The sequence below is a fragment of the Mustelus asterias genome, chromosome 21 (genome assembly GCF_964213995.1).
Source record: "Mustelus asterias chromosome 21, sMusAst1.hap1.1, whole genome shotgun sequence".
NCBI lineage: Eukaryota > Metazoa > Chordata > Chondrichthyes > Carcharhiniformes > Triakidae > Mustelus > Mustelus asterias.
The window spans coordinates 8,017,858-8,089,546 of NC_135821.1; the positions used below are offsets into that span (position 1 = coordinate 8,017,858).

Genomic DNA, 71,689 nt, shown 5'->3' on the forward strand with positions numbered 1-71,689 from the left:
CATTAACAACATTTAAAAGGCATCTGGATGGGTACATGAATAGGGAGGGAATAGAGGGTTACGGACCAAGTAAGGGCAGAAGGTTTTTTTTAAAAAAGTTTAGGGCATCATTTGATCTAATTTAATCATAGAAACCCTACAGTGCAGAAGGAGGCCATTCGGCCCATCGAGTCTGCACCGACCACAATCCCACCCAGGCCCCACATATTTACCCGCTAATCCCACTAACCTACGCATCTCAGGACTCTTAAGGGGCAATTTTTAACCTGGCCAATCAACTTAACCCGCACATCTTTGGACTGTGGGAGGAAACCGGAGCACCCGGAGGAAACCCACGCAGACACGAGGAGAATGTGCAAACTCCACACAGACAGTGACCCAAGACGGGAATCGAACCCGGGACCCTGGAGCTGTGAAGCAGCAGTGAAGCAGAACCTGCTCCGCCATTCAATAAGATCATGGCTGATCTTTTCGTGGACTCAGCTCCACTTACCCGCCCGCTCACCATAACCCTTGATTCCCTTACTGTTCAAAAATTTATCTATCCTTGCCTTAAAAACATTCAATGAGGTAGCCTCAACTGCTTCACTGGGCAGGGGATTCCACAGATTCACAACTCTTTGTGTGAAGAAGTTCCTCCTCAACTCAGTCCTAAATCTGCTTCCCCTTATTTTGAGGCTATGCCCCCTAGTTCTAGTTTCACCCGCCAGTGGAAACAACTTCCCTACTTCTATCTTACTATTCCCTTCATAATCTTATATGTTTCTATAAGATCTCCCTTCATTCTTTTGAATTCCAATGAGTATAGCCCCAGTCTACTCAGTCTCTACTCTCTCCTCCTTTGATTTGTCACATGTATTAGTGTACAGTAAAAAGTATTGTTTCTTGCACACTACACAGACATAGCATACTGTACATAGAAGGAAAGAAGAGGGCAGAAATGTACTGTTACTGTCATAGCTAGGATGTAGAGAAAGATCAACTTAATGTGAGGTAGGTCCACTCAAAAGGCTGATGGCAGCAGGGAAGAAGCTGTTCTTGAGTCGGTTGGTACGTGATCTCAGACTTTTGTATCTTTTACCCTATGGAAGTGGAAGAGAGGATGTCCGGGGTGCCTTGATTATGCTGGCTGCTTTTCCGAGGCAGCGGGAAGTATAGACAGTGTCAGTGGGTGGGAGGCTGGTTTGAATGATTGACTGGGCTTCGTTCACAACCCTTTGTAATTTCTTGCGGTCTTGGGCAGTGCAGGAGCCATACCAAGCTCTGATACAACCAGAAAGAATGCTTTCTATGGTGCGTCTGTATAAGTTGGTGAGAGACATAGCTGATATGCCAAATTTCCTTCGTCTTCTGAGAAAGTAGAGGCGTTGGTGGGCTCTCTTAACTATAGCATCAGCATGAAGGGACAAGAACAGCTTGTTGGTGCTCTGGACACCTAAAAACTTGAAGCTTTCAACCACTTTTACTTCGTCCCCGTTGATGTAGACAGGGGCATGTTCTCCTTTATGCTTCCTGAAGTCAATGACTATCTTCTTCGTTTTGTTGACATTGAGAGATTATTGTTGCCGCACCAGTTCACCAGATTCTCTATCTCATTCCTGTACTCTGTCTCATCATTGTTTGAGATCCGACCCACTACAGTGGTGTCATCAGCAAACTTGAAAATCGAATTGGAGGATAATTTGGCCACACAGTCATAGGTGTATAAGGAGTATAGTGGGGGACTGAGAACACAGCCTTGTGGGGCACCGGTGTTGAGGATGATCGTGGAGGAGTTGTTGCCTATCCTTACTGATTGTGGTCTGTGGGTTAGGAAGTTCAGGATCCAGTCGCAGAGGGAGGTGCTGAGGCCCAGGCCACGGAGTTTGGAGGTGAGTTTTGTAGGAATAATGGTGTTGAAGGCTGAGCTGTAGTCTATGAATAGGAGTCTGACATAGGTGTCCTTGTTATCTAGGTGTCCAGGGTTGAGTGCAGTGCCAGGGAGATGGAATAAGTTTAAGTTTATTTTATTATTGTCATAAGTAGGCTTACATTAACACTGCAAATTAAGTTACTGTGAAAATCCCCTAGTCACCACACTCCAGCGCCTGTTCGGGTACACCGAGGGAGAATTTAGCATGGCCAATGCACCTAACCAGCACGTCTTTTGGACTGTGGGAGGAAAGTGGAGCACCCGGAGGAAACCCACGCAGACACCGGGAGAACGGGCAAACTCCACACATGATGTGGAGATGCCGGCGTTGGACTGGGGTAAACACAGTAAGAAGTTTAACAACACCAGGTTAAAGTCCAACAGGTTTATTTGGTAGCAAAAGCCACACAAGCTTTCGAGGCTCTGAGCCCCTTCTTCAGGGGCTCAGAGGGGCTCAGGGGCTCGAAAGCTTGTGTGGCTTTTGCTACCAAATAAACCTGTTGGACTTTAACCTGGTGTTGTTAAACTTCTTACTGTGTAAACTCCACACAGACAGTGACCCAGGCCAGGAATTGAACCTGGGTCCCTGGCGCTGTGAGGCAGCAGCGCTAACCACCGTGCACCCATATAATTGATTACAAAGCACTATGGGACATCCGCAGGTTGTTGGCATTGTATTTTACTCTAATATTGCTGCCTTTGTTGAAAATATACCTCAATTATGCAAATATCAATCTACATTATCAATCTAGAATATTCTAGCTAGTCACAGATTGTTGAGGTGGAATTAAAACATTTGAGAAGTTATAAGTGTTATATTTGTACAGGGCTACTTCGACAGAAAAGAGTTAATTCACAGATTACAAAGAAATTGAGACTTCTTCACTTGCGAGCAAACATTATTTCAGATGCAAATAAAAGTGAGAGCTACCATCATTGGACCAATTCCGTTTACTTCATCATGTATAATATTCAAACAAAACCCAAGGGATCAAACAGAAGAACAATAATGCACCACAATGAACATGTTTATATTTGCACTGCTTTACTGTTCCGGTCCACGAACTACTGGATTAACTCACATTGTCACCAGAGTTTCCATAATGTGTAAAAGGAAAATGCATGAAATACTTGCACAATGTCCACTTAAACAACGCTGTGAATGGAAGAGCATTTTGAGATCAAAACCAACATCTGTATATATATATATGTTGACATGCAATATTCCCTTCTCCTCCCTAATTCAAAACTGTTGAGTGGGTTTGAAGTCTCACCTTCAGGCGCAGTATTTCTAAACTCACGAGTGAGGGTCTATTCTCAGCTACAAAACTTCCACCGTAACAGGATATCAGGTTGAGCTATACCGCGTGTATAATGTTCGTCCCGTCAGTACATCACACAAGCATTCAGATTTCACAAGTGTTTTTTTAAAAAACTACAAAGCAGACTTGGAAATGAATATACACAAATGTCAAACAAATGCCAAGCAGTTGGTAGTCAAGGTCAGGGAGCGAGCACGAGTCCAGGTTAGTTATAAAAGTCCTTCCATTTCTTTCATGAAAGATTCATAGATATCGTCCTTCGTTTGGATAGAGACGGCAGGGGTGGCTTTAGGTATCGGCTTCATTGGGGCAACAATCTCTTCCTCGCCCTTCTTCACCGGTGCCTGATTCTTGCTTTCACGTTTGACCCGCAGTGCGGTGGGTACAAAGCGGGTAATCTCTGCCTTGGGGTTGGTGATTTGGGGCTTTGCACTGATGGTGGCGATGGCTTTCTTCTCGATGGTGGTCACGTTCTCGTCCATTTTTGGGCGCTGGATGAGATTTGGTGGAGCGCTGAGGACACCAGGATTCGGCACGGGAGCTGGAGGGAACAATCCTGGTGGCGCAGGCCCCAGTGGAGGAGCCATTGGTGGACGTATCATGCCTGGTCGAGGTGGTGGGATACCTGGGAAGAAAGCCCATTGGTTAGGTTTGAAGAGCAGAGTTTCAGAACAGTCCTGAATAATCACTTCTTTCCTTCATGCTGTACAGAACAAACGTATCTGATTCTTTCACGGTGGCACAGTGGTTAGCACTGCTGCTTCACAGCACCAGGGACCCGGGTTCGATTCCCAGCTTGGGTCACTGTCTGTGTGGAGTTTGCACGATGCCTGCGTGGGTTTCCTCCGGGTGCTCCGGTTTCCTCCCACATTCTGAAAGACGTGCTGGTTAGGTGCATTGACCCGAACAGGCACCGCAGTGTGACAACTAGGGGAATTTCACAGTAACTTCATTGCAGTGTTAATGTAAGCCTTACTTGTGACTAATAAATAAACATTTTTTTTCTCACTTAACTAATATCATCTCTATAAGAAAACCATGCACAAGGTTCATTCATGGAATTTTAAAATCAGAACTAAAAATTATACTAAAAATGTTCTAACCCGGGACCCCTTTCATGTGTAAAACCCTGTCTTCTATTTGATTCACAGGACAGTTTCTGTTCACGGAGCATTTCACAAATGTCTAGCTCTGTTTATTAGTAACAGATGATCATCAGTCAGGGTGTCATTTCCAAAATGCACCTGATAAATTGCAGGGTTTAGCGAGTCAGCAATTTCAGCAAGATTTCATGAGACAGGTGTAATTAATATCACCGAGGTTTCAAAAAAATAAATTAAGTCTGGCCTTTGGAAGACAGTATATTTCCCAAAGGATTACATCACCCAGCATATTTCCCAAGGGATTAGTGTTTCCACATATTTTGGGAATTCTTAAAATTCAGCCCAAGTTTCACACAGGTCAGCCAGGGCTCAGCGCTCTCTCTCCCTCTCATCTCTGACTCTCACATTTCTGATCAAGTCCACTCCAGGCCCTGGCTACAAAAATCAAGATGTGGAGATGCCAGCATTGGATTGGGGTAAGCACAGTAAGGCTTGCAAAATCTCACTAACTGTCCTGGCTGGAGACAATACATATCTCTTTAACCTGTGCTTAACCCTCTCTCCACTCACATTATCTGCACCTGTAAAGACTTGATTACCTGTAAAGACTCGCATTCCAACCATTATCTTGTAAATTGAGTTTGTGTCTATACATGCTCTGTTTGTGAACACAGCTCTTCACTCACCTGAGGAAGGAGCAACACTCTGAAAGCTTGTGCTACCAAATAAACCTTTTTACTGTACAAAAATCAAGGCAGATAGTTCAGCACAGCACTGAGGAAGCGTTGACTCCAGATCCACAGCAATGTGGTTGACTCTTAAATGCCCTCTGAAATGATCCAGTGAACTATTCAAGCCAAGCACTGTAGGTGTACCAACACCACAGGGACTGCAGCGGTTCAAGAAGGCAGTTCATCACCACCTTCTCAAGGGCAAATATGGATGGGCAGTAAATGCTGAGCGATCCAGCAAAGCCCGTGTTCCCTGAATGACTAAAAACAGTTTCAAAGCTTACAGAGCTTTTAAAAATATGCAAGTCACAATGTCAGAGATGTATTTATAACTTCTGGCTCCACAGAGGTTTAAATGCACGCTTATCACATTGGTCCTTTCCACTCTGCACACTAATATTGTCTTTGCAGGAATATTTTCCTTTCTTGTCAGTTTAACAATGTTGAAGATTATTAGCCGATTGGCTTCCAAAGATCATAGAATTCCCTAACAGGCGTCGGAGTGTGGCGACTAGGGGATTTTCACAGTAACTTCACTGCAGTGTTAATGTAAGGCTACTTGTGACACTAATAAATAAACTTTAAACTTTAGTGCAGAAAGAGGCAATTTGGCCCATGAAGCTATTTTATACTTAATTGTAAATGAAAAAATAAACCCTGCCCCCACTGGACTCCTGATTGTTAGGGGAGGGCAGCAGTTAAAGAATGCGGTATGTTGCGCTGTGTTAAATGGGTAGTGTTACGCTCGCGCACACTCCCACTCCCTCGCGCACACTCCCACTCCCTCGCGCACACTCCCACTCCCTCGCGCACACTCCCACTCCCTCGCGCACACTCCCACTCACACACACCGTTAGAGTGTTGTGACTACTGTTTATGTAAACAGAGTAGATATCATGTAACAGATTCTATCTTACCTGGGGGAGCTGGCGGTGGTAATCGGGGAGGGGGTCCGCGGGGTGGTGGGCCTGGAGGAAGGCCAGGTGGGGGTCCAGGTGGTGGGCCTGGAGGTCTCCCAGGCGGTGGTCCAGGAGGAAGCAATCGCGGGATCGGTCCTCTGATGCCAGGTAGCCCCGGTGGTCGAATGAATGGAGGCGCACCTGGAATTAACAGCATACGATTACAATCAGACAGGAAAAACCAATCGCAGTAATAAACCCGCTCTGTGGTAGAGATCGGCTGAATCTCCTTTCTCCAATAGAAAGATACAAAAAGTTAGAATATCCCACAACGACCCGAACACTGCCACACTAATTGCTTCAACACAAGACGGGCAAATTTCGAGGAGATTTCACAGGGGAACTAACTGGGAAACCAATTACAAACTGCATTTCCAACAAATTCCAGACAAAAATCTTTTTCTCTTCCTTTTCCCATGGAAGCAACAAGAATTTGCTCCAAAAACAGTTTTCCTTCAACAAATCCAGTACTCTGCAGCCTGGCCACGACATGTCTGTGACAAATATTCGACATCAAATGCCAAGTCCTCCTTGAACAGCAGAGAGACTATAAAATCATAAAACCTCGGAGCAGAATTAGGCCACTCGGCCCATCGAGTCTGCTCTGCCATTCAATCATGGCTGATATTTTTCTCATCCCCATTCTCCTGCCTTTTCCCCATGACCCCTGATCCCCTTATTAATCAAGAACCTATCTATCTCTGTCTTAAAGACACTCAATGACTTGGCCTCCACAGCCTTCTGCGGCAAAGAGTTCCACAGATTCACCACTCTCTGGCTGAAGAAACTCCTCCTCATCTCTGTTTTAAAGGATCGTCCCTTTAGCCTGAGGTTGTGCCCTCTGGTTCTAGTTTTTCCTACTAATGGAAACATCCTCTCTACATCCACTCTATCCTGTGTTCTGGCAATTATTGGTTTAAAACGTATTAATTTACCACACAAACTGTGTCACTAATTTATAATTCATTCACGGGGTGGGGGTGATGCTGGCTGGGCCAGAATTTATTGCCCATCCCCAACTGCCCTACTTCCACACCAGTCAACTGAGGGCAGATTAAAGACTCAACTCCACAATGCTTAAAGAGGGAACTTCTGCCAACTTAAAAATCTTCCCCGCTTCAACACCAATTCAAGCATTTAAACTGTACAATCATTCAGTTCAAAATAGCTGGACTCAACAACTTCAATAAAATCTCCCACAGCAGAAGGTGCAAACTGATCACAATCTTTTGTGTTATTTTAACACAATTCCCTTCAAGTGTACAGTTTATTAGTAACATCATTTTGTGACATTGGTGTATCTTTAAGAGTTTTTTTAAAAAATCATGTTCTCTCTAGCTCACAGCCTTAGCTGATGTCAATGTTGCTGGGCTGTTTACACTGTCTGAAAGCAGTGTCTCTCTCTCTCCCTGGATTTTGGAAGTTCTGCTGGTTAGCTGAAAGCAAGGCTTCTTGCCTTCCTGCAGTAGAAAATCTGCTGTTGGTGGCTTGATCAGAGTCTACCTGGGGTTCTGGGAAGCTGTTCCAACTTCAAACTCTTCTGGGTGGTGTCAAGAGGACGACTAGAACTTACAAGACAGAGTTTTCAATTCTCCAACCAAAGGACTCAATTTCAGTATCATGTGAGCATCAGACTTTGCTGTGCTGAACTTGTTTAAAGGGTTTTATCTCTGGAAGGTTTTGGTTTGATCTGAACATTTTAGATGTATTTAAGGGTTATACATTATCGTGGTTGTTTTGTTTTTGTTGGTAATTAATTAAAGTTTTTGCTAAATTTCTTTCCATACATGTTAACTATATTCTTAATTAAACTTTAGAATCATGGAATCCCTACAGTGCAGGAGGCGGCCATTTGGCCCATCGAGTCTGCACCGACCACAATCCCATCCAGGCCCTATCCCTGTAACCCCACATATTTATCCCGCTAATCCCTCTAACCTACGCATCCCGGGACACTAAAGGACAATTTGACATGGCCAACGTACCTAACCCACACATCTTTGGAGTGTGGGAGGAAACCAGAGCACCCGGAGGAAACCCACGCAGACACGGGGAAAACGTGCAGACTCCACACAGACAGTGACCCAAGCCGGGAATCGAACCCTGGATCCTGGCACTGTGAGGCAGCAGTGCTAACCACTGTGCCACCCTTTGTTTGATAAAAGCTCTCTAGTGGGTTATTTGAATCATACCTGAAGTGAAACCTATCATGCTTATCCTAGCCGAATTCAAAATGCAAAACTTATGATCCAGGCAGGCTCTATAGAACACTGTGGAGTTGAACACTGTGGAGTTTCTGACCTGAATTGTGACAATTTCCATAGTCACACAAATTGGTATTGGGTGACTATTCTGTTTCTTACCTGGAGGTGGTCCTGGTGGCAGGCCAGAGGGTGGTCCTGGAGGTCTCAGTGGAGGTGCAGGAGGAGGTCCAAGTGGTGGGGGCCCAGGCATTGGCGGGGCTTGCATTGGCGCCCTAGGGGGCATCTGAGTCGGTGGTGGAACCTGCGGTCCCTCTGGCCGCAACTCCTCCCGTTGTCGCTTTTCCCGACTCTGCTCTTCTGTTTCCATCTTTTCCTCGTCTGCACCTCCCTCGGTATGGGCTTCCTCCTCCTCCTCCTCTTCGTCCTCGGGGAAATCCTGACCTATTAGGAGGTACAGTATTAATTTAATTTGACATCCAGCACACAGAGCTCTCTACAAACACTGAACAAATAAAAATTGTGGATTTACTACCATAGAACCAACATTGGCCTGAAAGCAGGCCAATCACTGATCCATCTTACAGGAACAAAGCGGCTGTCCCCACATAATTCATCAGCACAACAACCCAGGAAAGAAAAATCAAACTCAGTGTGCCAATTGCCACAAGGGGAATTTTATTATTTTTTTAAAATCACAGAAAACCATCAGCGTGTTTGAATATTGCTGACCAGACACATTATCAGATTTATTATCCTCGTCGATGCCTGGTGTTTTTCTGCTGGTGTGAAACATCGTCACTCTGAAATTCTGTACCTCCAGTCCCATCATAACTTTAGAAAAAGGGCCACAGAATCCAGGAAACAGCATACACGACTTTTTAAAACAATTTATCGGGGATTCAGCTAACCTCCTGCCAATATTACAGGGAGAACACCTCGAAATTCAGCACCCACGGCTCCAACTGTCAGCACCATGTCTAGATCCCCGGCACCAGGACAGGATCCCCGGACAGCTCGAATCATAGAATCCCTACAGTGCAGGAGGAGGCCATTTGGCCCATCGAGTCTGCACCGACCACAATCCCATCCAGGCCCTATCCCCACAACCCCACATATTTACCCTAGCTAGTCCCCGACACTAATTTAGCATGGCCAATCCACCTAACCCGCACATCTTTCGGACTGTGGGAGGAAACCAGAGCACCCGGAGGAAACCCACGCAGACACGGGGAGAATGTGTAGACTCCACGCAGACAGTGACCCAAGGCCAGAATCAAACCCGGGTTCTAGCTCAGGACGATTTGTTGTCTCCGACACACTTTCACCACCTGTCCCTCACCTCCTCCCACCTAGTTCCTTCCTGAAGATACTAATTATCACTGCTATACAATTACACAACTGCTGGAAAGGCTTTGGCATCTGGTACAGCTGGCCATTCTGGACGTGAGCCTCGGTAGTGAGTTACAGCTGCTGCACCATGGCCAGGAGACTGAGTGCGAATATCGCTTTAACCAATCTTCACATGTATTCCATTTTTAGCCAGTTTCTGGATGCTGAACAGCAGCTGATTTTACTCTACTGTAATCTGAGGATCCAAGGCCATTTCTAATGACATTTATTAGCTCCCATTTAAATCATTACAGATTTTAATTTGATGAAATATCATAAATCTAAAGCACAGGAGATTATTCTTCCAGTTCTATCTGTGCGGACTCTTTGCAAGAACAGTCCTGCACCTTCCCACACCTTCATTTTTTGCCTGTAATCCTGTTAAGTTTCTCATCTTTGATTATCTGTCCCACTCCCTTTTAAAATGGTTTAGGGGAATCAACTTCCACCACCTTTGCAGGTAAAGTGTTCCAGGTCCTGACATCTCCCAGAGAGAAAGATATGTCCTCCTCTCCGCTTCTAGATCTTCTGCCAATGTTTTAAAATCCTGTGGATATGGACACACTCGACAGCTGGAACGGTCGATCTACTCTGTTTTAAAATTTTTTAAAAACTTGCTATTTGCAATTCTTTACTATTTTCCAGGTTAATACTGTCTAACTGTCCTGCCAGCCAACACAGCAAACGCTGCAGATTAAACTTGGCTTGGGCTAGACAATTCAGCAACATATATTTATAAAGCATCTTTAACAAAATGAAACATTTTAAAAAGCACTTCACTGGAATATTGTCAAACAAACTTTGACACCAAGATACCCAAGGAGATATTGGGGCAGGTGTCAAAAGCTTAGTCAAACAGGTGGGTTTTAAGGAGTACCTTCAAGGAGGAAAAATAGGCAGAAGAGGTTTAAGGAAGGAATTCCAGAGCTTAGGGTCTTTGCAATTGACTGCCAATGATGGAACATGCTTTCCATAAGCCATCAGGACTCACCTGATGAAGGAACGGCACTCCGAAAGCTTGTGCTACCAAATGAACCTGTTGGACTTTAACCTGGTGTTGTGAGACTTCTTACTGTGGAATGATTAAAGTTCAGGAATCTCTGGGGGTCAGGATTAGAGGAATACATATGGAGCGCCAGCCGTACAGCGTTTTTGTAATCTTCTGGAAGACTAGACCCTTTATCCATGACTATCTGTACATAACCATCTACTGTATTCCAACATGAAATGCCACGGTCCCTGCAGCCTTACCACTTACAGATCGGTTACTATCTCCATGTGGGTCCGAGCTGCCTCCGATGGAAGTCGAGGGCCTGTCCGATTACTCACCTGCCATTCGAAGCATCATCGCTTGCAGAGGAGTGAGCTCCTTCAGATTCTTCCTCTTTTTCTTGTGTTTGTCCTGCACGTCTGCAAAGCGGACAATGCGGCCTGTGGGAAGACAATACACGCTCAGCCAAAGCATTTCAATGTCCCAGTAAATAGCGATGCAACAAAAAGCACAGCTTAGCTTTCCATAAGCCAATCATTCTCATTGTTATAGATTCATTTACATTTAGGCGTTAGCAACCTGGTCAGAAAGACCGTCAGCACATTCGCGCGATCTGTAAAGCACCACGTCTGGAGTCTGCATCAGCAGAAGTTGATTGGAATCGCGTTCACACAAGCAGTAAAAAGTACAATATTGGACGGACACCAGCCTACAGATTGAAACCATGATCACCAGATAGCGTGGTGCTACAGTATACTGGAAATCAGCGTGCATTACCATGAAGGGGACCAGGCCATTCGGCCCCTCAAATCTGCTCCATCGGTCATATGATCATGGCTGATCCTCTATCTCAACTCCCACCCTCTCCACAGGAATTCCACAGGTTCACCAACCTCTGAGTGAAGAAATCTCTCCTTATCTCAGTGCTAAGTGGCCTACCCTGTATCCTGAGACTGTGCTAAAGGCAACATCATCCCTCCATCCTGTCTGTTCAGCCTTGTCAGAATTTGAGATCCCCTCTTATTCTCCTAAACTCCAGTGAATACAGGCCTAGTCGACCCAATCTCTCCTCATACAACAATCCTGCCATTCCATGAATCAGTCAGTCTGGTGAACCTTCGCTGTAGTCCCTCTATGTCAAGCACATCCTTTCTTAGGCAAGGAGACTCAAACTGCACACAGTGCTCCAGGTGTGATCTCGCTTGCATCGTGCTCCAGCTCTCTCACTTTCACACGTATGAAGGAAAGGAATAAAAAGCAGACGGATGGGTGACTGAATCACGTTGAAAAACAACCAAATAGACGGAGAACGTACCCGGTTTATCATCGTCCAGCCGCAAACTTTCATCATCTTCATCTCGATGCCGAAAATCATCGTCGTCATCATCACTGTCTTTGTCTTTCGAGTCTTCGCTGTCTTCATCCTGGTCGTCTCGATTTCCATCCTGATCCTGCTCCATGTCTTCAGGGTAATCATCATCACCACTGTCCTCCTCATCCTCTTCTTGCATATCCTGAATCGCTAAAGAGGCAAAAGGTCGAGATTAGGATAGAGTATACGACACTCCACATCAACTGTGGAACTATATTCACAGGGTGATACTAACACACAGAGCACTATAAGAAAACTGGGAAACACACAGCAACGCCTGTGAAGATGCCTTACCAGTTTCAGGATCATAAACATTATCTTCATCCTTTCCCTTCAGAGGTAAGCCTGGAGGGGGGCCCATCCTTCTTGCATAAAGAGCTAATACCTGAGGCGGAGGTGGCCCTGGGGGTGGGCCAGGGGGCTTCTTACCAGGTGGTAATCGAGGAACTCCATGTGAAGGAGGGGGCATTAGTGTAACAGGTTTAGAGGGTGGCCTGCAGGGAAGAATTGATATTGTGGATTTCTTTTCAAACAAAGATCCGTATTAAAGTATTACTCAAACTGCCCCAACACATAAATAATCCCAGTACTTAAACCAACATGATACATCTTAACGAGACACACCCCTCATTTAGGAAGATAAAACTCAATCTAAATGTCTGGTTGTGTTGTTGAAGTAATATTAAAAATCTTAAGTCTGCACACACTTTCCATTACTGTTCCCAATACAAACTGCTGTCTACATTCAGAATTAGATTTAGGGGCAGCACAGTGGTTAGCACTGCTGCCTCACAGTTCCAGGGACCTAGGTTCGATTCCCGACTTGGGTCACTGCCTGTGTAGAGATTGTACATTCTCCCCGTGTCTGCGTGGGTTTCCTCCGGGTGCTCCGGTTTCCTCCCACAGTCCAAAGATGTGCGGGTCAGGTGGGATTGGCCATGCTAAATTGCCTCCAAGGTGTCGGGGGATGAGCAGGGTAAATACGTGGGGTTACGCGGATCGTGTTAAGAATGTGATCAATGATAATATTGGATCTGTTAGAATGTAACCAATGGGTTACATTGTGGTCAGCTGACCCACCATAAATAAGCAGCAGATGGGAATTGTGGGGAGCTTGTATGGCCCAGGGTGTGGCCTCAAGTGTTGGAGTAATGAAGTTTCTTCATTAAACCTTTTTCTTTGATTTAGTTTCTGAAGCAAGTTCTTTTTATTGCTTGCAACTGAAGAATTCCTTCTGCTAGATGAACAGATAGGGCCTGGGTGGGATTGTGGTCGGTGCAGACTCGATGGGCCGAATGGCCTCCTTCTGTACTGTAGGGATTCTATGATTCTAATGGAAACTGCCCTTGTAAACTTGCCATGCTATAATTTCACCTGCCCTCAGGTGGACACATCAGGGTATGATCATGAGCAAGAAATTGTATTAAAAACCCCCAAAATAAAGATGGATTGTATATCTTTAAGATAGGGACTGAATTATATCTGCTTGCCCCGGTCCAATTATTCTTCAGCCTGTAATGCTGTCTTGATTCCATGTGTAATGTGACCAGAGATTGACTAGCAAAATATAAAAAATGCACAACTGCTCCACTGTGCATTTAATAAAATCTAGAGTGGAAGAAACAGCCACTGCCTGACTGTGTGTAAGTCTATTCATTGCTATTGTCTTCCCAAATTCCAACTGATAAGCTTGAAAATGTTACAGCTACTTATCTGTGTCGATACCCTCGCTGACCAACAAGCCAATTTCTTTCGGTTTGGATAGGCCACAACACCACAGAGGATAATTTTTTTAAGTTAAAGTTTATTTATTAGTCACACTGCAATGAAGTTACTGTGAAATTCCCCTAGTCGCCACAGTCCGGCGCCTGTTCGGGTCAATGCACCAAACCAGCGCGTCTTTCAGAATGTGGGAGGAAACCGGGGCTCCCGGAGGAAACCCACGCAGACACGGGGAGAACGTGCAGATTCCACCCGCACAGACAGTGACTCAAGCCGGGAATCGAAACTGGGTCCCTGGCGCTGTGAGATTAACAGCGGTGCTAACCACTGTGCTACCGTGCCGCCCTCAGAATCAGTAAAATAGCTCGAGTGGTGCTTACCCCTCCACCCAAGACCCATCCATCCTTTGCGTTTGAACATTCACTGTCTATGTACGTACCCAAGAGGCTTCAGATACAAATGAATTGCTGCTCACCCATAAGCTGATGTCTTTTTCAATATTGAGGGAGGCTGAGCTCCAGGGAGGGGGATATCCTGAATCATGATGTTTGATGGCGCATGAGGCATGTCTGGCAGTGGAATACTCTCCACCTCCACATGTTGAGCATTCTGTATAAAGACGGAAAATGGCCACATGCTTACACTGCAGCAATGAACAAACTCTCTTTTCAAACATGCAATTTGAAAGCAGCACAGATAACTATGGTCCTTGGCTTCCTACGGCAAGATGTTCTTCACTTGGAAGTGAATGTCTTTAGTAGATATGTTACTACAAAGGAGACAAAGGTTAGCATGAAATATCCCTGCTAGCAACTGCACTGGGAATTAGAATGTGGAGAAGCCGGCGTTGGACTGGGGTGGGCACAGTAAGAAGTCTCACAACACCAGGTTAGAGTCCAACAGGTTTATTTGGTATCATGAGCTTTCGGAGCAGCGCTCCGAAAGCTCATGATACCAAATAAACCTGTTGGACTTTAACCTGGTGTTGTGAGACTTCTTACTTTGGAATTATAAATATCTGATGGCAGTGGGGATTTGGTGAGTCTTGAGAGTTGCTAGTTGCATTGCAATCTTTTCTCATCAGAGAACATTGCGAGTGAAACAGCAAATAGGACATACTGACCCCAGGAGCCTGATATTAGAAAACGCTCCCAAAGCCGGGGGGCGGGGGTATTAGACACTCTGAACACAAGGGAATTTACAAGCCTACTCACCCTTTTCTCACACAGAAAGAACATTTCAATTCTGGTTTAATGAAAATTTTCACTCAACTTTAAAAAAAACGCATTACTGCCGTTTCATCCCACTGTTGTTTAAAAAGCTCCCATTTCATGTCACTTCATAGCAGGTTTGAAGAAATGTTTGCTTTGAATGTTTGATACGACTCTGCTCTCAATTCTCCCTCAGTCTTGAATGCTTTCACCAGGGTCTTTCTACAGAAAGCTGTGAGCTGTATTCATCCTAATTCCATCACAGCTCCTTCTTTAAAACACCAAGTCTGTTCATATCTGCCTTGAACCAAAAGCACTTCAATCTCCAGGCTGGAGGGGAAACTCGAGCAAAATTGACTTTGTGTACCTCCTGCTCTTCATGAAATACATCTGGAATTATGAAACATCTGGCAGCAATTGTAACAGGCAGTCTCACTACGGGGCAGGCTCCAGTTCAGCAAGAGCCCTATTTGGAATCCACCTCTCCAATTTCAGAACATTATCCCTTATTGCAGAAGATGGTGGAAATGTTGGTTCATCAGGACTTTCAAAGGGAAGTCAATACAACCAACAAAAAGCAACACGCAACATGAAAGTGCTGCCTCCCGACATGGAGCCTCATCCAGCACTTCCCTGTGTGACACTGCAGCGCTTTGTAAGTGATATTTGGGCCATTAATCATTTGCGTGAAGCAAAGGGAAAGATAAAGGCTGCAAATTCGGACCAAAGCACCACATTCTTCAGAGAGAGATGGGGCTCAGGCCCTGGGGACTTGTCGGTAAGGCGATCTTGCTGATTACACCCACAGTGGGTTATTTATCAATGCGGTTCAATAGGCGTTAACAAAACAAACAAATGCTTTGCAGTTTGAGTAGTGATTGTATCTGCTCCATTAGACATACAAAGTGCAACATCCATCACTGGTGTTCTTAAACATGCAGCTTACAAAATTTGTAATTTGGAGAATGACAACAAGGATTGTGCACAGATGAACAAATTGGAAACTTGAAGGGAGTATCCTTCATTTTTAGAATGAAAGTTATTTTCTCTCAGTAATGTCAATAGCGCCAGCTCAGTTACAGCACAGTTAGCTATATAGAACATTACAGCGCAGTACAGGCCCTTCGGCCCTCGATGTTGCGCCAACCAGTCTAAAGCCCATCTAACCTACACTATTCCAATATCCACTATTCCCTTCTTATATATGCATGAAAAGCCTTGGGAGTCTCCTGAATCCTGCCTGCTTCAGGGTAGTCAGAGCTCAGGCACAGCTCTGTTCTGCCAAATGGTTTTGCCATATATTTCTGTTCCCTGCTCCAACCCTTGCTGCACAGGCATAGCAAGTTCTCACAACAGGTACCCTGTGGTGTGTGGGCGAGATCATTAATTTAGTGATAAATTTGGTCCAAATCCCCTCTAAGCTAGACTGAAACACACAAAACTCAAACTTTTCTTTAACTACGTCAGGGGTGGTGGAGGCGAACTCAATGGAGTCTTTTAAGAGACTCCTGGATGAGTACATGGAGCTTAATAGGATGGAGGGTTATAGGTAGGTCTAGAAGGTAGGGATGTGTTCGGCACAACTTGTGGGCCGAAGGGCCTGTTTGTGCTGTAGTTTTTCTATGTTTCTATGTTACTACACGCCGCCAAACACACCGGTGAACTTACAGTGGGAGGTGCACAAGGCCAAACTAGCCTTCTGTTATCAGATATTAAAGAGATGGTGTCAGGTCGGGTATCCTATCTATCCACTCCAGAATGATGCTCTTAAGGAATATCACACACCCGCCTTATAACTAACACCATTCCACTGCCATGAGAATGTGCTTTTAAAAAATATACAATTTCTAATTAAAGGCAAAATACTGCGGATGCTGGAAATCTGAAATAAAAACAGGAAAATGCCGGAATCTTTCATTAAGGAGCTTATAGCGGGCACTTAAAAATCTCTATGCAATCAGACAGAGTCGACATGGTTTTGTGAAAGGGAAATCATATTGGACTAATTTGTTAGCGTTCTTTGAGGAGGTAATAAACAATATGGGTAAAGGGGGACCTGTAGCTGTGGTGCACTTGGGTATTTGACAAGGTGTCACAACAAAGACTCCGTCACAAAGTAAGAGCTCATGATGTGAGGATCAACAATGAATTGGATAAGAGGACCAAATGTATGGTGGCTAAATATACTAACAATACAAAAATAGGTAGGAGAGTAGGTTGTGAGGAGGACCTAATCTATCTCCATCCCTTTGCAGTTTCCTTAAGATAGCAGGCACAAATTTGACAGATACAATACAAAGTGGGAAAATGTGAACTTGTATACTTGGGCGGCACGGTAGCACAGTGGTTAGCACTGCTGCTTCACAGCTCCAGGGATCTGGGTTCGATTCCCGGCTTGGGTCACTGTCTGTGTGGAGTCTGCACATTCTCCTCGTGTCTGCGTGGGTTTCCTCCGGGTTCTCCGGTTTCCTCCCACAGTCCAAAGATGTGCAGGTTAGGTTGATTGGCCATGCTAAAATTGCCCCTTAGTGTCCTGAGATTTGTAGGTTAGAGGGATTAGCGGGTAAATATGTAGGGATATGGGCGTAGGGCCTGGGTGGGATTGTGGTCGGTGCAGACTCGATGGGCCGAATGGCCTCCTTCTGCACTGTAGGGTTTCTATGATTTCTATGACTTTGGCAGGAAGAATGGGAAAGCTGTATATTATTTAAAGGAAGCAAGACCACGGAACACTGCAATACAACGTGATCGGGGCGCCCTGGTACATAAATCACAAAATGTTAGAATGCAGGTACAGCAAGTCATTAGGAAGGCAAATAGAAAGTTTGTGTTTGTTGCAAGGAGAATGGAATATAAAAGTAGGGAAGTTTCGCTTTGTCGTACAGAGCACGAGTGAGGCCACATCTGGAGTACCGTGTACAGTTTTGGTCTTCTGCTCAAAAAAAATGATATAATTATATTTCGCAGCAGTTCAGAGAAAGTTTGCTCAACTGATGGCCAGGATAAAGGAATTATGAGGAAAGGTTGCACAGCTTGGGCCTGTATCCTTTGGAGTTTAGAAGAATGAGAGGTGATCTTATTGAAACAAAGGGGATTTGACAGGGTGGCTGCTGAGAGGATTTTCTCCCTATTGGGAGAGACTGGGACTAGGGGGACACAGTTTAAAAATTAAAGAGCCTCCCATGTAAGGTGGGCTTGAGAAGAATCTTTTTTTCTCAGCGGGGTTGCTAGCCTGTGTAACTCTCTTCCTCAGACAGCAGTGGAGGCAGGGTCGATGAATATTTTTAGAGTTAGATAAATTTCTGATTGACAAGAGTCAAAGGTCATATGGGTAGACAGGAAAGTAGAGTCGAGGACACAATCAGGTCAGCCATGATCTTATCAAACGATATTGCAGGTTCAAGTGACCAAATGGCCTATTCCTGCTCCTAATTCACATATTTATTGATATATTCAATCATTCCTCACCTTGACAGCATCAAAGAACTGGCAGAGCTGTGACCTTTTCTGCTCATATTCACTCTCCAGTTTCTGCAGCTCCTTATAAAATTCAGTATTTTCCTTCTCATACAGCCGCAGGATTCGTTCAAACGTCTCTCGTAACTTTTTCCGCTTGTCTTTCAGCACCTTCTCATTAAGTTGTGGCTGCTGCACGGGATTGAATTCTGCAGAAAACCGGAGTTGTGGGAGGGGCGGGGGACAAAAATTACAGCATGCAGAACAGATATAATTCCAGCACAGGTTAACAGTGGTTAGAATTCACCCTGCACATCAGATAACAAGACTGCTGCAACATTCTAAATAATTTCCCCCAATCTCTTGCCCAAAAGTCTGACATATCCTTGGGATCCCCTTAGAACGAAGCAAAATAGAACAGATCAGATAGAAACAAACAACATCTTGAGGATTCCAATTACAAGCAAACAGGAACACTTGAGATGCTAAAACCGCTGAATATATGGAAAGGACACTGTTCACAAACTGTTCACAGCAACATGGAAAATAGAATTGAGCGATTTAGTGGAAATGTTGTGACTAGAATATAGTCTTATGTACCAAGACATCAAACATGTTTCGTCAGAAGGAACTCTTCAAAATGCAGCTAATGAAAATACACAAAATTTACTCCAACTTGTAAATCAAAGAAAGGGTTTAATAAAGAAACATCATTACTCCAAACTTGGGGCTTCACCCTGGGCCACTCCAAGCCATTACTAAAAGAGTATCCATATGCGACAGACATGCACAGTCCATCAACTTAAAGGCCAGTACTGCATCTGGAATCTCCAAATTAAATTTCATTAGCCTGTTACGGCCCCTATCAAAATCCATGATATACTCTTCCATGGACTGGGTGTCTTGTCTCCTAATCCTGTCAAACATCACCCATTCTTCATAATTCTCCAAGAACTCATCTTTCTGGTAAAACTCATCTAAGAATTGTAGCAGGAGCTGGAGCCCTTCTTCTCTATTCAGGGTATCTGCTGTCCAATTGGAAAATACTTTGCTTCTTATCTTGTTCCTGATTGGAAGCGACAAAGTTAATGCCATATCTTTGCTTTTTTTTCTCGGTATTGTGGTGACAAGGGTCCACATTTCCACCTCTGCCTTCCATTGCCGATATGGTTCGGCACCTGAAAAGACAGGGGGACAACCCAATCCCACCGGTTTACTCCTATCTTCTGCCATGGTCGTACCACTTCTTTAAAACCAAACACCAAATTACGATGGGTTTTCCTCTGCTGCCAATGTTTCATGTTTTACTGGGTCAGCTGACCCCTACAGCTTGTTACCATTGGTCACATTACATCCAATACAAAGTAGTCACTGGTTACATTCTAACAAAACACACATCCCAAATTCCCGGGGCATGAATATGACACAATCTACTGGCAAACAAGCATGTTTCAAAACATCTCTTCATCTGGTTCTGACTTTAAAAAAAACACAAAGTTTTATCCTGGAAAATTCCAATTCCGGTTCTTTACCCATTTCATCCAGCTTCTCCATGTCTTTAATTATCTGCTTGGGATCTTTCATCTTAAGCACAGCAGCTCGCACCATCATTCGCTGTTTCTTGTTCTGTGAACACAAAGGTTATCCAGAAATCCATCAATAAAGCAAATTTACACCGAGGACAATCGCACGATGGGAAGCTGAGTTAACAAAACAAAATCCGTGACAACTTAACCGAGGAAACTGGTCCAACAAACCTATACTTATAGCTAGATAAAAGCAAATCACTGTAGATCCTGGAATCTGAAACAAAATTAGGAAATGCTGGAAAATCTCAGCAAGTTTGACAGCATCTGTGGAGAGAGAATAGAGCCAACGTTTTGAATCTGAATGACCCTTCGTCAGAGTTACACTTAAATCTGACAATCTTCCCCTCATCTCCAAACTCAATCCATCCAATTGCAATTTTTTTCTCTCTTCATCCGAGAATGGCATTACTTCCCTTTCATTCCTTCTCCTGCGTGCCAACCCATGAGTTCTTCTTTCTCCCTGAACAATCCTGAAATTGAGGCTTATTGCAAACACCTTCTCTTCATATGAGAGTGGAAAGTCAGTATCTCCAGGACATGGCACTTGAGTCTGAATTCTGTCCCCATCCAGCAGCAACCACTGGATAACAACCAGGAGTGACGACACTGGCTACATCTTCTCCACCGTCGAAGTACAAGAAGATGGAGGCCCTCAACTGCTGCCTGAGCTCAAATCCACCAACTCAGCATAGTTGTGGGACTAAACCTTTAATCTTCCTACTGCAGAATTGTGATCCAAATTGTGCCAGCTAGTTCATTTACCCTCCAAGCTATCAGTCAATATATTTCCAATGGGAGGGGAACAGATACAAGATGCAGAGGGGCAGAGAAACATCTTTACACAAGTTTATTTGTTGAAACAGAAACTATATCAGCACTCAAGTTTAGAATACAGATGGTGATGGAAAGGGTCGAGGGGATATGGGTGTTGGGATGGTAAATTAGACTAGAATCTTTACTCGCGTGCAGGGAAAATGCTGACATGGAGTGGTGGGCTGAATGGCCTTCTTCTCAGTTGTATTTATTTTCATAGGGTGTTGGTGTTGCTGGCAAGCCAGCATTTGTTGCACATCCCTAATTGCCCTTGAAGTGAGTGGCTTGCTCGGCCATTTCAGAGGGCAGTTTACAGCCAACCACATTGCTGTGGGTCTGGAATCACATGTAGGCCAGACCGGGTAAGGACGGCAGATTTCCTTCCCTAAAAGGACATTAGTGAACCAGATGGGTTTTTACAACAATCCCACCATTACTCAGACTAGTTTTAGATTCTATATTTATTAATTTAATTCAAATAGTACCAGTGTGATACCAGAGCATTAGTTTGGGTCTCTGGATTGCTAAGTTCAGTGAAATAAACTGTGCCACCATCTCCCCATGTACAATGCAAACTACACCCAGCTGCTATACAAGCATACTTTTGGCACAAAATCAATGTCCCCTCTAATTTGGTTAATAGAATTTATAGGCAATATAATTGCACAGCTGTTTAAAGAAGGCAACTTGTTTACAACCTGTCCTGGGATGTTCGGGTTGCTGCGCAGACACACAGCTTTGAAGGAATATGATCTGCAAACCATCTGAAGATTTGCATTGAAAATACCCAGACAAACTAACTCCAAACAATAACGCAAAGACAGAGATTCGAAATGAACTCAAGTTCCTCACCTTTTTCAGTTCCCGCTTCCTGGCCTCCTTGCCTGGTTAATAAAAAAGTGAATCAGGGTTAGAATTAGGAACGGTCAAAAAAAACTTACATTTATATAATCACAACTTCAGAACATTCCAAAACTCTTTACAGCAAATGAAGCACTCTTTGAAATGAAGTGACTGTTGTTTGTCAGACATGTAGCTGTCAATTAATACACAGCAAGATCCCACAAGCAGCAATGTGATTTAGACTTTGGTTGATGGATAAATATTGGTAACCACGTGTCTACTCTTCATTAACATTGCCATTCTATATTTTACATCCACTTAAAGATGGCAGTTAACGCCACAGGTTGTCTCATCCAAAAGTCAAAACCTCCAACAACACAGCACTCCCACAGTACCGCACAGGCCTAGACTTTGTGCTCAAATCTCTAGAGTGTGAATTGAACCTACGACATTCAGACTCTGAGGGGAGAGTGTGTAACTGACAGAGGCACACAGGCATCAAATCAGATCAGCCAGCGTCTTATCAAATGGCGAAGCAGATTAGAGGGTCCGAATGGCCCACTCCTCTCCATGTGCTGCTCAGAGCCATCCCCTACGGACAAGCCCTCCGAATACACAGGATCTGCTCGGATGAGGAGGATCGCAACAGACACCTCCAGACGCTGAAAGATGCCCTCATAAGAACAGGATATGGCGCTCGACTCATCGATCAACAGTTCCGACGCGCCACAGCGAAAAACCGCACCGACCTCCTCAGAAGACAAACACGGGACACGGTGGACAGAGTACCCTTCGTCGTCCAGTACTTCCCCGGAGCGGAGAAGCTACGGCATCTCCTCCGGAACCTTCAACATGTCATTGATGCAGATGAACATCTCGCCAAGGCCATCCCCACTTCTTGCCTTCAAACAACCACGCAACCTCAAACAGACCATTGTCCGCAGCAAACTACCCAGCCTTCAGGAGAACAGTGACCACAACACCACACAACTCTGCCACAGCAACCTCTGCAAGAAGTGCCGGATCATCGACACGGATGCCATCATCTCACGTGAGAACACCATCTACCAGGTACACGGTACCTACTCTTGCAACTCGGCCAACATTGTCTACCTGATACGCTGCAGGAAAGGACGTCCCGAGGCATGGTACATTGGGGAAACCATGCAGACGCTGCGACAACGGATGAATGAACACCGCTCGACAATCACCAGGCAAGACTGTTCTCTTCCTGTGGGGGAGCACTTCAGCAGTCACGGGCATTCAGCCTTGGATCTTCAGGTAAGCGTTCTCCAAGGCGGCCTTCACGACACACAACAGCGCAGAGTCGCTGAGCAGAAACTGATAGCCAAGTTCCGCACACATGAGGACAGCCTAAACCGAGATGTTGGATTTATGTCACATTATCAGTAACCCCCACAGCTTGCCTCCTGGACTTGCAGAATCTCACTAGCTGTTCTGTCTGGAGACAATACACATCTCTTTAACCTGTGTTTAATGCTCCCTCCACCACATTGTCTGTACCTTTAAGACCTGGCTGGTTGTAGGGATTCGCATTCTAATCAGTATTCTGTAACTTGATTTCTGTGATTCTGTGCACTGTTTGAGAGCAGATTTCCACTCCATCTGACGAAGGAGCAGCGCTCCGAAAGCTTATGGTATTTGCTACCAAATAAACCTGTTGGACTTTAACCTGGTGTTGTGAGACTTCTTACTCTGCTCAGTGTGTGACAGGGATCCCCATGTGAGGATAAAGATACCAGCAGAGGTTTCTGGACAGAAGCTGGCTTTCCAATGAAAATGGGTCACAGTGTGAGGTTGCTTCATTTTACACCAAATCAGACCAAAGCAGATCTTTGAATACAGATCCTTGCTCAATTCTCTCCATGATGTTGCACCCCCCCGTTCCTCATTTCCCCAGATCCCTACCTCTCCCCCCAGCACCCACACATGCCCTCCTCCCCCATCCCCACCCCCTCTCCTCCTTCCCTCTGCCTCCAGCCCCTGCCCCCGTTTCCCCCTCAGGAGGAGCAACTGTTTGGGGGCGGGGCTCCCCCAATGCCCTGCAAACCCCCCCCCCCAAATGCTCCTTTACTGCCCCCCCTGTGCCCACTATCCTGCCCCCATTCTCCCCCAGTGCCCACCATCCCGCCCCCGCGTGCCCACTATACCGCCCCCGAACGCCCACTATCCCGCCCCCAGTGCCCACTATCCCGCCCCCGAGTGCCCACTAACCCGCTCCCAGTGCCCACTATCCCACCCCCAGTGCCCACTATCCCACCCCCAGTGCCCACTATCCCGCCCCCAGTGCCCACTATCCCGCCCCCAGTGCCCACTATCCCGCCCCCAGTGCCCACTATCCCGCTCCCAGTGCCCACTATCCCGCCCCCAGTGCCCACTATCCCGCCCCTGGTGTTCACTATCCCGCTTCCCCCCGGTACTCACGGGCCTGGTCGGTCGGGTTCATGAATTTGCCGCTCTTGGTGGAGCTGGTTGAGCGGCGGCCCATCCTGGCGGCTCTGTCTCTCCCTCCGTCTGCCCGGGCCGAAAGGAGCCGAATTCAACCGGCCGCGGTCTCCGCTCTCCGCTCCCGCTCTCCCCGGCTCCCCTCTCCCCGGCTTCCCCGCTATCTCAGTCCCAGTCCCAGTCTCTCTCTCTCACAGCTCCGCCGCCATCTTCCGCTTGGCAACGACCTTTCACCCGGCGCACCACTTCCGCTTCCGGGTCCTGCTGCCCAGGGTCAGGGACATTTCTACAGCCCCCATTGTGCATTCACTCACCCCCAGAATGTACTCACCCCCCCAGTGTGTATTATTTATTAGTCACAAGTAAGGCTTACATTAACACTGCAATGAAGTTACTGTGAAATTCCCCTGGTCGCCACACTCCGGAGCCTGTTTGGGTCAATGCACCCTGACCGGCACGTCTTTTGGACTGTGGGAGGAAACCGAAGCTCCCGGAGGAAACCCACGCAGACACGGGGAGAACGTGCAGATTCCGCACAGACAGTGACCCTAGCCAGGAATCGAACCCTGTTCCCTGGCGCTGTGAAGCAGCAGCACCGTGCGCCGCCCCCATTGTCCCTCACTCCATCTCCAGAGTGCAACTCAACAACAACAAGAATACATTAACCTCCTGCAAATCAGGGGCACGCACAACCATTGCTGGATCTTGGTGGAAAGTGTCAGCAATGGTTTATTTGATGCTTTTTAAAGAGTAATATGAATATTAATTCAATATCAACGGGTATAATTTTGTTGACTTCAGAATGTGTGGTTTGTGCCCTTCAATTTTTTTTATCAGATGATTAAGACAGTCTGAGATATAGGACAGAATGCTAAATAGAAAATCGTAGGCCATTCAGCCCATCGAGCCTGCTCCACCATTCAATGTGATAGTTACTGAACCTCTATTTCAACACCATTCTCCCGCTCTCTCCCCATACCCCTTGACGCCTTTAGTGTAATCCTATCTACTTATTTCTTAAATACATTCAGTGACTTGGCCTCCACAGCCTTATTCTAGGCACCTCAGCCAGGGGAAACATCATCCCGGCGTCCAGTCAGTCCAGCCCTGTCAGAATTTTATACATTTAGTGAGAACCCCTCTTATTCTTTTAAATTCCAGTGACTATGGGCCTACTCAACTCAACCTCTCCTTATACTACAATCCTGCATCCCAGGAATCAATCTGGTGAACCTTCGCTGCACTCCCTCAAAAGCAAATATATCCTTAGATAAGGAGATCAAAGATGCACACAGTACTTGGGTGTGGTCTCAGCAAGTCCCTTAACGGCTGCAGTAAGATATCCTTCTCCTGTCGTCCTCTTGCAATGAATACCAACATACCATCTGCAGGTGGCATCTGTTTCTTGAAGGAAAATTCTGCTGGCTGGGTATTGCTGTTATGTCTTGATGGACCAACAATGATTGTGAGAAATGGTCTATAAATAGCCTAACCTTTTAAGGGGCGTCTTGACAAATACATGAATAGGATGGGAATAGAGGGATATGGTCCCCGGAAGGGTAGGGGGTTTTAGTTCAACCGGGCAGCATGGTCAGAGCAGGCTTGTTCTTGTGCTATGGTTTTCTTTGTTCTTTTCTTGACAATGCTCGGGTCAAAACCCATCAACAGATTCTTGGCACGTATACTTTTTCATGAATTTCCTCCATGTGATCTTTGCATAGATTATCCATGGGATAATCTATGCAAAGTCACGTAGTCTTTTTCTTCCTATGAGAAAGACATCAGCATCAGAAATGGTCAGTTGTTGACTGTAACATCCGGGGTCCAAATCTACTACATTTCTATAACTGGGAGTTACCCCACACGCTGTGTTACCTTTGAGGTTCTCCATATGAATATCATACACAGACTGCTCTGGACAACCTAGCTTGCTCAGGAACAGTGACTGAATCCCTAACAAATGTTCCTTGCTTGTTATGTCTACCGCTTAAAATGGTCAATGTTTTGGCCCCTCTTAGTCTGTTTGTCTGTAAACAATATCTCCCAAAAAATCGAATCGAAGGAATTCAACTTAACCTGGAGCACAGAGATTTGACTTGATTTGATTTGATTTGATTTATTATTGTCACATGTATTAACATACAGTGAAAAGGATTGTTTCTTGCGCTCCAAACAGACAAAGCATACCGTTCATTGAGAAGGAATACTGTGGAGTACTGTGTACAGTTCTGGTAACCCTATTATAGAAAGGATATTATTAAACTAGAAAGAGTGCAGAAAAGATTTACTAGGATGCCACCCGGGACTTGATGGTTTGAGTTATAAGGAGAGGCTGGATAGACTGGGACTTTTTTCTCTGGAGCGTAGAAGGCTGAGGGGTGACCTTATAGAGGTCTATAAAATAATGAGGGGCACAGATCAGCTAGATAGTCAATATCTTTTCCCAAAGGTAGGGGAGTCTAAAACTAGAGGGCATAGGTTTAAGGTGAGAGATACAAAAGTGTCCAGAGGGGCAATTTTTTCACACAGAGGGTGGTGAGTGTCTGGAACAAGCTGCCAGATGTAGTAGTAGAGGCGGGTACAATTTTGTCTTTTAAAAAGCATTTAGACAGTTACATGGGTAAGATGGGTATAGAAGGATATGGGCCAAATGCGGGCAATTGGGATTAGCTTAGAGGTTAAAAAAAAGGCAGCATGGACAAGTTGGGCCGAAGAGCCTGTTTCCATGCTGTAAACCTCTATGACTCTAAGGAAATGATGATGTGGAGATGCCGGCGTTGGACTGGGGTAAACACAGTAAGAAGTCTAACAACACCAGGTTAAGGTCCAACAGGTTTATTTGGTTGCAAAAGCCACTAGCTTTCGGAACGCTGTTCCTTCGTCAGGTGGGTGGGAGTTCTGATCACAAACAGGGCACAAAAACACAAACTCAATTTACATGAATAATGATTGGAATGTGAGTCTTTACAGCTAATCAAGTCTTAAAGGTACAGACAATGTGAGTGGAGAGAGCATTAGGCACCAGTTAAAAAGATGTGTATTGTTTCCAGACAGGAAAGTTTGTGAGATTTTGCAAGTCCAGGCAAGTCATGGGGGTTACTAATAGTGTGACATGAACCCAAGATCCCGGTTGAGGCTGTCCTCATGTGTGCGGAGCTTGGCTATCAGTTTCTGCTCAGCGACTCTGCGTTGTCGTGTGTCGTGAAGGCCGCCTTGGGAGAACGCTTACCCGGAGATCAGAGGCTGAAATGAGACAGTTACAGTCGTAGCTAGGGTATAGAGAAAAATCAACTTAATGCGATGTAGGTCCATTCAAAAGTCTGACAGCAGCAGGGAAGAAGCTGTTCTTGAGTCAGTTGGTACGTGACCTCAGACTTTTGTATCTTTTTCCTGACGGAAGAAGATGGAAGAGAGAATGTCTGGGGTGCGTGGGGTTCTTAATTATGCTGGCTGCTTTGCCGAGGCAGCGGGAAGTGTAGACAGAGTCAATGGATGGGAGGCTGGTTTGCGTGATGGATTGGGCTACATTCACAACATTTTGTAGTTCCTTGTGGTCTTGGGCAGAGCAGGAGCCCATACCAAGCTGTGAAACAACCAGAAAGAATGCTTTCTATGGTGCATCTATGGTGGAGAGGGTATGGTCCAAGGGAGAACTGACTTTTTCCTGCTAAAGATGCCAATCCAAGTCTGGATCCTGGAAGTTTTTAAACGATCTGTTAAGATTCGGAAAAATGAGATGGAAGCTCTTAGCAAAAATATTTATTTTTTTTATTTTGTAGTTAACCAATCAACCAATCAGGAGAAGCTTCAAGAGCTGTGCCACTGTAGTAACATTGAGCGAATTCAGCGTTCTAACGAGTGGCCTCTTCACTCATTTTCTGTGTGGAAACAATCTCCACCTCCAATTAATCCACTTTATGGTTAGACAAAATGTTTAGAATTTTGCCTTGCCCATCAGCCCAATGAATGTTCTAGATTGTGGTGTGCATGCTGGATCGTTGTGGTCAAGTCAGTCCTCAGTTTGAACACAATGATTCTATTTTTGGTATTCCCCGACCATGTCCCTCTGATGATCCTTAAACAATTGGACACTCAGAAGTCAAACACCACCTCAGTAGGGATGCAAACAGACGGGAGTGTATCGACCACTTGTTCCCTACTCTCTTTCCCATTTTTCTCTCGTTAGAGCGATGCACACATAAACCATTGTTAGTCACTGGTGCAGAGGGAGGGGGGGGGGGGGGGGGGGAGCGGGGGGCTAGGAGGAAGATCCTTGCGGAACTCTGCTCCTGGGCCTGACCTGGTTGGCCATCAACAGGTCCAGGCAGTGGGCAGTTGGGGGCTTTGGGCGACCTGACTATCTACCCCTCTACCGCGGCTTTGCAGCTGGGTGGCCCTGGAGAGAAAGCACGTGGTGTCTGCTGGTACACTTGAGGCCTCCCATGACCAGTGGGGAATCATCATCCTCAAGAATGGCAGTTTGCTTCAGTTAGTTTAGTTTCTATTAATGTTTTTGTTTTAGTCCTGTGCCCCAGCAGTGACTGTCACACCCTCGGATTATTATCTTGTTTTACTAAAAGAGAATATAAACTGCTATCCATTGCCTAATGAGCAGAAGATGTCTCAATTCACTCATAGTACAAATGATACTAACATAGAAAATAGAAACAGGAGGAGGCCATTCAGCCCTTCCAGCCTGCTCCGCCATTCATTATGACCATGGCTGATCATCCAACTCCAGCCTGACCCCACCTTCCCCCCCATATCCTTTGATCCCCTTCACCCTACCATAGACACCCCAACACTGAGTAACGCGATGGTATATAGTGAGTGAACTGTAATCATTGAGGATTAATCCTCTATTTTGACAATTGTCACAGAAGAAATAAGAAACAATGATGTAATCACTAATAATTTTATTTCATACCATTCACAAAACAACAACAATAACATGAACTGAGGAATAACAAACAGGAATAACTAATAACATGACACTGTTAAACATTGACATTTATGATAAGTACTTGAGCTTATATTTAGTTAATTAATTAGTTAACAAAGGCGACCACAATAGGTGCAAAATGTCTTGGTTTTGGGCAAGTTTTGCTTCATAAGAATATTCCAGTTGTTGTTGCGTTCCTATGAGTTTCTAGTTATTGCCAACCTAGCAGTTATATTGAAACTGTGATTGACAAGTTTTTAGAATTGGGTCTTCCAATGAAATAGGAGCACAAAGCATCAATCCCTTCCGATTAGTAATAGTAATAATAGTAATCCAATTAGTAGTTTGCCAGTTTGAACTTGGCCATTCACCCCAAGGGACAAAGTGTCAGCACTAAACTGATCAGCATTATTCCTGTGAGCAGAGCTTGCAGCAAAGCAACTTGTTGAACAATGTTTTTCTGCATTACATTACTTCCACTTGATGGTAAATTTTGATTTAATTTATTATTGTCACGTGTATCAGTATACAGTGAAAAGTATTGTTTATTGCGCGCTACACAGACAAGGCATACCATTCATAGGGAAGGAAAGGAGAGAGTGCAGAATGTAGTGTTACAGACATAGCTGGGGTGTAGAGAAAGATCAAATAGTCAATTGCCAGAAATCAGGAACTGTATAAACAGATTTAATGATTAGTTTTTTAAGTTTCATTCGATCTGATAATGATTCAATTCAATTGGTTTCACGTCACCCTGATGTATCTGCGGGTGTTTCTTTTCGCCGGGTTTATAACACCACACAGAGATCACCACCAAGTGGAGGATGAAAAAAATGGCCAAGCGGATCCCGATTGCGATCAGCCCAATGGATTCTACCTCCAGAAATGAGAACATGGTTAAGTTTCAGGCAAAACTCTGCAAATGTTCAAGTAAATATCTGATTGCCTTTCAAACCTTCCCATGGAATCTACTTTCACTGAAGTGCATTTCAGATCACAAGGCCTCTATTTCTCCTCCGCCCCCCCCCCCTCTTTGTTTCTTATTCTTTTGCAAATTATTTTAAATTTAAGACCTTTGGTTAGATGCCAAAGGAAACACATTCTCTCTCCAATCCACCTCACAAATCCCCATCTGCTCTCACAGATCCCCAACCTCCACAGCTCCACAGACATCCAACAACCCTAACCCCCCCTCAGCTCTAACCGCCCCCTCCCCACCTCCCCCCCCCCACACACACACACAGCTCTAACCGCCCCCCAGCCCCTCCCCCCCACACACACACAACTCTACCCACCCCCCCCACACACACACACAACTCTACCCACCCCCCCCCCACACACACACACACAACTCTACCCACCCCCCCCCACACACACACACAACTCTACCCACCCCCCCCCCCACACACACACAACTCTACCTAGCACCCCCACCATACACACACACAGCTCTAAGACAAGATTGCACAACACAAAGTCGATGAAACGGCTTGTTTTTGCATGTACTGAAATGTACTGAAGATAAAATCTCTCTGGTTCCTCAGAAGGCTGGTTTTGCAAGCTCATCTTGAAACGTAAACGGGTAACAGGTCATAGAGATGGCAACAGAACTTTCTGATTATATAAAAGGGAAGTTTCTCATAGAAATCATAGAAACCCTACAGTGCAGAAGGAGGCCATTCGCCCCATCGAGTCTGCACCGACCACAATCCCACCCAGGCCCTACCCCCACATATTTTACCCGCTAATCCCTCTAACCTACACATCCCAGGACTCTAAGGGGCAATTTTTAACCTGGCCAATCAACCTAACCCACACATCTTTGGACTGTGAGAGGAAACCGGAGCACCCGGAGGAAACCCACGCAGACACAAGGAGAATGTGCAAACTCCACACAGACAGTGACCCGGGCCGGGAATCGAACCCAGGACCCTGGAGCTGTGAAGCAGCAGTGCTAACCACTGTGCTACCGTGCCGCCCTGTCGGAACTACCCCTGCCAAAGGAGAACCTCTGGCTTCTCAGAAGATAACCCGCCAACTGGGACTGATCAACTCACTTTGCAAAGATTAATCTTAAATCCAAGCTGTGAGTCTTGTGATTTTTTTTTTGTGACAAATTACCCTAGATTTCATTGTTCTATAACTCTCCCCAGTGCCCTACCATTAACTGAGTAAGCCCTGCCCTGGTTCAATCTACCAAAATGCATCACCTTGCATTTATCTAAATTAAACTCCATCTGCCATTTGTCAGCCCACTGGCCCAATTGACCGTTGCAATCCTAGATAGCCTTCTTCACTGCCCACTATGCCACCAATCTTGGTGTCATCTGCAAACTTACTAACCATGCCTCCTATATTCTCATCCAAATCATTAATATAAATGACAAATAGCAATGGACCCAGCACTGATCCCTGAGGCACACCCCTGGTCACAGGCCTCCAGTTTGAAAAACAACCCTCGACAACCACCCTCTGTCGTCAAGCCAATTTTGTATCCAATTGGCTACTTCACCCTGGATCCCATGAGATTTAACCTTATGCAACAACCTACCATGTGGTACCTTGTCAAAGGCTTTGCTAAAGCCAATGTAGACAACGTCGACTGCACTGCCCTCATCTACCTTCCTTGTTACCCCTTCAAAAAACTCAAAATTCGTGAGACATGATTTTCCACTCACAAAGCCAGGCTAACTGTCCGTAATCAGTCCTTGCGTCTCTAAATGCCTGTAGGTCCTGTCTCTCAGAATACCTTCGAACAACTTACCCACTGCAGATGTGAGGTTCAATGGCCTGTAGTTCCCAGGCTCTTCCCTGCAGCCCTTCTTAAACAAAGGCACAACATTTTCCACCCTCCAATCTTCAGGCGCCTCATCTGTGACTATCGATGATTCAAATACCTCTGCTTGGGGACCCGCAATTTCCTCCCTAGCCTCCCACAATGTCCTGGGATACACTTCATCAGGTCCCGGGGATTTATCTACCTTGATGCCGCTTTAAGACTTTCAGCACCTCCTTCTCTGTTATATGTACACTTTCAAGACATCACTATTTATTTCCCAAGTTCCCTAAATGTTTTAAATAAGATAACAAGTAGTTTAAGTAAGTAACAAGTCGTTTAACAAGTGATTTAAGTATCAATATTCTGTGCGGTGTATCTGGTCCCCTTATCCCGCTACCTCAATGGAGACAGAAATCTCACCGTTAACAGTTATTTCCACACGATTACTGTAAGCGACCGAGGCAAATGTCTTGGTGTCATAGACACAGTAGTAAGTTCCTGCATCTGAACTCTTGGCTCTGAATTCGAAGACGCCTTCGAAGCTCTTCCCCGAGATGTTAATCATTCTCCGCTGGTCTGACTTCTCCTTGTACAGAAATATAGTGAACACTGGCCTGGACCCCCTTACCCTACAGGTGATTTGCACAGTGTCCCCACTCATCACTGAACCTGTGTCCGGCTCCACCGATAACATCAGCTCATCTGCAACACACACATTGCAAAATCAAACAGTCCCTCTTGCGGATTGGAATGCGGAACTGGTGTCAGTGAAACCGCCCCCACCCCCCTCACCACCACCGCCCCCCGCACCCCCCCCCCCCACGCCCCCTTTACTGTATCCCAGCGGACGGCAGGGGGATTGGACAATCCAATGCCAGGGTCAGAGTGTGCCCCCACCCTGGCCGCACTCTGATCCGAGTGGACAGCAGGGGGCCTGGACATGCCAATGCCAGGGTCAGAGTGTGCCCCCACCCTGCCCACACACATCCGGGTTCACTAACCCACTCAGCATCGATTGGATCCAGAAATCCTCTACAAACATTGAACAACGCGCCGCAGATCCGTGATGGGACACAGGAAGAGGAGGAGGCCATTCAGCCCTTCAAACCTGCTTGCCCTCAATGTCATTAGCCCTGCCGTAACTCCATTTCTCCGCCTTTTCTCGGTGTCCCTATTCTCTTTAAAGGCCGTAAACTCTTTTTAAAAGTCCTTGGATCTGCACCTTAAATGCTGTAAGCTACTGGGCAATGGACCGGGTGCAGGAAAGTGGGATTAGAAAGGGCACCTGGGTGTTCTCAGGTTAGCATGGACAAGGTGGGCCGAATGGCCTCCGTCTGTGCTGTAATTTTTCTATGGTTCTATCTTTACCCAATGGCAATGTCGCACTGTGGGGGATATCAGCCGGGGTGCACTTCCTCCCAATCCATGCAGTTACTGCCAGTCTCTAAGGTTTCCATTCGGAATGTTTTCAGTCCAAAGCACACTGTACTGTACCTCCGCCAGCCAGGGAGGGCTAGACTGACCTGGAGATTGCCCCAAACTTCATTCGGAGGCTCAGAGCACTCTTACTCTGGTGACCAAATTATTTTCTTAAAAGGAAAGCAGGCAGCGCCAGTTTCTAACTCCTTTTTATCAACCGCTTGGTAACAAATAAAGAACAAAGAACAATACAGCACAGGATCAGGCCCTTCGGCCCTCCAAGCCCGCGCCGCTCCCTGGTCCAAACTAGACCATTCTTTTGTATCCTTCCATTCCCACTCTGTTCATGTGGCTATCCAGATAAGGCTTAAACGTTCCCAGTGGGTCCGCCTCCACCACCTTGCCCGGCAGCGCATTCCAGGCCCCCATCACCCTCTGTGTAAAATACGTCCTTCTGATATCCGTGTTAACCCTCCCCCCCTCACCTTGAATCTATGACCCCTCGTGAACTTCACCACCCACCTGGGAAAAAGCTTCCCACCGTTCAGCGATAATTTGGGAGAGAGTTTCCGATCAGTGTGAAATCTGGACACATTCAATGAGAACCGGTGATGGGTCCCACAAACCGGTGCCAGGAGATACTGTCATTCTGCTCTCAAAGCTGTGTTTGTATAAGAAGGGCTGTGAAAGGAGCAGCGAAGGGACAACTCCCCCGTTATAATAAATATAATTTATAATACATTGAGCAATGGCGGTACAAGGGAATGGATAGTGAGAATGAGCACAATATCATGCTGTTCCTGATTCTGACCCAGGCTCCCAGCCTGTACACACCATGACCAGGGAAGATTGTGTTAAATTCCCCACCAGATCCCGCAGGGAGCACCCACCGACTCCAATCACATCTCCTCGGTTGGGAAGGATTATTAAATACTGGGATAAAACCTTCACAGAATCCCGACAGTGCAGGGGAGGCCATTCGGCCCATCAAGTCTGCACTAACAACAATCCCACCCAGGTCCTATCCCCGTATATTTATCCCTCTAACCTACACATCGGGGAACAATTTAGGGGCAATTTAGCACGGCCAATGCGCCTAACCCACACATCTTTGGACTGTGGGAGGAAACTGGAGCACCCGGAGGAAACCCACGTGGACACAGGGCGAACGTGCAAACTCCACACAGACAGTGACCCAAGCCCGGAATCGAACCCGGGTCCCTGGCGCTGTGAGGCAGCAGTGCTAAACCACTGGGCCGCCGTGCCACCCTTACTTAAAGGTTTACCACACACAGGCTTGTTGGTCAATATAGCCCAATAGCAAACTGACGCATTGATAGAAATCTCCAAGCCCCATTGCAATATCACACTGTGATTCTCCCCAATCCAGTGCCATTAACATTACCACCTAATCTCCCACACACAGGGAGTTAGGATCACAGAATCCCTACAGTGCAGAAGGGGGCCATTCGGCCCATCAAGTCTGCACCTACCACAATCCCACACAGGCCCTATCCCCATAACCCCATGCATTTACCTAGCCAATCCCTCTAACCTACGCATTCCGGGACACTAAGGGGCAGTTTGGCATGGCCAATGCACCTAAACCCGTACATCTTTGGACTAGTTGCCTCTAGTTTGTCTGTACAAAGTGTTTCTGACACGCATCTTGTTTATACTGATGTAAAGTAAATGCGATTGCTCATGTAAACAGTAAATAAAATGTTCAGATAAACACAAATTACTGCGGGTGCTGGAATCTGAAACAAAAACAGAAAATGCTGGAAAATCTCAGCAGGTCTGCCAGCATCTGTGAGAGAGAGAATAGAGCCATCTAGACTCGAAACATTGGCCCTATTCTCCCTTGATGTGGAGATGCCGGCGTTGGACTGGGGTAAGTCTCACAACACCAGGTTAAAGTCCAACAGGTTAACCTGGTGTTGTGAGCCTTCTTACTCTACTCTCCCTCCACAGATGCTGTCAGACCTGCTGAGATTTTCCAGCATTTTTTTTTATTCAACCAGCTGGCGAAACCTAACCAGGAGATTTACCGAATGTATGAAGTCACTCGAAAGGAAACACGCCACTCGGAATGCTGACTGTTATTCTGACTCAAGCTGTGAAATGAAGTAATCTATATCTGTGATCATGTGTGGGTGACTCATCCAATTAACTTCCTCATTTAATTTCAAACACCAACCTGCCACTGTGACCTTCACCGAGCCAGCCAGACGAACTGCAACACAAACTAAGAAATTGAAGGAATTAGCCGAGGAAAAGTCAGCGTTCAGATATTTAATCAAATACAGGTTTTGTCAATGAGATACACACAGATTGAATATAATGCAGGTTGGGGCAATTCTACTTGTGTCCATTTGGCACAATTATCACCCATTTATATCGGCATGAGTACAGCACGTCCGAAATCCTCGACTTTCCGTCTCTCCTGCTCTCACACAGCGCGGGAGATCCGTCCACAACAATGGGACATTATTCCCTGTAAGAAGTTTAACAACACCAGGTTAAAGTCCAACAGGTTTATTTGGTAGCAAAAGCCACACAAGCTTTCGGAGCTCCAAGCCCCTTCTCACCTGAAGAAGGGGCTTGGAGCTCCGAAAGCTTGTGTGGCTTTTGCCACCAAATAAACCTGTTGGACTTTAACCTGGTGTTGTTAAAATTCTTACTGTGTTTACCCCAGTCCAACGCCGGCATCTCCACAACATTATTCCCTCACATTGAAAATCAGTCACAATTTTCACATTGAAATAGAAAATTCTGGAAAAACTCAGCCGACCTGCCTGCGGAGAGAGGGAAAGAGACAAACCGAGTTAACGTTCCCAGTCCGATAGAAGGTGCACTCGAAATCTAAACTCGGTTTCTCTCTCTCTCTCTCACAGACACTGCCAGACCTGCTGAGTTTGTCCTGCATTTTCTGTTTTTATTTCAGCTTTCCAGAACCCCCAATATTTTATTTTTATTGAGACACAATTTTATTTTGTGCTCCATATCCTCACTATTAAAAACTCTCCTGTATTGGCCACGAACTGTCAGCTGGTGAGAGGAGAGTTTGTCAAACATCTCTGCTGGTTTCTAGAATCCCCCCACAATCCAACCACAGCAAGAAGAACGAATTATGTTCCATTTACTGACAGGTGGCTGTATCTATCAGTCAGGTTGCTGGTGTCAAAAACATTTGATCCCAGTTTCTGCGGCGGTTTAACAAATCCCTCCGTGGTGAGAGCATGTCTTCCCCATTATCTTTTGACTTTTTTTTACCATTCAAGGGGATTTTCACAGTAACTTCATTGCAGTGTTAATGTAAGCCTACTTGTGACACTAATAAATAAACTTTAAATCATCTAACTGAGTGGCGGAGAAGGTCCCAGGGGCCATTTGGTCTCCTCCTGTTCCCATTCTAATGTTCTTATTAAGTTATAGCCGTTGTACCCAACATGGGATCCGTGCAGTGCATTGGTGAAGAGAGTTATTCTGCAGGGGATATAGATCGACTGGGTGAAAACCTGGCAAATGGAGCTTAAAGTGGGAAGGGTGAGGTCGTGCAGTTCAGTAGGAGGAATCAAAAGGCAGATTATTATTTAAGTGGAGATAGACTGCAGCTGAGTGAATGCAGAGGGATCTGGGTGTTCTAGTGCACCAATCACAAAAAAAGCTAGCAGGCAGGTCCAACAAGTAGTTAAGAAGGCAAAGGGTATTTTGGGCTTCATTGCAAAGGAAGTTTAAAAATAGGGAGGCTTTGTTGCAATTGTACAGGGTGTTGGTGAGGTCTCATCTGGAACACTGCGTACAGTTTTGATCTCCTTACCTAAAAAAAGGATATAGTTACACTGGAGGCAGTCCAAGGGAGATCTACCAGGTTAATTCCTGGGATGAGAGGGTTGTCCTATCAAGAGAGACTAAATTGTCTGGCTCTGTATTCCTTGGAGTTTAGAAGAGTGAGGGGGTGACCTTATTCAAACATATCAGATCCCGAGGAGGCTTGGCAGGGTGGATGGTGAGACGTTTCCACCAGTGGCAGAGTCTGGAACAAGGGGACATCGCTACAAGATAAAGATCATTTCAAACTGAGGTGTGTATAAATTTCTTCTCGCAGAGGGTGGTGAATCTCTGGAATTCTCTGCCCCAAAGGGTGCTGGAGGCTGGATCATTCGAAGTATTTAAAGTGGAGGTGGATAAATATTTGATAGATCGAGGAATCTAGGGCGACGGGGGAAATGGCACGGAGAAGGAGCTGAGACCAATGTAGATCAGCCATGGTGGTATTGAATGGCAGGACAGGCTTGAGGGGACTGGTGGCCTATCCTGCTTCTAGTTCGGGAGTTAGCATGTGGAAGGGGGGACGGGGAGGGGGGTCCAAGAGCCTCCCATTCCGCAGGGACCAGACCAGACTGCGATTTCTTTGTTCACCAATTTATTCAAGCACAGGGAGGGGAGATATACCCAGACAAGATGGAGTTTCAGCTACCTAATTAACTACAATCCATTATTCTCATAATGTGACACAGATAATAGTTCATCTGCATTTACCAAGCACTAATTACCATGATTCTATACTTTAATACAGTTACCCAATCAATATTCACACATCTACACGGCGATGACACCATCATGCTTACACTATAGCTCCCATCCTCAACATTGAGTGACAATTGGACGCAGCAACATCTTATACTTGAGTCAGAGAACTCTCACCATTTTGATTTGATTTGATTTATTATTGTCACATGTATTAACATACAGTGAAAAGTATTGTTTCTTGCGCGTTATACAGACAAAGCATACCGTTCATAGAGAAGGAAAGGAGAGAGTGCAGAATGTAGTGTCACAGTCATAGCTAGGGTGTAGAGAAAGATCAACATAATGCGAGGTAGGTCCATTCAAAAGTCTGACAGCAGCAGGGAAGAAGCTGTTCTTGAGTCGGTTGCGACGTGACCTCAGACTTTTGTATCTTTTTCCTGATGGAAGAAGGTGGAAGAGAGAATGTCCGGGGTGCGTGGGGTCCTTAATTATGCTGGCTGCTTTGCCGAGGCAGCGGGAAGTGTAGACAGTGTCAATGGATGGGAGGCTGGTTTGCGTGATGGATTGGGCTACATTCACAACCTTTTGTAGTTCCTTGCAATCTTGGGCAGAGCAGGAGCCATACCAAGCTGTGATACACCCAGAAAGAATGCTTTCTATGGTGCATCTGTAAAAGTTGGTGAGAGTCGTAGCTGACATGACAAATTTCCTTAGTCTTCTGAGAAAGTAGAGGCGTTGGTGGACTTTCTTAACTATAGTGTCAGCATGGGGGGACCAGGACAGGTTGTTGGTGATCTGGACACCTAAAAACTTGAAGCTCTCGACCCTTTCTACCTCGTCCCCGGCTCCAATCCCACATTTGCAGCTGCATCTTGATGTCCTTATTACACAATTGTTATTAACCCATATTAACCCTTTCAACATCCCTCCTGCTTTTCCATTTCAGTGTAGCAGCAATGCAAAACGGTGTGGCTCTCTCTGGGTCAGTGCACAGCTCTCCAGGGGCAAGTCCTCTGCTGGGCATCCCTGTGACATCTTGAAGCAAGCGGGTTGTTGCAGCCCCTCTGGCTAAAGTTTGGGAGGAACTGGGCATGCGGTTCGCAAACCCACACACCCTGATGAAGCGAACTTGCGGCTCTGGGCAAATAGCCCTCGCTGCCCAAGAGTCTGTGCAGAGAGAGAGAGGCTGGAGGAGTAATCCCTGAGCAGGAAAACCATCTGGGGAGTGGTGATGGGGGGACCCAAAGGCGGCTTGATGTCTGAATGTGCCACCTTACACACAGCCCCCAATAACCCAGCAGGTTCTGTATTCCTTTGGACCCACCCGGTAAAATATTCATCCAAACTTCCCAGAAATTGTACCCAGCAGATGTACTCCGGGGAGGACATCTCAATTCAACCAAACACAGAACCAGGATGTCACAAATCACCATCCAGCCCAGACAAAGGGCTGGGAGAGAATGTGACACAATCATTTCAACAAGAACCTACCAAAAAATACTGATAATCATCCAATACTCACCAATAACACAAGTAACAAACAGCGACATTATGCTTGGGAACTGCTTACATTTCACAATGGTTAGCTCTTGAGAAGAAGCTGTCTATTATCTTGGCCATAACGGAACTGACCTCATTGCGACCAAAACTTGGTACAAATCAAGGGAAGTCAAATTCAGCTGTCTCATTTCCTCTAAAAGTCTTTATTTCCAAAACATGTCTTAGAAAATCAGGCCTGCTTTAATATCAAAGGGACTCGGGCCCTCTGTCTGAATCATTTGACTGGGGAAAAGCGGGTTCGGGGTTGAAAATATAGTTCAGCATTCATCACAATCCATCCACACAACCCCATCCTCACTGAACCACTCGCCATTCAGTGATGGGAAGAAATGGGATTGGCGAATTCCAGTTAAATAATAAAAGCAAACTACTGCAGATGCTGGAATCTGAAACCAAAAGAGAAAATGCTGGAAAATCTCAGCAAAGCTTTGACAAAGGGTCGCCTGGACTTGAAATGTCAGCTCTTTCCTCTCTTTACAGATGCTGCCAGACCTGCTGAGATTTTCCAGCATTTTCTCTTTTGGTGGCGAATTCCAGTGGTTGGGATTCCTTTGGAATCTGAAACAAAAACAGAAAATTCTGGAGAAACTCAGCAGGCCTGACAGCCTCTGTGGAGAGAGAATAGAGGCAATGTTTCAAGTCAATAAAAATTGGGAACATTGCTCACTTCTGGAAATGGAACATCTTTGGCACTGATAAATACTTTCAGAATTTATTTCTATAAGCTTTATTGCCAATATTCATTTCTATTGGGGAATTCAGCCCTTGAGATTCTGGATAGTTATTTTAACTTTATACGTTTAAAATGTACAAAAGATTCTTGTTTTTTGTTTGAGTTTGTATTTCGATGAATCTGGAAATAAGTTGTGCTCGAAACACTCTGATCCCGAGACTAGGCTGTGCTCAGAGGCAGACTGTGCGGCAAAACATAAATGTTGGATTCTCCGTCGTCTGCGCACAATTCCAGAGCTTTGGGATAAGAAATAAAATCCATTAAATGTGAGTTTAACCGGTTATTATCCACTCCCCGACAGCAAAAACAGAATAATGATCGCATCGAATGTAAACTGTTGACAGATTCAGGAGAGGATGACATTACACAGACTGTTTCAGTAACTCTACCGAATGGACAGTTTGTGCTTCCATTAACAGGAACCATAATCCTAGCCCAACCATAAACCTAACCGCAACCACAAACCTCATAGAATAGAATCATAGAATCCCTACAGTGCAGACAGAGGCCATTTGGCCCATCGAGTCTGCACCGACCACAATCCCACCCAGGCCCTATCCTCATAACCCCATGCATTTACCCTTGGTGATCCCCCTGGCACTAAGGGGCAATTTAGCATGGCCAATCCACCTAACCCACACATCTTTGAAGTGTGGGAGGAAACCGGAGCACCCGGAGGAAACCCATGCAGGCACAGGGAGAATGTGCAGACTCCACACAGACAATGACCCAAGCCGGGAATCGAACCCAGGTCCCTGGCGCTGTGAGGCCACAGTGCTAACCACTGTGCCACTGTGCCACCCCTATAAGGCACCATCCTTTGCAAGGAGACGTGGCAATGCCTAACTGCAAAATACATAGTCAGCAGGATTCAAACCTGCGAGGGGAAACCCCCATGGATTTCTGGTCCATCGCCTGAACCACTCAGCCATGACTAACCTGAGACTAACCCCAAACCGAACCCAACTTTAAATCTATTCTTAAACACAGCTTGAAATCTAATGGAAAGTCTGAACCAGGTGGGAACCAGACAGGAAAATAACTTCCTTCCTCAGTTAAGAAGATTAAAACTGCACAGTGGTGTGGCTTCACCAAGGCCCTGTATAATTGGAGAAAGACACCCCTACTCCTCTACTCGAATCCTCTCACTATGAAGGCCAACATTTGTCCATAGACACTGCTTGCTGGGAGTTAAAAACAGCAATTCCTGCTGTGGTTGAGATCCAAAACACAATTCCTCCTATACAAGTTTAGCAATTTCTTATATAACCATTTCTGTGGTCAAACTTAATTCCCTCAATTTGGTGAGTCTTGATTTTAGTGTGTAAATGTGAAGCTCACACTTAGTCACCAACTTTGAATTGATTCAAACCTTTATATTCTGTTCCCCATTGTTACCAGCTTGCCTTGGGTAAACATCTGTTCCCAGTGTTACTAGGCCAATCAACATATCAAAAGCACTAGTCTCATTAGCATAAACAAATATCCCTGCCCTAAGCACTTTCCAGAGTTGTTAAACTATATAACCAGCAGAAAATATTCACGGTAGCGCAGTGGTTAGCACTGCTGCTTCACAGCTCCAGGGTCCCGGGTTCGATTCCCGGCTCGGGTCACTGTCTGTGTGGAGTTTGCACATTCTCCTCGTGTCTGCGTGGGTTTCCTCCGGGTGCTCCGGTTTCCTCCCACAGTCCAAAGATGTGCGGGTTAGGTTGATTGGCCAGGTTAAAAATTGCCCCTTAGAATCCTAAAATGCGTAGGTTAGAGGGATTAGCGGGTAAATATGTGGGGGTAGGATCTGGGTGGGATTGTGGTCGGTGCAGACTCGATGGGCCGAATGGCCTCCTTCTGCACTGTAGGGTTTCTATGAATATATTGGATTTTCCTGATATTTCCATCACTATTTTCCCTGACAAATGGAAACACAAAGATGGACTTCACTGCCAACATATCCCACTCTAATTTGAACCCATTCAAGCTGATAGCCCAATTGACTGGAATTTGATCTTTCATTATGAACATACTCACCATCCTGACTGGGAAATATATCGGCCGTTCCTTCACTGTTGCTGAGTCCAAATCCTGAAGCTCCCTCCCTAACAGCACTGTGGGTGTACCTACACCACACAGTCTGCAGCAATTCAAGAAAGAAGCTCACCCACCGCCTTCTCAAGGGTGATTAAGGATGGACAACAAATCCTGGTCTAGTCAGCGACACCTGTAGCCCATGAGAGAATAAAAGAAAATTAAGGTCACTGGATATAAAACCATGGTGTTGATGCAGATTGTAAACCAATGAAAAACAGTTAAGTTTTGGGCTTTAACAGGAATTAACTGGCATTTAGAATCATCATAGAATCATAGAAACTCTACAGTACAGAAAGAGGCCATTCGGCCCATCGAGTCTGCACCGACCACAATCCCACCTAGGCCCTACCCCCACATCCCTACATATTTACCCAAAGGTAAATATTTACCCCCACATCCCTACATATTTACCCAAAGGAAGGGCCGTGGATGTCGTCTACATGGATTTCAGTAAGGCATTTGACAAAGTCCCACATGGCAGGTTGGTTAACAAGGTTAAGGCTCATGGGATACAAGGAGAAGTGGCTAGATGGGTGGAGAACTGGCTTGGCTATAGGAGGTAGAGGGTAGTGGTCGAAGGGCCTTTTTCCGGCTGGAGGTCTGTGACCAGTGGTGTTCCGCAGGGCTCTGTACTGGGACCTCTGCTATTTGTGATATATATAAATGATTTGGAAGAAGGTGTAACTGGTGTAATCAGCAAGTTTGCGGATGACACGAAGATGGCTGGACTTGCGGATAGCGAAGAGCATTGTCAGGCAATACAGCAGGATATAGATAGGCTGGAAAATTGGGCGGAGAGGTGGCAGATGGAGTTTAATCCGGATAAATGCGAAGTGATGCATTTTGGAAGAAATAATGTAGGGAGGAGTTATACAATAAATGGCAGAGTCATCAGGAGTATAGAAACACAGAGGGACCTAGGTGTGCAAGTCCACAAATCCTTGAAGGTGGCAACACAGGTGGAGAAGGTGGTGAAGAAGGCATATGGTATGCTTGCCTTTATAGGACGGGGTATAGAGTATAAAAGCTGGAGTCTGATGATGCAGCTGTATAGAACGCTGGTTAGGCCACATTTGGAGTACTGCGTCCAGTTCTGGTCGCCGCACTACCAGAAGGACGTGGAGGCTTTAGAGAGAGTGCAGAGAAGGTTTACCAGGATGTTGCCTGGTATGGAGGGTCTTAGCTATGAGGAGAGATTGGGTAAACTGGGGTTGTTCTCCCTGGAAAGACGGAGAATGAGGGGAGATCTAATAGAGGTGTACAAGATTATGAAGGGGATAGATAGGGTGAACGGTGGGAAGCTTTTTCCCAGATCAGAAGTGACGTTCACGAGGGGTCACGGGCTCAAGGTGAGAGGGGCGAAGTATAACTCAGATATTAGAGGGATGTTTTTTACACAGAGGGTGGTGGGGGCCTGGAATGCGCTGCCAAGTCGGGTGGTGGAGGCAGGCACGCTGACATCATTTAAGACTTACCTGGATAGTCACATGAGCAGCCTGGGAATGGAGGGATACAAAACGATTGGTCTAGTTGGACCAAGGAGCGGCACAGGCTTGGAGGGCCGAAGGGCCTGTTTCCTGTGCTGTACTGTTCTTTGTAATCCCTCTAATCTACACATCTCAGGACACTAAGGGCAATTTTAGCATGGCCAATCAACCTAACCCGCACATCTTTGGACTGTGGGAGGAAACCGGAGCACCCGGAGGAAACTCACGCAGACACGAGGAGAACATGCAAACTCCACACAGACAGTGACCCAAGCCGGGAATCGAACCCAGGTCCCTGGAGCTGTGAAGCAGCAGTGCTAACTCACTGCGCTACCGTGCCGCCCAATAGGGGTATAGGGGTATAGGGGTATTGTGATGCAACCTCTGTTACTGTTTTGACAGTGCAATTCTAATTGGGCAGGAAAATTATGACATATTGTCCAATGACTTATATTCAATAGGTAATTCTTGCTGATAAGTGTTGCCCTACAGCAAAAGTCAGAAGTAGACTATTACTCAAACTTTAAAGTCACACAAATTTCTGAAAAGGAAATATAGAAGTAGAATTTAAGAACTTTTACAGTAAAACTGGAAGAGATTAGTGAAAGTAGCAGGACACTTGAAAAGTTGCATTTCAATTGTTTTTTAGGGTATAACAGCAGGATTGATCAGGGGGAAGAAGTGGATGTCGTAAACTTGGAAAAGACATTGGACAAGGTGTTACTCCAGATCAGGGCTCATGGGATTGGAGCGAATATATTAATACGGATAGAGGACTAGTTAATGGACAGAAAGAGAGGGGGAATAAACAGTTGACAAGTGAAGTGTGGCAAGGTTCAGTGTTTGGGCATCAGCTATTTATAATCATTATCAATGAATTACATCAGGGTTAAATAGGCTACATACTTAATCTCACTGACAATAGGAAGCTAAATGGTAAAGTAAACTGTGAGGAAGATACAATGACACTGCAAAGGTTTACAGACCAGTTAAACTTTTGGAAAAGGAAGTCGCAAATGGAGTGTGATTGGAGAATCATGAACAAAGAACAAAGAACAAAGAACAGTACAGCACAGGAAACAGGCCCTTCGGCCCTCCAAGCCTGTGCCGCTCCTTGGTCCAACTAGACCAATCGTTTGTATCCCTCCATTCCCAGGCTGCTCATGTGACTATCCAGGTAAGTCTTAAACGATGTCAGCGTGCCTGCCTCCACCACCCTACTTGGCAGCGCATTCCAGGCCCCCACCACCCTCTGTGTAAAAAACGACCCTCTGATGTCTGAGTTATACTTCGCCCCTCTCAGCTTGAGCCCGTGACCCCTCATGATCGTCACCTCCGACCTGGGAAAAAGCTTCCCACTGTTCACTCTATCTATACCCTTCATAATCTTGTACACCTCTATTAGATCTCCCCTCATTCTCCGTCTTTCCAAGGAGAACAACCCCAGTCTACCCAATCTCTCCTCATAGCTAAGACCCTCCATACCAGGCAACATCCTGGTAAACCTTCTCTGCACTCTCTCCAATGCCTCCACGTCCTTCTGGTAGTGCGGCGACCAGAACTGGACGCAGTACTCCAAATGTGGCCTAACCAGCATTCTATACAGCTGCATCATCAGACTCCAGCTTTTATACTCTGTACCCCCGTCCTATAAAGGCAAGCATACCATATGCCTTCTTCACCACCTTCTCCACCTGTGTTGCCACCTTCAAGGATTTGTGGACTTGCACACCTAGGTCCCTCTGTGTTTCTATTGTTTTTTCTATGTGTTTCTATGAAATTAGACACTTTGGTGGGAGAATGGAAAAACAGATTTTTTTAAGCTTGAAGAAACAAGTAAATGTTGATATGCAAAATGATTTGCCGATCTTTCTGTATGAAACAGGCAGCTGACATGCAGGTACAGCAAACAACTAGAAAACCAAATGGTATGTTAACCTTTACTGCAAAGGAGTATTAGAGAAAGAAGCAAAAACAGAAAATATTGGAGAAACTTAGTGGGTCTGACAGCACCTGTGGAGAGAGAATAGAGCCAGCGGTTCGATCAAACATTAACTCTATTCTCTCTCCATGGATGCTGTCAGACTCACTGAGTTTCTCCAACATTTTCTGATTTTGTTTCAGATTCCAGCATCCACAGTATTTTGCCCTTAGAGAAAGAAATCTTGCTTTCGTGGGATTACACCTGGAGCTCTGTTACAGTTTTGATTTCCATATCTAAGGAAGGATTTACTTGCCTGAGAAGGGTTGCGAAGAATGTTTACGAGATTATTTCCCGGGATGAGGGGACTGTCCTATGAGAAAATGGGGCGAATGGGCCTTTACTCCCTGGAGTTTAGGAGAATGAGAGAATATCTGATTGATGGTCTGATAGGGTAGAAGCTGCTCCCCCTGGCTGGTGAGTCTGACACTCAGGCTCTCAGGGTAAAGGATCAATCATTTAGACTGAGATAAGGAGGGAATTCTTCACAGAATGTTGTGAATCTTTGGAATTCTCTCTGAAGAGGATGATGGCGCACAGACAATGATTGTAAACAAATGAACAGGCTAGGGCAGGAGGGTGGGTTGAATGTAGAAGCAGGGCCATTCGGGGAATTGGCTCAATCGGCCTAATTAATTATTCCTGCTCCTATTCCTGATGCACTAATCACCAGAAACAGACATTGTGAGGCATGCCTTTACAAAATGGCCACTGTTTTGTCTACAAGGGCTGAGGTCGCACCTGTCTATTGAGCTGGGTCTAAGAGATGTCCTAGCACTATCAGGGGAAGAGTAGGGAAGGTACTTCCAGTACCCCTCCTGAACCAACATGTATCCTTCAATCAGCAAACCTAAATTGGATAAATCTGAATGGTTCCACTCCTCACCCCTTCCTGATGCTCCTTGACTATAATGCAGGGGCTCACTGTGTAGACGCGAGGTCACCACCACTCCCCCCACTCCCTCATCTCCTTATTTGGAAGGGGGGCATAGTTGGAGAATGAGGAGTTGCTGAGATACTGAAGCAGGACACGACCCAGCTGTCACCATCAGGGAGGAAGATATAAAGGGAGAGTGTTGAAAATTATTGCATTTCCATGTCCGCTCGCATGACAGTGTTGCAATCACATTTTAATTTTTGTTCAACTTCGGCATTTCTCAAACTGATACCTTTCATAGAAACCCTACAGTGCAGAAGGAGGCCATTCGGCCCATCGAGTCTGCACCGACCACAATCCCACCCAGGCCCTACCCCCACATATTTACCCACTAATCCCTCTAACGTACACATCTCAGGACTCGAAGGGGAAATTTTTAACCTGGCCAATCAACCTAACCCGCACATCTTTGGACTGTGGGAGGAAACCGGAGCACCTGGAGAAAACCCACGCAGACACGAGGAGAATGTGCAAACTCCACACAGACAGTGACCCGAGCCGGGAATCGAACCCGGGACCCTGGAGCTGTGAAGCAGCAGTGCTAACCACTGTGCTACCGTGCCGCCCTCTTCACTTGAAGAGAAAGCTAATTTAGAGGCATAGATGAATCAATATTTCAGGATGACTCTGTGTTTATGTGTCCTGGCTGGTAAGTACCCACTGTAGCTGCCCAACATGGGCACAAAATGTGGGAGGTATACATCGATGGTCTGGGTGTAGGGCGGAGAGGGAACTGAGCTCGGTTCTGGAACAAGATGTGGACAGATGTGGAGTGTTGGCCTAGAGGGGATTTCAGCAAGTGATTCAGTTGTAAGAAAAGTCACGAGTCGCTGGCACATCTGGATTGTCTGGGGAATTGCTAACTGAAGGTTGACAGGAATGGGTCCAAAATAAAACAGAAAAGATATATTTTATATACATGGAAGAGATTGTGCTCACTTAACACTACATTCTGCACTCTCTCATTTCCTTCTCTATGAACGGTATGCTTTGTCTGCATAGCAGGCAAGAAACAATACTTTTCACTGTATGTTCATACATGTGACAATAATAAATCAAATCAAATCAAATCAAAATTCTGCAGTTGTTAGTAGGAGGCAAAAGAGTAGTTTGATTTGTGCCCAGCATCATGTACTCAAATATTTATTTGTGGGATGTGGGCGTTATTTATTTCCCATCCCTAATTGCCCCTTGGGAATATTGGATACCCATTTTCCTGAGGTTTCCATCCAAGCTCCGAGTGACTGGCGGGGCAGGGCCTGCGGAAATTCACATTTTATTCCAAGAACATCTATTATTCTCCAGATTCAGAAATGAGATTGGGAGTAAGTTCACATCCTTCCCCCTTGAGGTGTGACCAGTGCTTCCCTGCTGCATCCCTGTCACTCCAGGATCACTCCGAGACTGAATGCTCCTTCCCCACTTTCTCCTGCAGCTTCTTCTCCCTGTTTAACAGTACATGAGAGATTGAGATGACAGTAAAGCGGAACTGGAACCGTGGCTTCCTCTCACTGGGAATGAGTCAGAATTCCAGCGTACAACAGCCTAAGCTGCTTACACAGCACAGGCCAGCACAGAGCTAATATTAAACCTCTGGAAACCTCAGTTCCAAGCGGGGGGCGGGGGAGGTTTGTAACCTTTTTATTCAATAAGCACATAACTCATCCCAGAGGAATCCTCAGATACAGATTCCCTCTCTGTGAAAAGGCATGGGAGTACAAGAGAATTCTCTTCTTAGATTCGAAACATTGGCTCGATTCTCTCTCCACAGACGCTGTCAGGTCTGCTGAGATTTTCCAGCATTTTCTGTTTTGATAAAGATTCTTTGATGTCTATTTTTTGGGATTGTAAAAGTGATAACTAATCCCATTAATCACATCCTTTTTCTCTGTTACAGTTCTCGTTGTTGGAAATCAGTCCGCAGCAGGTTAGTATTGTTAATTGGATTAATTAGGTTGTTAATTAGAATATTAATTAACCCAACAGAAAGTAATATTGAGGATGAAAAGGATGACCAACAGGAACATGCACCCAGTATCTGCCCCTCTGGCTTGTCAGGAGATGCAGTTGCTATGGGAGAAGCTTTGGAAGGTTTTGGGGAGCAGAGATACCCTAGTTAGTCCCCCTGACATTAAGGGGCAAATTAGCATGGCCAATCCACCTAATCCACACATCTTTGGAGTGTGGGGGGAAACCGGAGCACCCGGAGGAAACCCACGCAGAGAATGTGCAAACTCCGCACAGACAGTGACCCGAGGCTGGAATGGAACCCGGGTCCCTGGCGATGTGAGGCAGCAGTGCTAACCAGTGTGCCGCCATGCTGTCCACAAAGAGGGAGGGAGATCTCTGGCTCAGAGCTCTGGGTTGAATCAGGATTCAGTGGCTATGGAAGGTGCATTTTTAAAGTGGGTGAACACGTTGATTATCAGCTTCTCGGCCTTTTGGCTAAGATCAAGTGTAGGATGGTCGGCAGCCCATGGTCGGCCGCACTTGGTTGAGGTCATTGGGTTGCGCTGGGGCTTCATATGTTTCATATGAAGCAATTTTTTAAAGCAGCATCTCGGCCTTTTGGCTAAGATGCAAATGAGCTCAAGTCTTGGAGGAGGAACCTCCAATCAGCTTGGCTCATGTAGATCGGGCCCAGGACAGGGTGGTTTGGTCGCTTGCCCTGTCTTGTCAGCCTGGATCTGAAATGTCTCAACTTGTTGAGACTCTGAGTTGGATTTGATTTGATTGAATTGGAAAAGTATTTTTAAAAAAACACGTTGATTATCAGCTTATGAATCCCATTCGAATTCCCACACATCTTTCCTGAGGAACTAAACACAACAAGCAACAAAAACACTAATTAGCATCAATCCAAAATGATAACATGAAACTCACTTGCAGTATTTAACTGACTCAGCAATCACACTCACACATACAAACAGCGTCTCTACCAGTTTCTGCAGTTCCTCTTCATAGAACCATAGAATTCCTACAGCGCAGAAAGAGGCCCATCAGGCCTACACTGACCACAATCCCACCCAGGCCCTATCCCTGTAACCCCACGTATTTACCCTGCCAATCCCCCTGATACTAACGCCAGAATTCTACCGCCCCGCCCACCACAGAATCGGAGCCGGCAATGGGTGGACAAGGAAATGTCCATTGATCTCAGCTGAATTTCCGGTCTCGCTCGAGTGAGGCCACAAAATCCCGCCCTAATTTATGACCAATCCACCTAACCCGCACATCTTTAAACTGTGGGAGGAAACCGGAGCACCCGGAGGAAACCCACGCAGACACGGGGAGAATGTGCAAACTCCACGCAGACAGTCCCTCCAAGTCCTTTTTAAATCAATATGTTCCAATCTCCATTCACCCCACCTGCTGTATTCCCATTTCCTGTTTGTTTCAACAGAGAGTGATTGACTTTAACTGTTCCTGACTCCCTAAAACAAGTTAGCCCGCCGGTTAAGAAAGAGGAGCATTGTTATAATTTCACAGGTACCTCCAAACGGGTAAGGAGACAGAAGCTGGAGTTTTCTCAGGGGGAAGTGGGGAATACAGGGCTAAAGGATTGTGGGAACCAGAGAGACTCCACGTGTCTGCCTAGAACTGGGTTCTGTTTCACAGGCAGCTTCTCCTTGTAACCACAGAAAGAACGGTACTTTTGCTTCTCAACTCACCTTCCAGCAATCAAAGACCTTGATGAAAGTTTACAAAATGCCTTTTCACTGGAAGAGAATCATCTCCATCATCGACTTTCCCCAATTACACAGATATGGAAACATAGAAAATTGAAGCAGGAGGAGGCCATTCGGCCCCTCGAGCCTGCTCCCCCATTCATTATGATCATGGCTGATCATCCAACTCAATAACCTGATCGCGTCTTCCCCCCATATCCATTGATCCCCTTGGCCCCAAGAGCTATACCTAACTCCTTCTTGAAAACAGACAATGTTTTGGCCTCAACTTCTTTCTGCGGTAGCAAATTCCACAGCCTTACCACTCCCTGAGTGAAGAAGTTTCTCCTCCTCTCAATCCTAAAAGATTTACCCTGTACCTTTAGACTATGACCCCAGGTTCTGGACACCCCCACCATCGGGAACATCCTTCCTGCATCTACCTTGTCCAGTCTCGATAGAATTTTATAGGTTTCTATGAGACCCCCTCTCATTCTTCTAAACTCGAATGAATATAATCTTAACCAACACTATCCCTCTTCATATGTCCATCCCACCAACCCCGGAAGCAATCTGCTTTCCTTCTCTGCACTCCCTCGAGAGCAAGGACATCCTTGCTCAGATAAGGAGACCAAAACTGCACACAATATTCCTGGTGTGGCCTCACCAAGGCCCTGTGTAATTGGAGCAAGACATCCCTGCTCCTGTACTGGCAACCTCTCACTATGAAGGCCAACATGTCATTTGCCTTCTTCACCGCCTGCCGCACCTGCATGCTTCTCTTCAGCGGCTGGTGCACAAGGACACCCCGGTTTCATTGCTTATCCAAATCACACTGAAGCATCTCTGTATCCTCCTCACAGTTCACCCACCCACCCAGCTTTGTGTCATCTGCAAAGCATTTAGCCCCCTCACCCAAATCATTAATATATTTTGTGAATGGCAACAGTTTGACACAAGCCTGTATTTCATTTACAGTTTTGGCAACAGGATTTTTCACAAAATGTTTTCCTTTTGACTCCTTTACCAAAGGGAGTGAAAGCAGAGGGTGTAAGATGCCCCCTACTGGACTATCCAATTCAATTGATGACATTGGCCTGTCTGCGTCCATTCTGACAGTAAGAAGTTTAACAACACCAGGTTAAAGTCCAACAGGTTTATTCGGTAGCAAAAGCCACACCACACAAGCTTTAGGCTCTGATGGAACTGGGTTTCCTTGACCCATAATGTTGAAAGCATCCTCTCCGTCCAAGTGTTCTTCCAATTCATATTTTTGGTTCCCGGCGAGACTGATCGAGCCCTGCTCCCGGTTCCTTCAAACTCTCCCTGAAAGGAGTCTGTGAGCCGCACAATTCCAGTTTAAGGGACATAATTTCTTCCTCAGTTTGATCCAGTCTCAGGTTACAATCTTTTGCTTCGAACGTTGTTTCATTAACCGGGGCAATGATGTCATCTTGCAGTTGGAATAAAACTGACGAATAAGCAGCCTCACAAATTAACAAAATAGATGGGAGAGGTTATTCTTTAAAGGGACTCTGTAATTAGAACCAAACAAAATCAGAATATCATTCCCGGGGGTGATGATGCACACGAGCCCCCAAGCTATCTGCGATATCCCCATTTACACTCTTCCAGCAGAAACTAATTCAACTAAATAAAACAAACTAAGGGACAAATGAAAGGTGCAGCCCCTTCAAGGGATAACACATCTAAAAAAAATCACAAACTTAAAACATTGAACCAAAAGGTGACAAGAGGGATTGATAAAACGGCCCAATCCCCGTGGTGCCTCAAAGTGATTACCATTGGACTGTAACAATGTGGTGAATTAAATATTGCCAGTAGTCTCCAATTCCATTCCCGCCTGGGCAGCTGACTCATCCTGAAACTGATTAAAGTGCCTGTTTGACACTAAAGTGAAGCATAGAATCCCGACAGTGCAGAAGGAGGCCATTCGGCACGTTGAATCAGCATTGACCACAATCCCAGCCAGGCACGATCCCCGTAACCCATGCATTTATCTTTATCCTAGGACTAGCCCTAGCCCTAGCCCTAACATAAACCCCAACCCGAACCCTAACCTAACCCTAACCCTAACCCTAACCCTAAGCCTAAGCCTAACCCTAACCCTAAGCCTAAACCTAACCCTACCTAATGCTAATTCTAACCCTAACCCGAATCCTACCTAACCCTAACCCTAACCCTAACCCGACCTAATGCTAATCCTAACCCTAACCCTAACCCTACCTAATGCTAATCCTAACCCTAACCCTACCTAACCCTAATCCTAACACTAACCCTAACCCTACCTAACCCTAATCCGAACCCTAACCCTAATCCTAATCCTAACCCTAATCCTAACCCTAATCCTAACCCTAACCCTAACCCTAACCCTACCTAATGCTAATTCTAACACTAACCCGAATCCGACCTAACCCTAACCCTAACCCTAACCCTAACCCTAACCCTAAACCTAAACCTAACCCTAATCCTAACCCTAACCATAAACCTAATCCCAAAAATCTAACCCTAACCCTAACTCTAACCCTAACCCTAACGCTAACCCTAATACCTAACCCTCAGCCGAACCATAACCCTAACCCTATCTAACCCTAATCCTAACCCTAACCCGAACCTAACCCTAACCCTAACCCTAACCCTAACGCTGACCATAACACTACCTAACCCAAGAACTAAACCGAACCCTAACCCTAACCCTAAATCCAACCCGAACCTGAACCCTAACCCTATCCCCAAAAACCTAACATTAACCCGAACCCGAACCCTAACCCGAACCCTAACCCTAATCCTAACCCGTACCATAAACCTAACCCCAAAAATCTAACACTAACCCAAACCCTAACCCTAACCCTAACCCTAACCCTAACCCGAACCCTACCTAACCCTAACCCTAACCCTAATCCTAACCCTAACCCTAACCCTAACCCCAAAAACCTAACCCTCACACGAACCCTAACCCTAACCCTAATCCGAACACGAACCCTAACCCTAACCCTAACCCTAATCCTAACCCTAACCCCAAAAACCTAACCCTAACACGAACCCTAACCCGAACGCTAACCCTAACCCTAACCCTAACCCGAACCCTAACCTTGACCCTAACCCTAACCCTAACCCTCATGTGTCATTTGAAAAAGTGATTACCATTGGACTGTAACAATGTGGTGAATTAAATATTGCCAGTAGTCTCCAATTCCATTCCTGCCTGGGCAGCTGACTCATCCTGAAACTGATTAAAGTGCCTGTTTGACACTAAAGTGAATCATAGAATCCCGACAGTGCAGAAGGAGGCCATTCGGCACGTTGAATCAGCATTGACCACAATCCCAGCCAGGCACGATCCCCGTAACCCATGCATTTATCTTTATCCTAACCCTAGCCCTAACCCTAATCCTAACCCTAACCCTAACCCTACCCAACCCTAACCCTAAGCCCAACCTGAACCCTAACCCAAACCCTAACCCTAACCCTAACACTAACCCTAACCCTAAACCTAACCCTAACACCTAACCCTAACCCTAACGCTAACACCTAACCCTAACACTAACCCTGACCCCAAAAACCTAACCCTAACACTAACCCTGACCCTAACGCTAACATTTAACCCTAACGCCTAACCCTAACCCTAACTCTAACACTAACCCTAACTCTAACACTAACCCTAACCCTAAACCTAACCCTAACACCTAACCTTAACCCTAATACCTAACCCTAACCCGAACCATAACCCTAACCCTAACCTTAACACTAACACTAACCCAAACCCTAACCCGAACACTAACCCTAACCCTAACCCCAACCCTGGCCCTAACCCTAACCCTGACCCTAACCCTAATCTACCTTTTCAGACCCTACTCTACCTAACATAGAAGAAACATAGAAACATAGAAATACTACAGCACAAAACAGGCCCTTCGGCCCCATAAGTTGTGCCGAACATATCCCTACCTTCTAGGCCTACCTATAACTCTCCATCCTATTAAGTCCCATGTACTCATCCAGGAGTCTCTTAAGACCCTATTGAGTTTGCCTCCCTTAACCTAACCTTCCTCCCTTAATTTAGCCCTCCCTTCCCTCCTCTCCCTTACCACCCCTCCCCTCACTCCTCTCTCCTATTCTCCCTTCCCTCCTCTCCCCTCATGTAGCTAACCTCACCTACCTTCCTTTACCACTCCTCCCCTTCCCTCCCGTAACCTAACCTTTTGCAGCCACCGTAAGTAATCTCACAACACCAGGTCCAAGTCCAGCAGGTTTATTTGGTAGCACAAGCTTTCGGAGCGTTGCCCCTTCATCAGGTGAGTGTTGAACACCATAATCCTGTTCTTACGAGGGCGCCTGTCAGCATCTATAGGTGTCTGTTGTGATCCTCCTCGTCCGAGCAGATCCTGTGTATTCGGAGGGCTTGTCCGTAGGGGATGGCTTCTTTAACGTGTTTAGAGTGGAAGCTGGAGAAGTGGAGCATCGTGAGGTTATCCATGGGCTTGCGGTACAGTGAAGTGCTGAGGTGACCGACCTTGATGGAGATGCATGTGTCCAAGAATGTAACCGATTCCTGAGAGTAGCCCATGGTGAGTCTGATGGTGGGATGGAACTTGTTGATGTCATCATATAGTTGTTTCAGTGATTGTTCACCATGAGTCCAAAGGAAGAAAATGTCATCGATGAAGGTCCTGTGCGTTGAAGAAGTCTTGTTCGAACCTGTGCATGAAGATGTTGGCATATTGAGATGCGAATTTGGTCCCCATGGCTGTTCCATGTGTCTGGAACTCACCTGATGTCACTCACCTGATGAAGGGGCAATGCTTCGAAAGCTCGTGCTACCAAATAAACCTGTTGGACTTTAACCTGGTATTGTGAGACTATTTGCTGTGCCCACCCCAGTCCAACACCGGCAACTCCACATCATGGCTTTTCCAGCCCACTCTCCACTCCCCTCTTGTACCCTTCCCTACCTAATACTAGCCTACTTTGTCCTACTATATCTAACCTCCTCTATCCTATCCTACTACTTCCTAACCTACCCTCCCGTATCCCCATTACCCTCCCTTACCTCTCCCGACCCTCCCCTAGATGTACTCTGCTACAGTCATCCTCTAGCTGGCCCTGGTGAATGGTGAATGGCTCTGACAGACTGCAGTTATACTGCACTTTCTGTGGACCAGGCGGCCATCAGGAACACTCTGATTGCAGCTAAGTCAAATCTCCCTGGTTCTCAAAGTGTCATTTGTTATTTGTGAAAGTATTAGGTTTTAGTCAGTCCAATTTTTTACATTTCAATCACCTGGTTTCCTGTTCATTGCAGCAAGTCCACAAAAGCCCCTCATTGACTCATCGTGTGTTAACTGCACCAAGGGAGACGACACCTTCCTTTCCTGCACGGCTCAAAGGAAAACCATCAAATATATTTTTTACAAAAATGGAGAATCTTTCAGAACCATCACAGGAGAAGGAATATACGGGAATTTGAAGATTGAAGCTGCGTCTGATTCAGATCAGGGAAATTACAGCTGTGCAGACAAGGTTGATGAAGCATTTGTGCAGAGTGAGCCAGTGACTATCTCCGTCCATTGGAAAGGTGAGATATTGAAACAGAAATGGGTGATATAACACTGAGCTTCTGCACATAAATCTCACCAGAACCCACACCTAATTCTCAAACAATCGTTAATGGTTAAATTATTATTACATCACCATTGCACTGGGAAGGGTACAGAGGAGATTTACGAGGATGTTGCAGCTTCGGTGGATTGGCGATGCTAAATTGCCCCTTAGGGCCCAATTTTACCATCACGTTGCGACCGTTTTTGGGCACAAAAACTTGGTAAAGTTGGGTGTGAGGCAAGTAGCGCGATCCGCACCCGCCTCCACGCCGGTTTCCCCTTTACCAAGGCCCGAAAATGGCCGCGATCGGGACTGTGCCCAAAACGGGCACGATGGCCATTTAGATGTATTTGCTTGCATTTAAATTGACTGAATGGGCTCCCTGGAATCAGCCTGGTAAACCTTTGCTGCACTCCCTCAAGAGCAAGAACATCCTTCCTCAGAAAAGGAGACCAAAACTGCGCACAATACTCTAGATGTGGCCTCACCAAGGCCCTGTATAATTGCAACAACACATCCCTGCTCCTGTACTCGAAACCTCTCGCAATGAAGGCCAACATACCATTTGCCTTCTATACCGCCTGCTGCACCTGCATGCTTACCTTCAGCGACTGGTGCACAAGGACACCCAGGTCCCACTGCACACTCCCCTCTCCCAATTTACAGCCATTCAGGTAGTAATCTGCCTTCTTGTTTTTGCTTCCAAAGTGAATAACCTCACATTTATCCAAATTATACTGTACCTGCCATTGATTAACCCACTCACCCAACCTGTCCAGATCATGCTGCAGGATCTCTGCATCCTCATCACAGTTCACCCTCCCACCCAACTTAGTATCATCTGAAAACTTTGAGATATAACATTTTGTTCCCTCATCCAAATCATAAATATTTATTGTGAATAGCTGAGGTCCCAGCACCGATCCCTGTGGCACCCCACTAGTTACTAATCAATAACTTCCCCCAATCCCATCCACTTTAATCTTGCACAATAATCTCATGTGCGGGACTTTGTCAAATGCTTTCTGATATGCCACATCGACTGGCTCCACCTTGGCAACTCTACTAGTTACATCTTCAAAGAATTCCAACAGATTTGTCAAACATGATTTCCCCTTCATAAATCCATGCTGACTCTGTCTGATCCTGCCACTGCTTTCTAAATGCTCTGCTATAATGTCCTTGATAATGGATTTGAGAATTTTCCCCACTACCGATGTTAAGCTTACTGGTCTTTTGAATATTGGAATGACATTCGCTACCTCCAATCTGCAGGGATTGTTCCAGAGTCTATAGAATCCTGGAAGATGACCACCAATGCATCCACTATTTCTAGAGCCACTTCCTTAAGTACTCTGGGATGTAGAGTATCAGGCCCTGGGGATTTATCCGCCTTCAATCCCATCAATTTTCCCAGCACCATTTCTCTACTAATATTGATCTCCCTCAGTTCTTCCCTCTCACTAAATCTTGCATTCTCCAACATTTCTGGCATCTGATTTGTGTCCTCTTTTGTGAAGACAGAACTAAAGTATGTATTCAGTTGCTCGGCCATTTCTTTGTCCCCTATTATACATTCCCCTGTTTCCGCCTGCTGGGCACCTGCATTTATCTTCACCAACCTCTTTCTCTTCAAGTAGCTATAGAAACTCTTAGTGTCAGTCTTTATGTTCCCTGCAAGCTTACTTTTGTTCTATATTTTCCCCTTCTTAATCAATCCCTTGGTCCTTCTTTGCTGAATTCTAAATTGCTCCCAATCCTCAGACCTATTATTTTTCCTGCTCTGTCTGGTGGTCACCCATTCCCTTCCTGCCTGCGGAGCCTGAGCCTGCGGTGTGACCACCTCTCTATACGTACAATCCACGATACTCTCTGACTCGCGGATGCTCCATAGTGTCTCCAGCCACCGCTCCATATTTGCGAGGGGGATAGAATATAAAAGCAGGGATGTCTTGATGCACCTGTACAGGGCATTGGTGAGGCCGCAGCTGGAATACTGTGTGCAGTATTGGTCCCCTTATATGAGGAAGGATATATTGGCATTGGAGGGAGTGCAGAGAAGGTTCACCAGGTTGATACCGGAGATGAGGGGTTTGGATTATGAGGAGAGGCTGAAGAGATTGGGTTTGTACTCGTTGGAGTTTAGAAGGATGAGGGGGGATCTTATGGAGACTTATAAGATAATGCGGGGGCTGGATAGGGTGGAGGCGGAGAGACTCTTTCCACTTAGTAAGGAAGTTAAAACTAGAGGACACAGCCTCAAAATAAAGGGGGGTCGGTTTAAGACAGAGTTGAGGAGGAACTTCTTCTCCCAGAGGGTGGTGAATCTCTGGAATTCTCTGCCCACTGAGGTGGTGGAGGCTACCTCGCTGAATATGTTTAAAGCGCGGATGGATGGATTCCTGATCGGTAAGGGAATTAAGGGTTATGGGGATCAGGCGGGTAAGTGGTACTGATCCACGTCAGATCAGCCATGATCTTATTGAATGGCGGGGCAGGCTCGAGGGGCTAGATGGCCTACTCCTGCTCCTATTTCTTATGTTCTTATGTTCTTATGTACTGTAATGTACTGTAATGTTATGCAATGTACTGTAATGTACTGTAATGTTATGCAATGTACTGTAATGTACTGTAATGTTATGCAATGTACTGTAATGTTATGCAATGTACTGTAATGTTATGCAATGTACTGTAATGTTATGCAATGTACTGTAATGTACTGTAATGTTATGCAATGTACTGTAATGTACTGTAATGTTATGCAATGTACTGTAATGTACTGTAATGTTATGCAATGTACTGTAATGTTATGCAATGTACTGTAATGTTATGCAATGTATTGTAATGTACTGTAATGTTATGCAATGTACTGTAATGTACTGTAATGTTATGCAATGTACACCCTCTCACCCAGTCCCGATGCCCATTTATCTCTCTTTTCCTCCATTTAGCGAGAGTTAAAAGGCAGGAGGGAGGAACGGTAAGATTGGAATTCTCCCCATGTTCCGCTGGTGTGAATTTGCTTCTGTTTAATCGAATCTCCCGCAGAGTAAAGGGTTTGTAGAAGAACCACACGGTGTTGGTGTTTACTCCCCAGGGGTAACAGACACTGGGGGGACGGGCGGGGTGGGGGGGGGGGGTGATCTGGAGCCCACGCTCACCGTCCGTGCGAACGCCGGCGGGAGCTCAGGATCCGGCGCGACTGCGATCTGGAAATTTGCCCGTCCCTCGCCGGTGAGATCATCACGCCGGGTGTGAAGCTGCTCCAAATAAATCTGAACACATTTCAATGTCATTAACCCGGCCCCTCGCCGGGGATACCGGAGATGGGAAAGGGCCATAATCGGGAGTGGGGTGGGGGGGGGGGGGGGGGGGGGCGCGGGGGGGGGGGGGGGGGGGGTGAGGTGGGGTGGGGGGGCGCTGGGTGGAGGGTGGGGAGGGGGTGATGATCGGGAATAGAGAAGTGGCGATTGCGAGTGGGGAGGTGAGTCCCTGAGACTCATGGACGGCCCGGTGGTTAGCACTGCTGCCTCACAGCGCCAGGGACCCGGGTTCGATTCCCGGCTCGGGTCGCTGTCTGTGCGGAGTCTGCACGTTCTCCCCGTGTCTGCGTGGGTTTCCTCCGGGTGCTCCGGTTTCCTCCCACAGTCCAAAGACATGCTGGTTAGGTGCATTGGCCATGCTGAATTCTCCCTCAGTGTACCCGAACAAGCGCTGGAGTGTGGCGAGTAGGGGATTTTCACAGTAACTTCATTAATGTAAACCTACTTGTGACACTAATAAATAAACTTAAACTTATTCCCGATTCCCATGGCAGTGATGCCCTGGAGTATTCATCCAGAGATGTGGAGATGCCGGCGTTGGACTGGGGTAAACACAGTAAGAAGTCTCACAGTAGTGGCGTTTGCTACCAAATAAACCTGTTGGGCTTTAACCTGGTGTTGTGAGACTTCTTACTGTGTTCATCCAGAGGCCAGACAACATCTGGGAGCTGTCCCAGTGTGGAACTGTTGGAATTCCCCTGCTCGCTCCCCCCGTGTCAGGAAGATTCCACCCAATCGCTGCAAAAAATCACACGAGTGTCTGTGAGATATTTCTGCAGGAATGGCCACCGGGGCGGTGCCAGAGGACTGGAGAACAGCTAACGTGGTGCCACTATTTAAGAAAGGTTGTCGAGACAAGCCAGGGAACAACAGACCAGTGAGTCTCACGTCTGTGGTTGGGAAGATTCTGAAGGAGAGAATCTATCTCCATTCGGAGAGGCAAGGTTTGATCAGGGATAGTCAGCATGGTTTCGTCAGAGGGAGGTCATGCCTAACAAATTTGATTGAATCTTTTGAGCATGTAACCAAGTGTGCGGATGAGGCAGTGCGGTTGATGTAGTTTACATGGATTTCAGCAAAGCCTATGACAAAGTCCCACATGAGAGACTTATTAAGAGGGCACATGGCTTACAGGGTGACCTGACAAGGTGGATACATAATTGGTTTAGCGGTAGGAGATAGAGGGTGATGACAGACGGCTGCTTCAGTGACTGGAGGTCAGTGACCAGTGGCGTTCCACAGGGATCCGTGCTGGGCCCCCTATCATTCGTCATTTATATAAATGACATAGATGACTATGTGGGGAGTAGGATCAGTAAGTTTGCCGATGACGCAAAGATTGGCCGGGTGGTTAACAGTGAGGTTGAGTGTCTTGGGTTACAGGAAGATATAGACGAGATGGTCAAATGGGCGGATAAGTGGCAGATGGAATTTAACCCTGAAAAGTGTGAGGTGATGCCACTTTGGAAGGAGTAATTTGACAAGGACGTATACTGTGAAAGGTCTGACACTGGGAAGTTCTGAAGAACAAAGGGACCTTGGCGTTTGTCCATAGATCTCTGAAGGCAGAAAGGCAGGTTAATAGGGTGGTGAAAAAGCCACATGGCACACTCGCCTTTATCAATCAGGGTATAGATTACAAAAACAGAGAGGTCATGATGGAGTTGTATAGAACTTTGGTGAGGCCACAGCTGGAGTACTATGTGCAGTTCTGGTCGCCGCATTATAGGAAGGATGTGATTGCACTGGAGAGGGTGCAGAGGAGATTCACCAGGATGCTGCCTGGGATGGAACATTGACGTTATGAAGAGACGTTGGATAGGCTTGGGTTGTTTTCATTGGAGCAGAGAAGACTGAGGAACGACCTGATCGAGGCGTTTAAGAATTTGAGGGGCATGGACAGCTGTTCCCCTTCGCTGAAGGGTCAGTTACAAGGGACACAAGTTAAAAGTGAGGGGCAGGTGGTTTAGGGGGGGATTTGAGGAAAAACGTGTGTCTATGTGTGTGTGTGTGTGTGTATCAGTGTGTGTGTGTGTGTGTGTATCTGTATGTGTGTGTCTATGTGTGTGTGTGTGTCTATGTGTGTGTGTGTGTGAGTGTATCGGTGTGTGTGTGTCTATGTGTGTGTGTGTCTATGTGTGTGTGTGTTGTGTGTGTGTGTGTGAGTGTATCTGTGTGTGAGTGTATCTGTGTGAGTGTGTCTATGTGTGTGTGTGTATCTGTGTGTGTGCGTGTGTGTCTATGTGTGTGTGTGTCTATGTGTGTGTGTGTCTATGTGTGTGTGTCTGTGTGTGTGTCTATGTGTGTGTGTGTGTGTCTATGTGTGTGTGTGTCTATGTGTGTGTGTTGTGTGTGTGTGAGTGTATCTGTGTGTGTGTCTATGTGTGTGTGTCTATATGTGTGTGTGTGTGTGTGTCTGTGTGTGTGTGTGTGTGTCTATGTGTGTGTGTGTCTATGTGTGTGTGTGTCTATGTGTGTGTGTGTCTGTGTGTGTGTCTATGTGTGTGTGTCTATGTGTGTGTGTGTGTGTCTATGTGTGTGTGTGTCTATGTGTGTGTGTGTGTCTATGTGTGTCTATGTGTGTGTGTGTGAGTGTATCTGTGTGTGTGTGTGTGTCTATGTGTGTCTGTGTGTGTGTCTATGTGTGTGTGTGTCTGTGTGTGTGTGTCTATGTGTGTGTGTGTGTGAGTGTATTTGTGTGTGTGTCTATGTGTGTGTGTGTATCTGTGTGTGTGTGTGAGTGTATCTGTGTGTGTGTGTGTCTGTGTGTGTGTCTATGTGTGTGTGTGTGTGTCTATGTGTGTGTGTGTCTATGTGTGTGTGTGTCTATGTGTGCGTCTATGTGTGTGTGTGTGTCTGTGTGTGTGTCTATGTGTGTGTGTGTGTGTCTATGTGTGTGTGTGTGTCTATGTGTGTGTGTCTATGTGTGTGTCTATGTGTGTGTGTCTATGTGTGTGTCTATGTGTGTGTGTGTCTATGTGTGTGTGTGTCTATGTGTGTGTGTGTGTGTCTATGTGTGTCTATGTGTGTCTATGTGTGTGTGTGTCTATGTGTGTGTGTGTCTATGTGTGTGTGTGTGTGTGTCTGTGTATGTGTGTGTGTCTCTCTATGTGTGTGTGTGTGTGTCTGTGTGTGTGTGTGTCTGTCTCTATGTGTGTGTGTGTGTCTGTGTGTGTGTGTGTCTGTCTCTATGTGTGTGTGTGTGTGTGTCTCTATGTGTGTGTGTGTGTGTGTGTCTCTATGTGTGTGTGTGTGTGTGTGTGTCTCTATGTGTGTGTGTGCCTGGCTGCCTATTCTCTTTCTGTAAACAGTCAGTACAGCAGCAGTAACCTGCGGCATTAGTTAACTGGGGGTCATTACGGCTTCAGTTCTCTGCCTGCAGGCGGGTCTGACCCAGACTGCCACGATTCCCACCATGGGTGGGACAATGGGCAGGTCTCAAATCCACCCAGTCAGAATGGGGATCAAATCTCTGTGCAGTGGGCACCAATCTGATCCCTCCGGCCATCCAGCATAGAGTGTCCGTGAGGAACAGCTCTCTGCTTCCTATTCCTTAGCCAGTTCCATAACTGATAGATATCTCTGAATTGGGCCTATTGTCACCCACGGTAATCCAATGCGGATAACAATATGTTCTTGATTTCTGGAAAGTGATCGCCCTGATAATCCAGAGAACATAAGAACATAAGAAATAGGAGCAGGAGTAGGCCATCTAGCCCCTCGAGCCTGCCCCGCCATTCAACAAGATCATGGCTGATCTGAGAGTGGTTTAGTTCCACTTACCCGTCCGCTCCCCATAACCCTTAATTCCCTTATTGATCAGAAATCTATTTACCTGTGACTTAAACACATTTAACGAGGTAGCCTCCACTGCTTCAATGGGCAGAGAATTCCAGAGATTCACTACCCTCTGAGAGAAGAAGTTCCTCCTCAACTCTGTTCTAAACTGATTCCCCCTTATTTTGAGGCTGTGTCCTCTAGTACTTGTTTCCTTTCTAAGTGGAAAGAATCTCTCTGCCTCTACCCTGTCCAGCCCCTTCATTATCTTATATGTCTCTATAAGATCTCCCCTCAGCCTTCTAAACTCCAATGCGTACAGGCCCAATCTGCTCAATCTCTCCTCATAAGCTAACCCCCTCATCTCCGGTATCAACCTGGTGAACTTTCTCTCTACTCCCTCCAAGGCCAATATATCCTTCCGCAAATAAGGGGACCAAAATTGCACACAGTACTCTAGAGAGTATTCCTGTTAACACATATGCCAATCTGTACGCAACAGCTTTATACAGAGTGCAGCTACCGGACACAGAGAAAGAAAACCCCCTTTACTCCTCGATTCAGGCTTCAACTATGGAACTGTCGGATGCTCCCACTCGCTGTCACAGCAAACTGCCTTTCGTGGGGAATTCCAGCTCCCGCTCGGTTTACAGGTACAGTCCAATCACCTCCGTTCCAATATTCTCTTTCAGTCTCTGACTTTCTGAATGTGTTCACCAACACCGCACGAGGGAGATGTTGCAATGTGAGTTGCAAAGTTCACCCTCTTCCAGTGGACCCAAAACGATGCAGATAAATAACAACAGCAAGAGTCCAAGAGACAGAGTGAATCGAAAGTCAAAAGAACTGTTTGTTAGCACGGTACTCAAGTGAGTTACTAGGGACTTTTTTGTTGAAGCTTTTCATCTTGTACTCATCAGGACACTCCACAAGAATATCAAATGTAAAGGAAACAACAATTTGTACTGTATGGGAAAAGATTGCTGGTTAGTTGTGCAAAGTACAGACTGTATCCAACCAGCCTGTGCTTGCCAAACACAAAACACCGTGTTCAACATTAGATTTGATTCTGCAATTGGGCATAACTTACTAAATAATCCTCAATGTGCTAAGAACTACGCTGCCAACCCATTTCAGATTCTCAGTCAGGGTCACAGTGTGACGCATTTGTGTGTACTGAAAGCTAAATATATTAATACAGGGGACCCAGTTTTTTGCAGGCAGAAAGAACAGGTACACACAATGCAGCTGTTTCAGCTAAACAAAATAAGTGACAGCCGTTTGCTGGTTCAGCCTTCTGAGCAATGCCTTGACTGATCAGAATCAAGCTGCTCGGTTTAAATTTCAAACACTGTTCGGCAGTTAACTGTCAGCCGCCATCAACTGATGCATTCTCCATGGCAGTGCCTCGACCCGTCAGAGTCCACTTGCCAACCAATCAGCATTCTCTCCCCATACAGTATAAATTGTTGTTGGATTTACATTTGGTATTTGTGAGAATTGTCATGGTGAGTGCTAAACGAAAAACTTTGACACAAAAATGTCTCTTTTACAGAAATGTAAAATAATTTCTTTATTTTCCAGTTCATTACATTGAAATTCTGATCTGATGTGTTGCTTTTCTGGTGATGTTTAGGGGATTTAATATACATGGAACAGGAAGAAGGTGTTTAAAGTACTTTGATGTTGAGCTCAGACGTTGTAGAGCAGCCAGTTGTGAGTCAGCGCGAGACTATGTGAACTGGCATCTGTTAAACGTATGGCTAGCAAGTGGGAATAAATATATAAGAAAAATTAGAAGCCATATTATAGAAGGCAGTCAATGATTAATCAGTTAAATAACTGAGGAAAAGAGGTTTTGGAAGGAAGAATGGAAAAAACAACTCAATTCTGTTTGTTAAAATTTAACTTTTCATGAACAGATTGCAAATAAAAATGTGTCCCTTGTGTATGTTGTTTTTGGGTCCGTGCGCTCAGACATAAATCATAAAGATGCCATTGAACCAAAGGCAAAGTGAGTGGCCATGATAGTATCAAAGGATCAAAAGTTGGTCCAAGGTAGGGAAGGTTAACAAAGGTCAGTGTTGTCTGGAAGCAAAGTAGCAGAATGTGTTATCAGCAGGAGTGTGCGCCCGGTGTTTGAACAGCCTGTGCTTGGATCAGAGTTCAGTGTGTGATAAAAACAGAACCGTAGAAATTAGGAGCAGGCCATTCGGCCCTGCGAGCCTGCCCTCCATTCAGTCTGATCATGACCAATCCTCGATCTCAATGCCAGATTCCTGCTTTCTCCCCATATTCTCTGATGCGATTAAAATCTCAAGAAAATCTAGTTCTTGAATATATTTAGTGACTTGGCCCACACAGCCTCCTGTGATCGAGAATTCCGTGGGTTCATTAGCCTTTGAGTGAAGAAAGGTTTCCTCATCTGAGTTCTAAATGGCCAATCCCATTTCCCGAGACGGTTCCCCCCACTCCTGCCCTGGTTCTAGATTCTCCAACCAGGGAAACATCCTCACCCTGTCTGTCCAGCCCGGTTAGAATTTTATACGTTTCAATCTGATCCCCCCTCATCCTTCTAAACTCCAGTGAATACAAGCCCAGTCCAACCAATCTCTCCTCATTGGACAGTCCCAGCAACCCCGGTATCAGCCTCGGGACCCTTGCTGAACCTTCTCTATGGTAACTATATCATTTTTTAGATAGTCAGACCAAAACTGCACACAACACTCCAGATATGGTCTCACCAAGGCCCCGTTTAACTGCAGTAAGATATCTCTACTTCTCAACTCAAATCCCCTTTCAATGAAGGCCCCCGAACCATTTGCGTTCCCAACTGCTTGCTGCACCTGCCCATTTTCATTGTCTGGTCTACAAGGACACCCAGCTTCCTTTGTACACCCACACTTCCCGATACATCACCGTTTAATTCATATTCTTCCTGCCTGTTTAAGGGAATAGCTTCACAGTTAACCACGTTGTTCTGCATCTACCATGTGTCTGCCCAAAGTGCTGAGATCCAGAGTCCAATTAGATATTTTACCACTCGACTCAATGTTGAGTTCAACAACGGAAGAGTTTTAACAACACCAGGTTAAAGTCCAACAGGTTTATTTAACCTGGTGTTGTTAAAACTCTTACTGTGTTTACCCCAGTCCAACGCCGGCATCTCCACATCATGAGTTCAACAACCTCAGACCACTCCACTCTGTCCTTATTTTGATTTCCCCCTGCTGTCAGATTGTATCGTGTTCTCATGTTTTTGCTTTCAGACAATGCTGACCTTTATTCTGCGATTCACACCTACTCTAGACTAATCCTCTCTTTCTTCAATAATATCATCACCACTCCCTCCACCGCTCCCGCTGCAAACATATCCTTGTTAATAGAAAGTCTAACCTCCTGTTTGCCCAACTGGAGTGTGAGGGAGGCCACATAACTTAGATAGAATCATAGAATCCCTACAGTGCCGAAAGAGGCCATTCAGCCCATCAAGCCTGTACCGACCAAGCCAGGAATTGAACTCAGGTCCCTGGCACAGTGAGGCAGCAGTGCTAACCACTGTGCATCCAAATAAAGTCAATGGGTAAGGTGGATGATGAGGAATCAGTGAGATTCTCTCTCTCTCTGGTGAGACCCTCTCTCTGGCGAGACCCTCCCTCCCTGGTGAAACCCTCTCTCTCTGGTGAGACTCTCTCTCTGGTGAGACCCTCTCTCTCTCTGGTGGGACCCTCTCTCTCTCTGGTGAGACTCTCTCTCTCTCTGGTGGGACCCTCTCTCTCTCTCTGGTGGGACCCTCTCTCTCTCTCTGGTGAGACCCTCCCTCCCTGGTGAGACCCTCTCTCTCTCTGGTGAGACTCTCTCTCTGGTGAGACCCTCTCTCTCTCTGGTGAGACTCTCTCTCTCTGGTGAGACCTTTTCTCTCTGGTGAGACCCTCTCTCTCTCTGGTGAGCCCTCTCTCTCTCTGGTGAGACTCTCTCTCTCTGGTGAGACCCTCTCTCTCTCTGGTGAGACCCTCTCTCTCTCTGGTGAGACCCTCTCTCTGGCGAGACCCTCCCTTTCTGGCGAGACCCTCCCTTTCTGGTGAGACTCTCTCTCTCTCTGGTGAGACCTTTTCTCTCTGGTGAGACCCTCTCTCTCTCTGGTGAGACCCTCTCTCTCTCTGGTGAGACTCTCTCTCTCTGGTGAGACCCTCTCTCTCTCTGGTGAGACCCTCTCTCTCTCTGGTGAGACCCTCTCTCTGGCGAGACCCTCCCTTTCTGGCGAGACCCTCCCTTTCTGGTGAGACCCTCTCTCTCTCTGGTGAGACCCTCTCTCTCTCTGGTGAGACCCTCTCTCTCTCTGGTGAGACCCTCTCTCTCTCTCTGGTGAGACCCTCTCTCTCTCTGGTGAGACCCTCTCTCTGGCGAGACCCTCCCTTTCTGGCGAGACCCTCCCTTTCTGGTGAGACCCTCTCTCTCTCTGGTGAGACCCTCTCTCTCTCTCTGGTGAGACTCTTTCTCTCTCTGGTGAGACCCTCTCTCTCTCTGGTGAGACCCTCTCTCTCTCTCTGGTGAGACTCTCTCTCTCTCTGGTGAGACCCTCTCTCTCTGGTGAGACCCTCTCTCTCTGGTGAGACCCTCTCTCTGGTGAGACCCTCTCTCTCTCTGGTGAGACCCTCTCTCTCTGGTGAGACCCTCTCTCTCTCTGGTGAGACCCTCTCTCTCTCTGGTGAGACCCTCTCTCTCTCTGGTGAGACCCTCTCTCTCTCTCTGGTGAGACCCTCTCTCTCTCTGGTGAGACCCTCTCTCTGGCGAGACCCTCCCTTTCTGGTGAGACCCTCTCTCTCTTTGGTGAGACCCTCTCTCTCTTTGGCGAGACCCTCTCTCTCTGGTGAGACCCTCTCTCTGTGATGAGACCCTCCCTTTTTGGTGAGACCCTCTCTCTCTGGCAAGACCCTCTCTCTCTGGCGAGACCCTCTCTCTCTCTGGCGAGACCCTCTCTCTCTCTGGCGAGACCCTCTCTCTCTCTGGCGAGACCCTCTCTCTCTCTGGCGAGACCCTCTCTCTCTCTGGCGAGACCCTCTCTCTCTCTGGCGAGACCCTCTCTCTCTTTGGCGAGACCCTCTCTCTCTGGCGAGACCCTCTCTCTCTCTGGCGAGACCCTCTCTCTCTGGCGAGACCCTCTCTCTCTCTGGCGAGACCCTCTCTCTCTGGCGAGACCCCCTCTCTCTCTGGCGAGACCCTCTCTCTCTCTGGCGAGACCCTCTCTCTCTCTGGCGAGACCCTCTCTCTCTCTGGCGAGACCCTCTCTCTCTTTGGCGAGACCCTCTCTCTCTGGCGAGAGCCTCTCTCTCTCTGGCGAGACCCTCTCTCTCTCTGGCGAGACCCTCTCTCTCTCTGGCGAGACCCTCTCTCTCTGGTTCGAAGGAGCTTGTTGAGGCTTTGGTGTTGAGCGAAAATGCCATTCACAAATTCCGACACAGACAGGAGGCAATGATTGGCCGAGCATTGACCCTGATTGATCCACTGTCTGTGTAACACATGTTCAAATGTTTCTCATGTAGAGAGGTATATATCACAGGGAGATGTGACGTGGAGTCTGGAAGCAGCGACGGTATAATTCATCCACTATTCACCCAGTGAGGCCAGGAATTTGGAGCTAATCAATACCGTCTGCTCTCAGCAACATCTGGGAAGAGTTTAAACTTTCTGCAGCAGAAAACCGTCCTCCAGTAACATTCACCCTGAACCCAGCTCAACTCGTGCCCAGAGTGTGAAATAAACAAGATCCAATCAAAGTTTTTTTACAGTTTATTTATTAGTCACAAGTAAGGCTGACATTAACACTGCAATGAAATTACTGTGAAAATCCCCTCGTCGCCACAGTCCAGCGCCTGTTTGGGTCAATGCACCCGAACCAGCACGTCTTTCAGACTGCTGTAGGAAACCCACGCAGACACGGGAAGAACATGCAGACGGCACACAGAAAGTGACTCAAGCCGGGAATCGAACCGGGGAACCTGGCGCTTTGAGGCAGCAGCGCTAATCACTGTGCCACCAATTTGGATTGGACATGAAGACAATGAAGAAGTTAATAATGGGTAGAGAAGAGCTCCCCATGGACAGCACTGAGGGGGTGCCGCACTGCCAGAGGGTCAGTGCTGAGGGAGTGCCGCACTGTCAGAGGGTCAGTACTGAGGGATTGACGCACTGTCAGAGGGTCAGTGGTGAGGGAGCGTTGCACTGACAGAGGGTCAGTACTGAGGGAGTGCCGCACTGTCAGAGGGTCAGTACTGAGGGAGTGCCGCACTGTCAGAGGGTCAGTACTGAGGGAGTGCCGCACTGTCAGAGGGTCAGTGCTGAGGGAGTTCCGCACTGTCAGAGGGTCAGTACTGAGGGAGTGCTGCACTGTCAGAGGGTCAGTACTGAGGGAGTGCCGCACTGTCAGAGGGTCAGTGCTGAGGGAGCGTTGCACTGTCAGAGGGTCAGTACTGAGGGACTGCCGCACTGTCAGAGGGTCAGTACTGAGGGAGTGCCGCACTGTCAGAGGCTCAGTACTGAGGGAGTGCCACATTGCCAGAGGGTCGGTACTGAGGGAGTGCCACATTGCCAGAGGGTCGGTACTGAGGGAGTGCCACACTATCAGAGGGCCATTACTGAGGGAGTGCCGCACTGTCAGAGGGTCAGTACTGAGGGAGTGCCGCACTATCAGAGGGCCATTACTGAGGGAGTGCCGCACTGTCAGAGGGTCAGTACTGAGGGAGTGCCGCTCTGTCAGAGGGTCAGTACTGAGGGAGTGCCGCACTATTAGAGGGCCATTACTGAGGGAGTGCCGCACTGTCAGAGGGTCAGTACTGAGGGAGTGCCGCACTGTCAGAGGGTCAGTGCTGAGGGAGTGCCACACTGTCAGAGGGTCAGCACTGAGGGAGTGCCACACTATCAGAGGGTCAGTACTGAGGGAGTGCCGCACTATCAGAGGGCCATTACTGAGGGAGTGCCGCACTGTTAGAGGGTCAGTACTGAGGGAGTGCCGCACTGTCAGAGGGTCAGTACTGAGGGAGCGCCGCACTGTCAGAGGGCCAGTACTGAGGGAGTGCCGCACTGTCAGAGGGTCAGCACTGAGGGAGTGCCGCACTGTCAGAGGGCCAGTACTGAGGGAGTGCCGCACTGTCAGAGGGTCAGTACTGAGGGAGTGCCGCACTGTCAGAGGGTCAGTACTGAGGGAGTGCCACACTGTCAGAGGGTCAGTGCTGAGGGAGTGCCGCACTGTCAGAGGGTCAGTACTGAGGGAGTGCCACACTATCAGAGGGTCAGTACTGAGGGAGTGCCGCACTATCAGAGGGCCATTACTGAGGGAGTGCCGCACTGTTAGAGGGTCAGTACTGAGGGAGTGCCGCACTGTCAGAGGGTCAGTACTGAGGGAGCGCCGCACTGTCAGAGGGCCAGTACTGAGGGAGTGCCGCACTGTCAGAGGGTCAGCACTGAGGGAGTGCCGCACTGTCAGAGGGCCAGTACTGAGGGAGTGCCGCACTGTCAGAGGGTCAGTACTGAGGGAGTGCCGCACTATCAGAGGGCCATGACTGATGGAGTGCCGCACTGTCAGAGGGTCAGTACTGATGGAGTGCCGCACTGTCAGAGGGTCAGTACTGAGGGAGTGCCGCACTGTCAGAGGGTCAGTACTGAGGGAGTGCCGCACTGTCAGAGGGTCAGTACTGAGGGAGTGCCGCACTGTCAGAGGGCCAGTACTGAGGGAGTGCCGCACTGTCAGAGGGTCAGTACTGAGGGAGTGCCGCACTATCAGAGGGCCATTACTGAGGGAGTGCCGCACTATCAGAGGGCCATGACTGATGGAGTGCCGCACTGTTAGAGGGTCAGTACTGAGGGAGTGCCACACTGCCAGAGGGTCAGTACTGAGGGAGTGCCGCACTGTCAGAGGGTCAGTACTGAGGGAGTGCCGCACTATCAGAGGGCCATTACTGAGGGAGTGCCGCACTGTCAGAGGGTCAGTGCTGAGTGAGTGCCGCACTGTCAGAGGGTCAGTACTGAGGGAGTGCCACATTGCCAGAGGGTCAGTACTGAGGGAGCGCCGCACTGTCAGAGGGTCAGTGCTGAGGGAGTGCCGCACTGTCAGAGGGTCAGTACTGAGGGAGTGCTGCTCTGTCAGAGGGTCAGTACTGAGGGAGTGCCACACTGTCAGAGGGTCAGTACTGAGAGAGTGCCGCACTGTCAGAGGGTCAGTACTGAGTGAGTGCCGCACTGTCAGAGGGTCAGCACTGAGGGAGTGCCGCACTGTCAGAGGGTCAGTACTGAGAGAGTGCCGCACTGTCAGAGGGTCAGTACTGAGGGAATGCCGCACTGTCAGAGGGTCAGGACTGAGAGAGTGCCGCACTGTCAGAGGGTCAGTGCTGAGGGAGTGCTGCACTGTCAGAGGGTCAGTATTGAGGGAGTGCCGCTCTGTCAGAGGGTCAGTACTGAGGGAGTGCCGCACGGTCAGAGGGTCAGTACTGAGGGAGTGCTGCACTGTCAGAGGGTCAGTACTGAGGGAGTGCCGCACTGTCATAGGGTCAGTACTGAGAGAGTGCTGCACTGTCAGAGGGTCAGTGCTGAGGGAGTGCCGCACTGTCAGAGGGTCAATACTGAGGCAGTGCCGCACTGTCTGACGGTCAGTACTGAGAGAGTGCCGCACTGTCAGAGGGTCAGTGCTGAGGGAGTGCCGCACTGTCAGAGGGTCAGTACTGAGGGAGTGCCGCACTGTCAGAGGGTCAGTGCTGAGGGAGT

General features: G+C 46.7%; 2 protein-coding genes across 4 annotated transcripts; both read right to left on the minus strand.

Moving 5' to 3' along the window:
* Positions 1 to 2,585: 2,585 nt before the first annotated feature.
* wbp11 (WW domain binding protein 11) lies at positions 2,586 to 24,330 on the minus strand. Of its 2 annotated transcripts, XM_078237339.1 has the most exons (12): positions 24,239 to 24,311; positions 24,063 to 24,200; positions 21,627 to 21,658; positions 19,905 to 19,998; positions 18,385 to 18,581; positions 14,181 to 14,314; positions 12,278 to 12,477; positions 11,927 to 12,133; positions 10,950 to 11,051; positions 8,391 to 8,672; positions 5,986 to 6,168; positions 2,716 to 3,859 (listed from the first exon to the last, which is right to left on the minus strand). In XM_078237339.1, exons 2-12 carry the CDS (start codon positions 24,124 to 24,126, stop codon positions 3,444 to 3,446), a joined length of 1,911 nt encoding a protein of 636 aa, XP_078093465.1. In that variant the 5' UTR covers positions 24,127 to 24,200; positions 24,239 to 24,311; the 3' UTR covers positions 2,716 to 3,443. The 2 variants fall into 2 exon arrangements, with proteins under 2 accessions (XP_078093464.1, XP_078093465.1); XM_078237338.1 differs by having other exon boundaries at positions 2,586 to 3,859; positions 24,063 to 24,330.
* Positions 24,331 to 28,980: 4,650 nt separating this feature from the next.
* On the minus strand, positions 28,981 to 39,370 carry LOC144509037 (uncharacterized). Of its 2 annotated transcripts, none has more exons than XM_078237311.1 (4): positions 39,282 to 39,337; positions 35,275 to 35,471; positions 32,225 to 32,506; positions 28,981 to 29,898 (listed from the first exon to the last, which is right to left on the minus strand). In XM_078237311.1, the coding sequence occupies exons 3-4, from the start codon at positions 32,496 to 32,498 to the stop codon at positions 29,735 to 29,737; spliced, it is 438 nt and encodes a 145-aa protein (XP_078093437.1). In that variant the 5' UTR covers positions 32,499 to 32,506; positions 35,275 to 35,471; positions 39,282 to 39,337; the 3' UTR covers positions 28,981 to 29,734. The 2 variants fall into 2 exon arrangements, with proteins under 2 accessions (XP_078093437.1, XP_078093436.1); XM_078237310.1 differs by having other exon boundaries at positions 28,984 to 29,898; positions 35,424 to 35,471; positions 39,282 to 39,370.
* Positions 39,371 to 71,689: the final 32,319 nt, after the last annotated feature.

What these genes read in the sequence shown, in the direction of transcription:
- wbp11 (XM_078237338.1), bottom strand. Translation starts at nt 24,126, where the DNA reads ATGGGCCGCCGCTCAACCAGCTCCACCAAGAGCGGCAAATTCATGAAC. An exon ending in GGAGAAGCTGGATGAAATGG is followed by an intron (nt 18,582 to 19,904) that starts GTAAAGAACCGG and finishes GGTTTTCTGCAG; the next exon opens with AATTCAATCCCGTGCAGCAG. An exon ending in GCTGGACGATGATAAACCGG is followed by an intron (nt 11,052 to 11,926) that starts GTACGTTCTCCG and finishes GTCTTCCCACAG; the next exon opens with GCCGCATTGTCCGCTTTGCA.
- LOC144509037 (XM_078237310.1), bottom strand. Translation starts at nt 39,309, where the DNA reads ATGTCGCTGTTTGTTACTTGTGTTATTG. An exon ending in GTTTGTTACTTGTGTTATTG is followed by an intron (nt 35,472 to 39,281) that starts GTGAGTATTGGA and finishes TCAATTTCTTAG; the next exon opens with TTTGTGTTGCAGTTCGTCTG. An exon ending in GGTGAAGGTCACAGTGGCAG is followed by an intron (nt 32,507 to 35,423) that starts GTTGGTGTTTGA and finishes TGTGTGTTGCAG; the next exon opens with ATGAGCTGATGTTATCGGTG.